The sequence below is a fragment of the Callospermophilus lateralis genome, chromosome 3 (assembly GCF_048772815.1).
Source record: "Callospermophilus lateralis isolate mCalLat2 chromosome 3, mCalLat2.hap1, whole genome shotgun sequence".
NCBI classification, from domain to species: Eukaryota; Metazoa; Chordata; class Mammalia; order Rodentia; family Sciuridae; genus Callospermophilus; species Callospermophilus lateralis.
Window position 1 is genome coordinate 152,321,346 of NC_135307.1, and position 55,197 is coordinate 152,376,542.

At 38.2% G+C, this 55,197-nt stretch overlaps 1 protein-coding gene and 1 pseudogene across 3 annotated transcripts; one reads left to right on the top strand and one right to left on the bottom strand.

The window, feature by feature from the left end:
- The first annotated feature begins 3,862 nt into the window (after positions 1 to 3,862).
- Napb (NSF attachment protein beta) lies at positions 3,863 to 53,005 on the top strand. 3 transcript variants are annotated; one of them, XM_076848901.2, is made up of 11 exons: positions 3,863 to 4,046; positions 29,219 to 29,298; positions 33,329 to 33,445; positions 35,311 to 35,357; positions 35,509 to 35,586; positions 41,834 to 41,889; positions 42,080 to 42,164; positions 49,508 to 49,612; positions 50,725 to 50,793; positions 51,179 to 51,229; positions 52,805 to 53,005. In XM_076848901.2, exons 1-11 carry the CDS (start codon positions 3,949 to 3,951, stop codon positions 52,913 to 52,915), a joined length of 897 nt encoding a protein of 298 aa, XP_076705016.1. In that variant the 5' UTR covers positions 3,863 to 3,948; the 3' UTR covers positions 52,916 to 53,005. The 3 variants fall into 3 exon arrangements, with proteins under 3 accessions (XP_076705016.1, XP_076705017.1, XP_076705018.1); XM_076848902.2 differs by lacking the exon at positions 35,311 to 35,357 and having other exon boundaries at positions 3,919 to 4,046; XM_076848903.2 differs by lacking the exons at positions 29,219 to 29,298; positions 35,311 to 35,357 and having other exon boundaries at positions 3,963 to 4,046.
- Positions 23,759 to 24,187, bottom strand: LOC143393508 (small ribosomal subunit protein uS8 pseudogene; annotated as a pseudogene).
- Positions 53,006 to 55,197: the final 2,192 nt, after the last annotated feature.

The following is a 55,197-nucleotide window of genomic DNA, read 5'->3' on the forward strand; positions in this document are numbered from 1 at the left end:
TGTGGGGGCTGGGGATGTGGCTCAAGCAGTGGCGCGCTCGCCTGGCATGCATGCGGCCCAGGTTCTATCCTCAGCACCACATACAAAGATGTTGTGTCCACCTAGAACTAAAAAATACATATTCTCTCTCTCTCTCTCTCTCTCTCTCTCTCTCTCTTCTTTAAAAATAAAAAAGAAAAATGTGGTATATATATATATATATACACAGTGGAAATTACTCACCCTTAAAGAATGAAATGATAACATTTGCTGGTAAGTGGGTGGAGCTGGGAATATCATGCTAAGCGAAATAAGCCAATTCCCCAAAACCAAAGGCTGAATGTTTCTGATATGCAAATGCTAATTCACAATAAGGGAGGGGGAGCTAGGGAAGAATAAAGTTACTTTGGATCAGGCAGAGGGGAGTGAAGGGAGGGGAAAGGGAATAAGGATAGGATAGCAGAATAAATCGGACATTAATACCCTATGTGCATATATGATGACATTAATGGTGTGATTCCATGTCATGTACAACCAGAAAAATGAGAAGTTATACTCCATTTATGTATGATGTGTCAAAGTGGATTCCATGGTCATTCATGTATAATAAAAAATATTTTTAAAAAGTTGCACAATCTTATTCACATTTATGGAAGACATTTATTTTCATTAATGTGTTGCTTAATGATTTTGAATGAATAACCTTTTGGAATGGACTCTATCCTTCCCTACTTTCTCAAGCATAGCACACTGCTTTAGAATGGTCAGGCACGGAGCCAGTCTTCCATTTGTAGACAAAACAAAGACTAAAATGTCATGAAAGGGGGCAGCTGAAGACTCTGGCAGTAGCCTCAGGAGAGCAAGACCACTGTGAGGAGGGCTGCTCCTCAGCCTTGGGGCTCCAGCTTTATAACTTGCTCAACATAACCAGAGTGGACAGAGTGAGGACTGACTTTCTCACCTACCAATGATTTTAATCAACTAATCTGTTGAAATTCCCTGGCCCTTATCCAGAGTTGGTGTTGATTTATCTCTGCTTGAATGTTTGTAAGCTTTATCAACTTGTTTCAGTGTAGAAAGTGATGCCCTAGAACTTTCAATATCATTAAAGGTATACCCATCTGTCAGGAGTGGTGATTTGAATCACAGTCTCTGTCCAGTGGCACGCCTGCACTGGAAACTTCTTGTGCAAAGATGCAAGTTAAGACTGCCCAGTTGCTATGGTGACATCGTGCTTAAAGGAAGTTCTGTGCAAGCCAAGGGACTATCACTCTTGACCCTGAGTTCAGACACCGGCTGCCAGGGGTAGAGAATTATGAGCACAAAAAGACAATTATAATAGAACTTCGTCCTTTAGACTGCTTGCTTTGAAGAAACTTTCTCACAGAAAACCCCCTTGATGTTAAAACCTATATAATAAATGTGCTGAGCTAGCTCTGGGTCATGCATCCCTCATCAGGGGATGAAGCACCACCCAGCCCCAGCTTTTTTATGTGTGTCTGTTTGTCGTTTCTCTATCCCCCACTGCTTTTTGCCAATTTCTAAATTAATGGCTTGCAGGTTGCAGCACCCATTTGCCAAAAACTCTCTTTCCCCTTCTAGAACACATGCAGATGGCCACACCTTTTACCCACACAGGCCATTTTCTGACCCTGCTTCTCTTAAGAGAGAGGTCTTCTTAGAGAGCTTCAGTGCAGCCTCTGTGGACAACCCCTTTGAATGGGTATGTGGACATTTCTTCTAATGTAGCCTCCTGTGTGCTGATTCAGACTGAGAGACTATGTGTCCACCCCAATCTGCTCCTGGGGAAAGGTAAGCAGGCTCAGTTTTGTTCTTCCTTGTCCAAGGTTAGTATTTTCCTGCTTGATGTCAGAAAATGACTGAAGCTTATTCCCCTCTTTTCTTAATAAATGTCCAGAGCTATAAGTCAAGATGCTATAGTTCTAATCATTATCCCCCAAAGGTCCATGTGTTCAACTCTTGGAACCTAGAGAGGTGTTTTGGGGAGGCATTGTGAACCTTTAAGATATATGTCTTAGCAGGATGTCCTTAGATCATTGGGGTCATTCCCTTAAAGGGGTTTGGGGGATCCATGGCCCTTCCTGACTTTATCTTGAATCATGATTATAAGTGATTTCCTCCAACATGTGCAGCTGCCATGATATTCCAGTAGGAAATAGTGCCCATAGACTTCCTGTAAGAAAGAAGAGAATGAGGTAAATAACCAGAAACAACCAAAAATGTTAAAATATATCCCTGTCACCTTTCATTGCAAATTTTAGGTTAGAGGAGATGATCCATTCTAGCTCCTTTTCTGATGACTACAGATTTAAGGGTCTAGAATTGTGATCTTCAGGATGGAGGTAGAGAGGGATGCAGCTTAGTGGTACAGCACTTGCCTTGTGTAAGGTCCTAGGTTCCATTTCCAGCACAGCGGGGAAAGGAGAAGTACTGTCTATATTAGGGGTGGAGAATTCTTTTTCAAATCTGCACTCCAACTCCAAAAGATACTGACATTAAAAGATAGTGGTCTAGGGATCAGTATATTCTGAATATCCTGCATAACTGTTTTGATCAACACAGTAATAACTTGGGAGTTTTGGAGTTGGTCCAACATGCTCATATACTGCTCTACTTTGCAGATGCCTCTGTCCACTTTTTGCAGCCTTTCCTCTCTTTGCTCATGAATTTACTGCCACCTCCAATTTCCCGCCTTTTCCCCTATTTTGCTCCAAAACACACAAATTCTGCTCCAAAACACAGAAAGCAGTTTTTCAAAGTCAGAATAATGTACATAGTAACTGCAAATAAGCTGTCCACAAAGAATTGAGATTTCCCTCTCTCTCTAGAATGTCCTGTGGTGTATGAACTTAGTGTCATGCTTTACTAACTTTTCCTACTAAGGTTTTGGCCCCTCTTGCTTTGCTTTGTAAAAACAGGCTTCATTTTCTTATGTAAATTTTGCTTACCAGAACCCACAGTGTATTTATTTAATAGCTTAAAATTGTCATAAATTCTCATTTCTGATATAAAAGTGATATAAAATTAAATATAAGTGATTCTTATGTTTGCTTTACCACCTCTGCTTTAGCATTACCAAACACAAATGGCCTAGAAATTATGTTAAGAAATAATTCCCTCTGGAACAATCATGGAAACCATTGGCACAGTATTGCTATCTATGGATACTTCTCTTAGGAGATTATAAGTCTTACCAGCAGATAGGGATTTTGTTCCAGGAGATCCTTTGTGGCAGGCATTATGTAAGGGATAAAAACACTCAAGGGCTCACATCCACTTAATATAATTCAGTCAATAAAAAGTAGACTGTACACATATGGCATATCTTCATTTCTAATGAAGGAGGAAAGGACCAACAAAAAGTTGCAGTTAGGAGAAAATCAGATACAACTTTGAATTTATATCAGGAAGATGAACATTCTTAGACGTCTTGTTCTGAGCGATAAAAATAACTTCGCCAGCTGTTACTCCTATTTTGGAGAGTTGTGGGGTGGGCATCACATGGTTGATGAAATTGCTCTCAGTGGCTTCATTAGACTTCGTTTTGCAGGAGGCCGAGAATTCCTTCGTCCATCTCAAGTTAAGCAGGGAATCCTGATGCTGTATGTTTTAAGTTGTCTTTACAGGAAGCCACAGGTCCTTTTCCAACTCTCCATTCTTAAAACATTCAAGTCCACCTTGGCTCCGGACACCTCCCTAGGGCCACGCCCCCAGCTCCAGAGTTGGGGAGTCAACGGTCTGAAAACCCGGCACCCGGCCTTGCCCAACGGCCTTCTGGGAACTGTAGTCGATCCTCTCGCGTCTCCGCAGCCAGGGCAGGGTCGCGGACTACAAATCCCGAAAGGCCTTGCGCTCCGCGCCTGCGTTCCCGCGGCCGTGAGAGAGGGCGAAGGCGCCACGGGCGCTCCTGAGCCGCCTGAGCAGGCTGAGTAGACTGCAGCGGCTGACATGGACAACGCCGGGAAGGAACGAGAGGCGGTGCAGCTGATGGCGGAGGCCGAGAAGCGAGTCAAAGCCTCCCACTCTTTTCTCCGAGGGCTGTTCGGGTGAGCAGCAGAGTGTGCGTGCCCTAAGGGATCTCCGTACCGGGCCCCCTCCCCAGCCGGCAGCCACCGCAGAGTCTCCCCCTCGCTCCCTGTGTCCCCCAGAACGTACCTGAAAGCCCTCAGCTCCCAAAGCCCTCTAGAGAACCCCCTCATATCCTCAGCGACCCCTTAAGTCCCCCAGAACGCCCCCGAGGTGCTAGGTGACCTCCGGCGAACCCCTTAGGGACCCCAGCATCCTTCTTGGGGCCCCCAGAACGTTCCCGGAACCTTTGGGCCCCACATGCCTTCCAAAGATCCCTCTTGGCCTCCAGTGCCACTTTATAGGCTCCTGGGGGCCCTATGCGCCCTCTAGATACTCTCCTCGAGCCCTCAGTGTCTCCCTGGGTCCTGGAGAGTGAACCCGGGGCCCTATATGACCTCCAGAGAACCCCCCTTGGATACGAAGAGCACTGGGGCATTCTGGAGGGCCAGGAAGACCCTGCTAGGACCCCCCAATGCCTCCCTCAGTCCTCCCAAACGCCCACCCCGACCCTTTGACCCCACGGTCCTTCTAGAGACCCCCCCCCTTCTTAGAACGTGCGTAGGGATCTTCAGTCTCCGCGCACACTTCAGAGCCTTCAACACGCCACGCTCTCGGAGTCCCCAGAACCTTTTAGGGGCCCTTAGTCCCCCACACGTCCGCAGAGAACCCCTGGGGTTCTCCAGGATTCCAAGCACTCCTGGAAACCCCCAAAGGTTCTCAGCCACCATCTGCCCTCCAGAGACCTCCGGGTATCCCCTCCCCATTCCCTTCGGCCCCGGAGGTGGCCGCGCGTTGGTGCGCAGGGACCCATACCTTCAGTGGCTAATGCTGGCAAAGGACCCCACTGGCGTGGCGGGTGGGATTTTGCTTTTGGCCGCCTTTAAGCCCACATTGGATAGTAGCGTCGGGGGAGGGGCAGTCAGGGGACTCATCCTGGCGCCTGCCCAAGAGTCTGGTGGCTGTCCGCTGGGGTGCAAGGGGTGGAGCCCCCATTCCAAGCGGTCGTGCAACCGCTGGCCTCTACCCAGGGGCCTTGTGCCCAATGGTCATCTAGTAGATACTCCTTGGATGAAGAAATGCATTTCCTCAGCATAGTATTTTTCCTTTGCCAAAGATTGATTCATAGCCAGGGCCTCCTGTTTGATTAAGGATAACGCAGCTCTTATTTTAAGTCAGGATCTTTTGGGAAATCCCATTAATTTCCTGTAATTTTTCCACGCTGTCCTTGGGAATGTTTTAAATTCGGACCTCTTGAAAAGCAGAGGTTGCACTGGCAGCTTGTTGAAGAAATGTGGGTTGTTGATTCTGTGAATGATTCAGCTGTTTAAGATGACAGTGGCAGAAATTTTGTGTGTGCATGCTTTCTTTTTTTCCTTTTGAAAATGAAAAATACTCTGCCATCACCGAGAGCAAATTTTTATTCTTGAGAAGGACCAGTGGTACATATTTAGCCATTGCATTATAGACACAATTTTATTTCTATACAAATTCAATTTGCACTCTTAGTTCAGAAAACACAGTCAATAGGTTTTGACTTCTTTTTGCCAGCCTGATTCTATACAGTGCCTGGTAGTGCAGCCTGTAAAGATTCATAAAGAAAAGGGGCCCTGTCCTCAAGGACACAGAGCTGGTTTCTAAATCTCTCATGTGATATGTGGATTGAAGATATGGCTATAAATTATATATTGTATTTCTCCTTTAAAGTTGTAAAGAGTATTGACTAGTATTTGGTGCTAATGCCAAATAATAACACTTTTTCAATTCACAAAACATTTAAAATTTATGCAGATAAAATTTAATGCCATAGCTTCTCACACTGGGAGGTGATCAGTGTATTAAATCAGGATATGCTTGCCTGCGAGAATCTGTACTTGGCAGAGGAAAAAGCATGACAGTGCTGAATGCTTGTCTCAAGACAAAAACTCCATTTGGCCAAAAGGTATTTTGTTATGTTGGAAAAGTAGGTCAAATCTTGAGCCAAAAATCCTAAAAAGTATTTTTAAGAACCTTTTTGTTTTTAAAGAAACTTCTCTTTGGCTGTTGTTACCCTGTCTTATTGTCAGGCCATATAGGAAAACTTCATCATTTATACTCAGTTGGCACAAAAGCTGTTGCATTCTGTGTCTGACACATAGGCACAGCTGGTCAATTTATTATCCTAGCTTTGAGAACTGGTTTGCTTTTCTGTGCCTCAGTCTCTGCTATAGATGGGGATATGACTAGTACATGTTCTAATTTGTGAGGATCATCGAGTTTATGTTTGTAAAACATTCAGACCGTGGACTTGGGAGATGATTAAGGGAATATTAATGTGCATATTTATCAAAACTTTAAAATATTGTCAACTTCATTACTTATCAAGGAAGCATAGGGCCAAATGGATTAAGTGACTTTCCCAAGATTTCAGAACCAAAGACTTGGTTATTGACCTTTTAGTGAAATAAACACCTGAAAATCCTAACCAGGTGAAGTACCATGCAAGTGTTATTTGTGTTCTGAAGACTGTATTATATCCAGTAATATTTGACTCCTGAAAAGTTCTGGGAAAGAATAGTACTTATTTCATGAGTTTTAATAATACTATATAATTACTTGAAGTAAAAAACTGGACTTAGTTTCACTATTTTAATAGAAAGACTAAGATGTAACTTACCACTAAACAGGGAAGAGAGGTGGGAGGGAATGGGAGGGAGAAGGGGAATTACACTGAAGATGGAAGGAGACCCTCATCGTTATACAAAATTCATATATGATGGTGTGAGGGAGAAGGAAAAAAAAGAGAGAGAGAAATATCTCACAGTAGATTGGGTAGAGAGAGGGGAGGGGATAGGGAGGGCAGCAGAATACAACAGACATTAATATTGCTGTATGTATGTACATGGCTGTATAACCAATGTGATCCTGCAATCTGTACACGTGGAAAAATGAGACTTCATACCCCATTTGAATCAAATGTATGATATGTCAAGATCATTGTAATGTTTTGAGCAACTAATAGAATAATAAATAAATAAATAAATAAATAAAAACCAAAAAAAGAAAGACTAAGATATATATCTTATTATATAGATATTATATCAATTTTAAATGTTTAGAGTCCTTTGTTACATGTGGCATCATATGTTCTTGTAAGCATCACCTTTCTGGACTGGAATATGTGTCACTCTACCCTGACTTCCTTCCCATTATCCTGTATTTAAAATATTATAGTCTGTCTCCCTGTCATACTCCTGAATTAACAACACAGAATTAATAACATACATATTGACCTGAGCACCATCAGAGCTCACATATTTAAGAACTGATTAGCTGGTGCTTTCAAGGGAACAGGTGTTACTTTGAAGAGGTGGCACTTATTAAAAGATACTTGGCATATTGCAGGTTTCTTCACATATCACAGATATTCTTAATATTCTAACTGCAGATTAAAGCCTTTCATTAGTTCACCTCCTCCTTTACTCAGTATTTACCCCCACCCACACTGCTTTTTATAGCATTATTGTATTCTCAGTGCTATTCCATAGCTCTTCCTTTTTTGTTGCTTTTAGTAAAATTAAATAAAAATATTCATCAATACAAGAAAACATCAAATAATTGTTCTGTGTGTAATACACAAATCCATTATTTGTCTGCTTGGTAGGCAAGGTGTCAGTGTTCTTTCCCAAAAGATTCCCCCCTCCCCACTACCTGCAGTCCCCCTATAAGGGATGCAAAATTGCAAGAAACCACTGTTAATTATGTGTTCTGTTTTTCTTTTTGACTGCAGGTTAGTTAAATAATAATGTTTTTGTAGCTATGGAATCAAACCTTACTTTTTCTGAAGGGCGTAGTATAATATAGTGAAACTGCTACCAAAAGAATTGTGTTGTCATTTAATTTGTTGCCAGAAATGAGCTATGGAATTTTGTAGTTAATTTCAAATTCTAATTTAGAATCTTAATGAATTACTAGTATGATCTTAAATTGGCCTGAGTCTGACAGTAATAGTTTTGAATTGGAAAGATCTCTTTACAAGCTTACCATCTTGTTGCTAGGAGACCATAGATTGAGGATTAGTAACCTTACCAATGCATATCAAGAAAGTGGTGCTTAAGAATGACAGTGGAGGGCTGGGGATGTGGCTCAAGCGGTAGCGTGCTCGTCTGGCATGCGTGCGGCCCAGGTTCGATCCTCAGCACCACATACAAAACAAAGATGTTGTGTCCGCCAAGAAAACTAAAAAATAAATATTAAAATTCTCTCTCTCTCTCTGCCTCTCTTCCTCTCTCTGCCTCTCTCCCTCTTTCTTTAAAAAAAAAAAAAAAAAAAAAAAAAAAAAGAATGACAGTGGAAAGATGTTCCTGATAATGCTATCTTCCCCCTTTTTTTTTCAGTGTTCTCAATCTCAGAGGTTATTTTTTTTTTTTTAAAAAAAAAAAGCTAAATATCTGGCAGTGTCATTGTAAATTTACTGAAGATCCTTACAATCTATAAGCTATTTGTAAAAATTGGGAATATTTCTTAGCATTGTAAGCTCTTATCAGTATTCTTCACTAGGCTTTTTCAATGAAGATTGTATATCTAAGTTTTTCCACAATCTAATGGACCATATGGTAGCCTTCATAAAACATTTAGGTCTTTCTCAAGTTGTGATTCATATTCAAATATAGATTGAATTTTTAAAAAATCATTAGTTTCAGATTTATTTATAGAGACAAGTGATAGTATAAGCCAATACATGTATATTTCTTATAATTTAAGAACTAGAATAATGTACATGCTAGATAATTATTATATATCATGTTTAAGAAATAGAATACAAATTATATGTGGGAAGACAATGCATGTTTTGGCTCTAATTTACTATTTTAGTGACCAAAGCCTAGTAAGTTAAACTTGGAGCTTCTGATTATTTTAGCTTTCAAATGGGCAGAGGGACAGTCATTGTTAAGAATGAATGAGGTGTGAGAATGCTTAGTCAGCTGCTCAGAGCTGTGTAACTGTTCATTATAGTCATTTAGTTTTCTGATTTTATGTCAAGTTACAATTTGTATATCAAATGATAAGTTGTCTGCAGTGGCTTTTTTCTGTTTGCAGCTTTGCATTGTTTGCTGTATCTTTCGTTTGGGAAGTCTGTTTAGAAGAGATATCGCACAGTGATGGTGTATGGCTCCTTGGGAGTCTATCCTCTTTGGTTGTTGTGTCCCAACTCTCACCTAGTTTGTGGCATGCACTAGGCACCTGGTCATTGTTGGTGGAGAGACTGAATATATTAATGTTAATCCTGTTTTTGTTTTTTCCTTTAAGAGCAAAGGGTATACCATAGTAGTTGCACATAGTAGAAAGGTACAAAGTAGTGTAAAGGGTTTCAGATGAACAATAAAATTCTTCCACAATCTTCCCTCTTCTTTTTTTTTTTCTTTTTTCCCTCTTCTGATGGTTACCATCATAATTCTAAAAAATTTCAGAACATTTCTACTTATAATTTCTTCATCAATATCGATACTGAAAATGTTACAGAATTTACATGATTTCCATTTCTTCTTTGGCCTTCTAGTTATTTCTCAATCTCCAGACATTCCCTTTAATATGTAAACAATATTTAAACCTGTAATTCTGGATCTGTGCTGATTAATGAGTGTCCAGGACACTGGATTACCCTAGTTATAGGAGACTTTACATGTTATTTTTAGACCTTTACATTGTGTTCATTTGATTAGATGATGAAGTCAGTAAAGCCTTTTGTACCTACAAGTAAATTTTAGGGACTAATACGGTTCACAGTAAAGAAACTTGGAAGTACAATTTCAGAATAACTATTTCAGTATTTAAATGCAGCTTAGTGTAAATAATAATAATTTAATTGAAATCTAATAAATCAATATTTTCTTAGCTTAAATTATTTTTTCATGGTAAGCAATTATCTGTTGATCCTGCTTTACTGCTTGTTTCCATTAGGCATTATTGTTGTATTTTGAAAGCCTTTTCAGTATCTGTAGAGGTAAACCTTTTGCTCCTTTAGAGTTACTGCTGTGGTCAATAGTGGGTAGCCTTATTTTTGAGCTATCCTTGCTTTCTTTCCTACAATAAGCCTTTATGGATTCTACTATATGGGCTCTGTTGGATCCTACTAATGGGCTCTGTTGGATTCTGATTTTACATACTTTATTTAGATTTGTTTTACTTAACAATTTTTTAGTGTATAGTCTTTATTAGGTTGAAATGTTGATGTTACAGGTACCTCATAAAAAAAATGGAGGAGCCAGGCATGGTGGTGCACACCTGTTATCCCAGCAGCTCAGGAGGCTGAAGCAGGAGGATTATGAGTTCAAAGCCAGCCTCAGCAACTTAGTAAGGCCCTAAGCAACTCAGTAAGACCTTGTCTGTAAATAAAAATAAAAAAAGGGCTGGACATGTGGCTCAGTGGTTGAGTGCCCCTCAGTTAAATTCCCAGTACCCCTCAGGGCCCCCCCAAAAACATGTAGGAGTAGAATCCACTTACTGTGAAACCATTGAGTGTTTTGGTGGTATTTCTTTGGTAACTTTCTGTTTATTTTTTTCTTTGGAATTTGGAGTGTTTAACTTTTCTATTTGTATTGAGGTTGTTTTGATAAAGTATTTTTCTAGGAAAATTTTTATGTAAGTTTTTAAAACTTTACTTGCAGAGTTCTACAACTGTTCTATTTCAGTAGTTCTTGTCACTCGTATTTTTGTATCTTGTCACTCTTTCCTCTCTTTTTCCTTGATTCTTTTGATCCTTTCTCTCCAATTAGTATTTTGATTTATTCCACTGGTTTCATGTCTTCTGCCTTATAAAATTCTGCTTTACCTTTATTACTTTATTTCAACTTTATTTTACTTTCTTTTGTTTTTCCTGCAGGCTGTTTTTGGGGAAAGAGATTTTAATTTGCTGTTTCCATGTTGTTAGTATGGATCCAAATATTTATGGTTTTATTTACAAACTGTAGATCTTTATGTATGATGTCTTCATTTTGGTTTGTTTTCCCTCTGATCCAAGAGTTATTTAGTTGTTCAGTTGTTTATTCCAGGCAGAAGAGCCTTTTTTTGTATACGAATTTCTGGTTTTACTTTATTATGATTAGACAACTTCTTGAGATTTTTTTTTTTTTTTGCCACCTAATAGGTGTTTGTGTTTCATGAATGACAGAGTGAGTATTCTCTTATCAGAGGTTGATAGAGATCTGTAAAATCGAATTACTGATTATATTGTCTGTGTCTTCTTTGTATTTATATTTCTATCTAATCTGCTTTGGAATAAAGGGGGTATATTAATGTCTCCTATAATTATTTTTTTTGATTCTTGCATCTTTTGTAGTTTCTGATTTATGAAAATAACTACTGTGCTCTGATACATACATATTCACAACTAATATGTATAATTTTGTTAATTTTATATTTAGTATTATGAAGTGAACTTTATCGCATTTAATGCTTTGGAGCTCAAATTCTGCTTTGTCTGATTTCAGGATAGTAATCTCTGTTTTCTTGTAGTTTGTATTTGTCTGCTTTAGGACTGCGTTATGTAAGAGGATCATAACTTGTCCAGTTGCCACATGCTCTGTGCTGGCCAGCTCCCTCTCCCCTTGGAGCCTGTGGAGGCCATGTGACTGATTTGAGGAGGTATCAGTGGAAGAGACAGGTGATCCTTCTGATCCAGAGAATAGGGACCACCAAGGCAGCTGCCATGGGTTTTCCTTCCCACCCCCGCTTCACAAGAAAATAAGTATATCCCAGATAGATGCTTTCCAGAATAAAGAATGGTGACACTTAGAGAAAGAACCAGTAGCCATAATCATCCTGCAGTAATCAGGAAAATGAGCAAGATACACCTTTGGGAGATGTTGGGGTTATTTGTTGTTGTGACAAGTCTAAAAAAGCCAATTGATATATTTGGTATACTTTTGGCTATTTTAAGCCTTACAGAATGGCTTTTAGTTGTGTTTCTTGTACTGTCTTTCTTTTCCCTTCATTTAATTTTCATTCACTTGGTTGTTTTCGTTTTTCTCCTCTATAACAGTAGAACCTATTCTTTTCTGAGATAAAACAAAGACTTCATTTCTGAGATGATTTTATCCTTTTCTGTCTTTCAAGAATTTATAACAAAACTTCATCTTATTTTTTGTACATTTCTGGTCTGAGTTTATATTTTTACTTTTATGATGTACTTATATCTGCAAGATTTTGTTAAATATTTAAATCATATGGGGTTGTTGTTTTCCTCTCCTTTGTGGTTGTTTTGGGAAGTACATTTTTGTCAGCTGCAGTTTTCCTTCTTACTTCATAGATGGTAGCTTTGTGTGAATACTGCTTCTCTTTTCTGTTAAATGTTGTCAAGTTTCCCAGGCCTACATTAGCACAGGTTTTTAAGATGGGAGATGAGGGAGTTGAGTGACTTCATAGGTTCTGAGTTTGCTCTTTTCTTTTTTTAAAATATTTACTCTTAAGTTTTAGGTGGACACAATATCTTTATTTTACATTTATGTGGCGCTGAGGATTGAACCCAGTGCCTCACACATGCTAGGCAAGCACTCTATCACTAAGCCACAATCCCAGCCCCGAGTTTGCTCTTTTCTGTTAGTACAATTAAATGCAATTTCTGGGCTGAATGGTGTTATATGGAGGGGTGGGTAGAGGCTTGGTGTTTTCCAGTTCTGATACGCCTTTCTTTTGGAAAGATTCTGAATGTATCTCCATTGTTTGCCTGCCTTCCTTTCACTGCAAGGCTTCATAGAGCAGCCTCCTCATTGTAAGTTGACCCCTCTGTGCCAGAAGCAGTGTCTTCTGGAGGCCCTTCTTCAGTTTCCAGCTGTAGTGCTCCAACCCTCCAGGTCTTACTCCTGGTCTTTCCTCACTGTGATGGGACTAACCCTCAGTAAGGAATACTATCACTGAACCTCCACTGCAAGGACTCTTCTGTACTCCCCTCTTTGGACCACAACTCCCTCCTGACTTTAGCAGGGGCTCTGTTGGATCTGCTGGTTTAGTATTTGTGTATTTAGTCAACATTATCCTTTAGAAATTGAAAAATCATCAATTATTTTTTAAAGATTGAAAATTTAGTTCAAAGATTTAATTTTTATAAACATTAAAATTTACTATTGGTAGGGTTGAGGTTGTAGCTCAGTGGTAAAGCATTTGTCTAGCATGTGTGAGGCACTGGGTTCAATTCTCAGCACCACATATAAATAAGTAAAATAAAGGTCCAACAACAACTAAATATATATATATATATTTTTTTTTTTTTTAATTTACTGTTGGCAAGTAAAGTTGTGTACAACAGCCATTTCTAAGTTTACCTGATAGTTGCTACTCTTAGCTTTCTTATGTATTTATCCTGATTTTATTTATTACTGGATCCAGTCTACACATATTTCCCTCCATAAAAAAAAATGACTGCTCTGCCTATCAAGCTGAAACATTGAACTGTTGCCAAAGTAAAGTCCAGCTAACTTTCTTTGACATACCTGTTCTCATCAACTATTTCAGGAAATTATGCCTTAACACAGGTACTTTTTGTCAAACAGTCCTTAAATGTCTCAGATTGTTTCCTGTGTCTGAGAATCTATAATTAGTTTTTTCTTACATAAACAAAGTGAAATGCTCACAGAATTGAATCCAAGAATCCAAGGCGTATCACTGAGAGCTGCTCACCTCACTGACACAGTGCTGGCTGCTGGCCAGGTAGTGTTTCTCTTCCTATCTTCATCCTGATTGCTTATGAGAACAAGCAGCTGATAAGAGACTATACATTTGAAGTGTCAGACTAAAGCTGGGGCCCTGGGCTTGCTAGTGTGCATTGAGCCTCTATATTATCAATTTAATGAAAAGACAAAGGAACTTTCAAAAGCGCCTCAGTCTTCTGGTAACAGTCTTTAAGAATTCATATTAGGGGGCTGGGGATGTGGCTCAAGCGGTAGCGTGCTCGCCTGACATACATGCGGCCCGGGTTCGATCCTCAGCACCACATACAAAGATGTTGTGCCCGCCGATAACTAAAAAATAAATATTAAAAAAAAATTTAAAAAAGAATTCATATTAGCATTCTGGAGAGTCTCCCTCCTGCCTACCTTTTTAAAATATATATTTTTTATTTTTAATTTGCACTCATACATATTTATGGAGTACAATGTGACACTGCAATACATGTAGACAATATAATGGATCAGATCAGGGTATTCTATATCTGTCACCTTAAAATTTTGTCCTTGTGTCAGAACATTCAAAATTCTCTCTACTAGCTTCTTTGAAATATTGAGTTAAATCCTACTTAGCTGTGGAATATTAGAAGTTATCCTATCCACCTGTACCCCATTAGCCATCCTCTCTATCCTCACCCTACCCAAGCTGCTGACTACTGGTCTACTCCGCACTCCTGTGAGGTCAACATTTTAGCTTCCACTTATAAATGAGAACATATATTATCAATTTTTCTGTGCCTGACTTATTTATCTTATTTATGGTAGAACAATATTCTGTTATATGTATCTACTACATTTTCTTTATCCATTCATCCACTGATGGACACCTGGGTTGATTTCCATATCTTGCCTTCTGCCGTTATTTACAGTGTTCCCCTGGAGCCATGATCTCCCTAGCTGCAAAAATCTCTACTTTTTCTATCTCATGAAAAAACTAGACTCTTTTGAAATATGTTAAACCCAGAAATAAAATAATCAAGTGTGATTTACAGAAATAAAGCATCAACTGAAAATAAATTGATTTTGGAGTTGATTCTATCATTGAGTAAGTACTTAAACAGATTTTTAATTTGTCTCTCTAGTTCTGAATACTTAACTATATTTCCTTATTGCTTTGAGGGACATATGGAAAACTTTTTAAAAACTGTAGTGTGGACAGGTTTTTCCACCCAGGTACTATTAAGCAGTCAGCATTGTCATGTGGCCTGGGCAGGCCCTATGCTGGTCCCCTAAACCCAGAGATTATCCTAGTGGCTAAGGAGACACTGCTGGTAAATAATTGCCGCAGTCTCTGGCTGGGCACAAATCACGAGTCTCCACACAGCTTGTAGATTCAAACAGCAATTCTTTATTCCCGAACTCACACCGGCCGTCTACAAACACGTTCTGGGGGAATCCACGTTCTCTGCCCAAATCCACTTCTCCCAAATCACTCTCTGCCAAAATCCATTCCGCATGGGCTTCTGTCTCTCAAAAAATACTGTCTGACCCTAAGCACTCAAGAGGAACTCAGCAGCAGGATACGCCCTATTCCAAAAGAGGAACACCCTAATCTCCTATTACTAAACCACCCTATTCTAAAGGGGAAACACCCTACTCTCCTATTATGCTAAATTGCCCTATTCTAAAGGGGGAACACCCTAAACACGGATCCTGCCCTGGTCCTTGAGCAAGGTCACCTTTCAGAAGTCCTTCCACTAGACAGCATGGGAGTAAGCTGGCAAGGAATTTGTCATACCTACTTGGCTGATGGCTCCCAGCATCTCCCCCCTTCTGATTAATTAAACAACAAGTAATGTGGCTTAAGGACCGTGCCTGGTAGGTTGTCCAGTTCAACATATGGCTCTTACCCGTCATTGGAAAACTGACCTTTAGGCGTCAGCCTCCTGTCTTAGGTTGATACCAATGCAACTGGATCATACCCGTCACTGACTACCGGTCCAGCATACAGCCATACTTGTGGATAGGTCTATGCACCAGTGGGGGGGTGAGGTTCTTTGCCTCACCTCTGTTGGCCCCCAAATTTGGCCTTGGTGCCAGTGGGGGAGTGAGGTTAATGTGGCTTAAGGACCGCGCCTGGTAGGTTGTCCAATTCAACATATGGTTCTTACCCGTCATGGGAAAACTGACCTTTAGGCAACTGACCTTTAGGCGTCAGCCTCCTGTCTTAGGTTGATACCATTGCAATTGGATCATACCCGTCACTGACTGCCGGTCCAGCATATAGCCATTGGCCCCCAAATTTAGACCATCACTAGCAGAAGGGAGGAGGATACAGAAATGCCACGACACCAAGCCAATTGACAGTTCCTTTGGAAAAATTGCATCATTGGTGACACCATCAGCAAAGATCACTGGTGACACCATCAGCAAAGATATGCCAGCATTACCACAATTTGCTGCACTAAACGTAGTTACATAGTCCAGGCAAGTTCTGTAAGCAGTTCAAAGGGGAGGAATCTATCAATCTGTCCGTCTCCTCCCAAAGTCCGTTTCCTCCCAAAGTAAGTTGACTCCTTGATTGAGCATACTTGTTGAGTATATTCATTGGGATGAAGATAGGAATTCTGGCAATGATGCTAAAAAGACATTAACCTGAAAAGAATTATTAAATATAATGAAAAGGAAAGGTGAAAGTAAACAAACAGATCTGTTAACCTCCTTAAAAAACAATCCTTAACAGCTGTTTACCTGATTTAAATTAGTAAACAAGCAGATATGTTAAGCACCTTTAAAAACAATCTTTAACAGCTGTTTACCTAATTTAAATTAAGCCATTTAAATCACGTGAATAAAAAAAAAAATTCGGATCCATTTTCTCATGAGCGCTCCTCATATATAAAATACGCACACACAGACATACAACACAAAACACAAATGTGCAAACAAACGTACAACACATAAGATAATAATAAAGGCCTTGTAGCTTTGCCTAGGTGAAATCTCCATTGCAATGTTTAAAAACTCTATAGTCAAAAAAAAATAAAACTGATCAGAAAAACATTAACCTAGGTTTGTATGAGCTCAAAAAATAAAAATAGAACCTTATGATGTGGGAAAAATGCAATAATAAAATAGATATTGAAAAAAGCATCCTTGTTAATCACTGTTGCAGATGTAAGAATGGCCAAGCTGGAGTTCTGGATATCAGCTGTTATGGATTTGAGTCAAATCATCTTCTTTTCGATTTGTAGAAATTGCTTTAGTTAGTCTTTCTGGAATCCAAATCGGCTGCTGTTCTCCCTGTGGAAACACACAAACAGAGCCCCGACTCCAGACAATCACTGGGTCTGGACCTTTCCATTGTCCTGTTAGAATATCTTTCCAAAGAACTTTAGGCTTATGCACATTTTTTGGATACATATGCCTTTCCGCAGCACTAAGTCCTGATGAATCCAAATTTAAAAAGTTTAGAGTAAAAAGCGTTATTTTAAGTTTATCTTTGGGGGATATATACCCCTTTCCAATTCCCTCTTTTTGTTTTAGTAAGTACGTTTTAATAGTTTGATGAGCTCTTTCAACTATGCCTTGTCCCTGTGGATTGTATGGAATTCCTGTTATATGAGTAATACCAAATGATGAGCAAAATTGTTTAAAAGAGGTAGAGGTATAGCCAGGACCGTTATCAGTTTTTAACTGCTTAGGAACGCCCACAGTGGCAAAATTTTGTAAGCAATGAGCTATAACATCTTTAGTTTTTTCTCCGGCATGAAGGGAGCCCATCAAAAATCCGGAAGAAGTATCAACTGTAACATGTAAATATTTTAATTTTCCAAATTCTGGCAAGTGTGTGACGTCCATCTGCCAAATATGGTTAGGTATCAGTCCTCTAGGATTGACTCCAAGATTAACTTGTGGTAAAAAGGTCACACAATTTTGACATTGTTTTATTATATGTCTGGCTTGTTCCTTAGTTATTTTAAAACGCTTTTGTAAAGTATTAGCATTAACATGGAATTTTTTATGAAAATTCATAGCTTCTTCTAGTGTAGAGAAAATATGTATGTCATGTGTAGTTTTATCTGCTAAATCGTTGCCCAAACTAAGGGCTCCAGGCAATCCTGTATGTGCTCTAATATGTCCTATAAAGAATGGATCTTTTCTGTCCCAGATTAGACTTTGTATAGTGGAAAACAAAGAGAAAACAGTAGAAGAAGGGGAAATCCTACCAGCATCTTCAAGAGATACTATAGCATTAACTACATACTGACTATCAGAAAATAAATTAAATACAGAATCTTTAAACATTAAAAAAGCTTGTAATACTGCATTAAGCTCTACCTTTTGAGCTGATTGTTTGGGTACTAAAAATGTAAAAGTTTGATCAGGGGTAACTACTGCTGCTGTACCATTATTTGACCCATCAGTGAATATTTTTGGAGCATTCATGATAGGGGTTTTTCTTGTCATTTTTGGAAAAACTACAGGATGCTTAGACCAAAAAGACAACAAAGGATTAGATGGTAAGTGATTATCAAATGAAACATTAGATTTACACATGATTATTGCCCAAGTATTTAACTCATTAGCTAACTCATCAATTTGATCCATAGTATATGGAGTAATAATTTTATTGGGAGAAATTCCAAACACTCCCTTCGCTGCTTTTATTCCTTTGAGTATTAATTGTCCTACAGCCTCAGGATACCTAGTAAGAATAGTGTTAGGAGAATAAGATAAATGTATCCACAATAATGGACCTTCTTGCCAAAATACTCCTGTAGGAATATTTTTTGTTGGTAGTACAATAAATAATAAAGGCAAACTTATATTAATTCTATCCAAATGTATATTTTCCATATATGTTTCAATAATTTTCAATGCCTTTCTTGCTTCAGGAGTTAACATGCGAGGTGAGTTTGGATCTGATGGACCTTTTAGAATATCAAATAAAGGTCCCAACTCTCCTGTTGGTATGCCTAGATAAGGCCTTATCCAATTTATGTCTCCCAATAACTTTTGAAAGTCGTTAAGTGACTTGAGTTGATCTACTCGTATTTGAATTTTTGGTGGACGGACCATGGTTGAGGATAATAGAACTCCTAAATAATTAATTGGAAAATTTAATTGTACTTTATCTATTGCTATCTCTAGATTATAATTTTTTAATAAGTTTGTAAGTGTGGCATAACATTCCAGCAATATGTTTTTATCTTTATGTGCCAATAATACATCATCCATATAGTGAAATATTTGTAGTTCAGGATTTTGATTTCTAAGTGGCTGGATTGCTTTATTAACATATATTTGACACATAGTTGGACTGTTAGCCATCCCTTGAGGGAGTACTTTCCATTCATATCTCTGATCAGGACCTTCATGATTTAATGCAGGGATAGTAAATGCAAAACGTGGACTATCCTCGGGATGAATTGGAATTGAAAAAAAACAATCTTTAATATCTATGGCTAAAACATGCCAGGTTTTTGGCAAAGCAGACAATTGAGGAATCCCTGATTGAGCAGGTCCCATAATAACCATCTCATTATTAATGGCTCTTAAATCTTGCAATAATCTCCATTTACCAGATTTCTTTTTAATGACAAAAATGGGAGTATTATGGGGAGATATGGAAGGTTGTATATGTCCTTCCGCTAATTGTTGTTTGACCAGATCATGGGCTACTTGTATCTTTTCTTTAGTCAGGGGCCACTGAGGAACCCACACTGGTCTTTCTGATTTCCAAGTAATTTTGATTGTCTCAGTGGCCCTTTCTGAAAATCCAACCCATGTCTGTCTGTTCCTTGATCTATTTGAATTGGTGCTGCTATACCTTGTCCTTGTTTTCCTAATCTTTTTTCTTTCCTAAAACCTTGTCTAGCCCTAGTAGTGGGCGCATTAGGATTGATGTTATTTGTTAATGTCAAACCTAATTGATCTAGGACATCTCGTCCCCATAAATTTATAGGAAGATGATCCAATACATAGGGCTGTATAGTTCCCTCACAACCTTCAGGATCCTTCCAATCTAATATCATTGCACTTCTATGGGGATTAGTAGCCACTCCTAGGCCTCGAAGCGTTTGAGTGGCTTGTTGTAATGGCCAATGTTTTGGCCATTCCTTACTAGATATGATGCTAAGGTCTGCACCTGTGTCCAGTAGCCCATTAAAGTCGTGTCCTTGAATATTTAGTTTTAACATTGGGCAAGAATCTAAATTTAAAGACAACATAGCCCAATCTACACCTGTGGAGCCTAATCCCCTGGAACCTCTTTTTACACTATGACTAGGAAATTTATTATGTAGGCTGGGTATTATTAACAACTGTGCTATTCTGTCTCCAGGTGAAATTACTGATATACCTCTTGGAGAACTAGCTATAATTTTTATTTCACCTACATAATCGGGATCAATTACCCCGGGACTTATCATAAGTCCTTTTAATGTAGATGAACTACGTCCCAATAATAAGCCTACTGTCCCTTGGGGAAGAGGTCCTTTTATTCCTGTGGGAATGATTTGAATTCCCATCTCTGGAGTTAGTACTGCTCTGGCAGAGGCGCAGATGTCCAACCCTGCGCTCCCTCGGGTTTGTCTGATGAGGGATTTAATGGACAATGTGTCCTGGGCACTACTCTGATGGTGTTGCTGGGTTCCTCCACTGCCCCGTATATTTGTGGTTGTGGGCCCCGGAGCATTGGGCCCGGCTGTCCGTTTTTTGGCAACGGAGCCTGATGCCTTTCTCCACGGTATCGTGGGTAAATACCTGGTCCTTTTCCGTTTTTTGGTAAGGGAGTACCCTCTATGGTAGTTTGAGAACGGCATTCATTAGCCCAATGTCTCCCTCTACGGCATCGTGGGCAAATACCCGGTATTCTATTTCTTTGATACCTAGTTTTGTTAAATCCTCCTCCTATGGGGCAACTCCTTTTAAAATGTCCTGTTTGTTCACAATCATAGCATGTTTTTGGCCTGGTATCTAAAGCCTGTTGTACTGCAGCTGCCAAGACTTGCCCTTGTTCATTAATATCTCTACATAATTTAATATATGTGTTTAAATCTTCATGTCTCCATGGTCTAATAACCTCTCTGCAGCAACGATTTGCTTGGTCATAAGCCAGTTGTTTTATTAATGGCATTGCTTGTTCCGTATCCCCAAAAATTTTGGCAGCCGTTTGAATTAGCCTATCTACAAAGTCAGCGTAAGGTTCATTAGCTCTCTGTATTACCTTAGATAGCTGACCTTGTAAATCTCCATGTCCTTGTAAAGTCTTCCATGCCCTAACTGCGTCTGCAGCAATTTGTGCATATATAGCAGGATCATATTCAATTTGTTGCCACTGACCCTCATAAGGTCCTTTTCCTAGCAACATTTCTAAATTTCTTTGAGGGTAACCGGCTGCTGCATTTCTCCTAGCTGTCTCTGCACAAAATTCCTCATTGGCAACCTTCCATAACAAATATTGTCCTCCATTTAGCACAGATTTACACATGCTAGCCCAATCTGCTGGCGTCATGTCCAAGTTAGTAATGGACTCGACCATGCTCACCGTGAAGGGAGCTTGGGGACCATAGGTTGTTACAGCCTCCTTTAACTGCTTCACTGTTTTAAAATCTAAAGCACGGTGAATTCGCTGCCCTCCTACCTGTTCAAGTACAGGGCATGCTAATCTTTGAGGTCCTGTCTCAGGATTCCATTTATCAACTACGGGGTTTGAGGGCCACTCAGCTGTCTCTATCGGTGGGGCTGTTGGTTGAATTAAACCCTCTTGTGATAAAACGGAGTTAGTAACAGCCTCCTGTTGTGGCCTTTTTCCTAACAACCCCTTTTCCTTTAAATTTTCTTCCTCTGTCTGACTAGCTGGAGAGACCTTCTCTTTTGCTTGATCTAAAATGTCTTTCACCATGTTCTGAACCTCTAACAATTTACTTAACATCTTTTCAGTTTGTTTTAATCTACTATAAAGATAACGCAACCCAATAAGATAACACAAAACAAAACCGAAACTGAATGAAGCAAAAACAGAATAAAAAATCGTTGTATCAATTTTCTCTTCCTCAGGGCCGACAAACTTCAAACCTTTAGTCAACCATTTTTTCCAGTTTGCCTGAGAAATTTCTAGGGATAGGCAGCTTGAAAGAAAAACAAAATAAATCAAAAGAAGAACACATTGTTTTCTGAAATGGTCACCCATTCTCTCGCCTTCCCTCAGGGGCGAGCAATTTCACTTACCTCCAAGTTTCAGACGTTCCGCGTACAGGCCACCAGATGCCGCAGTCTCTGGCTGGGCACAAATCACGAGTCTCCACACAGCTTGTAGATTCAAACAGCAATTCTTTATTCCCGAACTCACACCGGCCGTCTACAAACACGTTCTGGGGGAATCCACGTTCTCTGCCCAAATCCACTTCTCCCAAATCACTCTCTGCCAAAATCCATTCCGCATGGGCTTCTGTCTCTCAAAAAATACTGTCTGACCCTAAGCACTCAAGAGGAACTCAGCAGCAGGATACGCCCTATTCCAAAAGAGGAACACCCTAATCTCCTATTACTAAACCACCCTATTCTAAAGGGGAAACACCCTACTCTCCTATTATGCTAAATTGCCCTATTCTAAAGGGGGAACACCCTAAACACGGATCCTGCCCTGGTCCTTGAGCAAGGTCACCTTTCAGAAGTCCTTCCACTAGACAGCATGGGAGTAAGCTGGCAAGGAATTTGTCATACCTACTTGGCTGATGGCTCCCAGCAAATAATGAAGAGGAGAAACTATCTTGTGTGGTAGGGTACCCCACCTTGTGTATCCTACCTTATGTCCCACGTACTACTAACAGTGATTCCTGATTTTTAGTTCTTTGATATGGTTTGACATTCCTTCAGGGTACTCAATGATAGAGATGAATTTTTTCTCTGGTTCTACATGCATATCATCACAATGCTGTCATTGTACCCTTTGAGATATTTCTACTCTGATGTCTTGTGATTTTAGAGGCATCTTTATTTCTGCCTCTGCAGTTGTCACCTTTTTCTTACAGGTACATCTTCTTATGTGTGTGCCATTAATTCCCACCCATCTACTTTGATATCTTCCTCCTCCCACCCACAGTTTTAAAATTGTATGTACTATAGTTGCCAGTGGGATACAGTGCTCCAAAACAGTGATTACTCAGGATGGGGTAAAATCAAGACTTCAGAGTATTTGAGGATTAATTTGTTTTGATAGCTGTGTTTACTGGCCCCTTGGTGAAACATTAGAGGAATGTAGTGAGGTTGGATGTGTTCTCATAGACCACTTCTGTCCCTGAAGTTTGATGTGTTTTCTTTAGCAGTCTCTCTGTGGGCAAAGTATTTCTTTCCTGAGTCTTTTCTGGCAGGTGTTGATCTCAGTCAAGTGTTTGCTCAATAAGCGTGATCAAAAAGAGGGAGTCTGCCTTGCCCCTGAAATTGAGTGGGCTTTTCCACTACAGCTTCAGGGTAATGGTGGTTCAAGGTCAGAATTCCATAATACCAAAAACCACTTAATTTAGTTTGTCAATTTAGTGCCATGTGATTACATTATATTACCTTATAAGATAGGTTCTTTCACACAGTGTCATTTCTGTTTTCAAGATCTTCTACCCCTCTGTGGGGCTCTATAGATAGCAATCAATGGGATTAATTAAATTTGAATTCTGAATATTGTTCTTAATACTTAAAAAAACTAGCTTTCATATGTGTAAAGCAAAGCAATTGGAGTAATTTCAAAAATACATTTTTATTTTTAAGTTTTATAGCTATGTTCTGTTTAAAACAAGTAAATCTTCTTTGGTATTTTTAAAGTGAAACTACTTCTGTTTCAAGGGTCATTTAATATTTTTATAGCAATCACTAACTTTGAAGCCAAGAGAGTTAGCCTGTACTGCTATCCTAGGCTTTTAACCACTGTGGGCCATTGACCTCCAGATACCATTTTCTCTTCTTTAAAATGGAGATGGTGTCTTTTGTTGTTGTTGTTGTTTTTGTTTATTTGTTTTGGTTTTTTTAGAAAGAGAGTCCAGTGAGGCATTTTATTATATGAATGTTTTACATTCCTGGAAAAAGAATCCTAGGAATTTTCCTCCTGTGTGTTTTCTTGCTTCTTCGTGGTCCAAGATGCCAGCAGAGGTTGTCAATACAATGAAACCAAACTGACGGGATGGGAATAGATTATTCTGCCATTTTTCTAGGTCTTTAAGCTGCACATCAAATCTGGGGCTTATCACTCCACACTTGTTTAACCTGTCTGTGAGGTTGACAACAATTTTCCCAACTCTGTGATCATCAGTGATTTCAAATTCACCAACGTAACCGTGCTTCATCATCCCAGTTAGAAACCGGACAATGACTTTGGAGCACGGCCTAATAGGGACCTGGCGTTTGCCTCTCTTTTCGGCATTGTTGATGCTCTTGAGAACATCAGCCAGGACATTCAAGCGCACCATTATGGCGGCACAAAAGCTGTGGTTCTTGTAATAATGAAAATGACATAATGTGAAAATATCAGGTATAAAACCTAGCATAATGTATAAATTTTAATATTCTTAGCTCGTTCTGTCTCTGAAAATAATGTCACAGTGGTCCACTTATCCTTTTGAATATGTAGCCCTTGCTGCTCTGAGGCTTATTTTCAAAAGGACATATTTTTTTCCTCTATTCCCCCTCCCTGACAGGATTAGAGAGACAGTGTTATCTTTTTTCTTTCCCTAGTTAATTGTCCCTGAACACACCCACCACAGGAAGAAGATATATCTACCAAAGGATCTAAGAAGTGAATATCTAACATACCATTAGAGCACCCTGGGACCCCTTACCAGAGCACACCTGGAATGCAACCTTTGATGAGTTACTTTAAAATCCTTCTGTTCCTCCTGATGGCCAGAATCACAGCCTCTGGGACTGGACTCCCTTGTGTTTCTCCTTTGCTAGCAAAGCAATAAACCTTCTTTTTCCTTTTTCTCAAAACCATGTCCTTATTATTAAAATGTCATGAATTGGCATCTGGAGTAGGCCTGAGCTTTTGGTAACAATAATAGGATAATGTACATTTTAATTAAGCTAGTTTTAAGAATGATTGCACTGTAATTGCAGTTCAAGCTTCCTGGTACTCTTTAGGAAAAAAGACAGAAAGAAGCAAGAAGTTTGTCTTCCTTAGTTCTATCGAGCTATGGCTAAGATTGAGAAGACTCTCATATTAGGAACTTTCCATTTGGGAAACCTATTGGCTAATTGTTTTTTTAAATATGTAGACTTGAAATGGAGAAAAAGGGATCATTAAAGTGTGAGAGAAAGCTTTTCTTATTCTGATGCATCCTTTTTGGTGTGGCTTGTGGCCCCCCTGTCATTCCCGGTGTAACATAACCCCCAAATGTTTTTGAGGAGTGGGGGGAGCATATATTGAGATATAGTTCACATACCATATGATTTATCTATTTAAAGTGTATAGTCCAGGGATTTGTTTGTTTGTTTGTTTAGTATATCCAGAGCTCTGCAACCATCACAACAATTTCATCCCCAAAAGAAACAGTGTACCCTCTAGCTGTCATTCTTAAACACATACATTTTTTGAACACCACCAGCTCTGGTGTGTCAGTTTGTTTTGTGTTCCTGTAATCTTACCTGAGACTGGGTAATATTACAAAGAACAGAAATTTTTATTTCACAATTGTGGAGACTGGGAAGTGCAAGATCAAGGTACTACGTGTCTTAGTCTTTTTGCTATGTCCTTACATGGCAGAAAAGCGGAAGAGAACCCACTCACACAAGGCCTTTCTGTAGTGACTTAATCCATTGTATAGCAGCTTAGTTCATTCATCCTGAATTTACCAAAAGCTTGGTCCTTGTCCCCAATGCCAATCCAATAATGAGGACACGGTTTTGAGAAAAAGGAAAAAGAAGGTTTATTGCTTTGCTAGCAAAGGAGAAACACAGGGGACTTCAGTCCTAGAGGCTGTGATTCCACCCATCAGAGAAATCAGTGGGCTTATTTTAAAGAAGTTCTTCAAAGGCTGCATTCCAGGTATGCCCTCATAGGGGGTCCCAGGTGTACTTGTTGGTGTGTTGAAATTCATTTGTTAATTTAGGAGATAGTCACTTCCTAGGTCTTCTGGTGACATCTCCTTTCAGTAGAGCACAGATAACACCAGGTACATTTGTACCCTGCCCCCAGGGTTAGGGAGGGGGCGGGGCGAGAGAGAAAAATGTTCCTTTTAAAATAAGCAGCAAGGGCTATACTCAAAAGGTAAAGTGGAGCACTGTTAAAATGATCTAAACAATTTTCATTAGGCCTCATCTCTTATCTTAAATAAATTCAACATGAGTTTTAGAAGGGATAAAGACATTCAAACCATAGCACCACACAACCACTCTGTCTCTATAGATTTGCCAACTGTAGACATTTAATGCAAGTGGAATCACAATGTAACTGGCTTCTTTCATTTAGTATGTTTTTAAAGCTCAACTTGTAACATGTTTTGGAACTACATTCCTTTTCATTGCCAGGTGATATTCTAATTGTATGTGTATACCACATTTTATGTATCTATTCATCAGTTTGTTACAGGGCTGGGACCTTCCAGGAACCTGAGGCAGCTCAAAGGCCCCTCTTGAAACCCCAATACTTGGGATCAAGTCAGAAAGATTTCAGACAAGTTGCTGAGAGTAACAGGCATAAGTTTATTAGAAGGAATAGAGGGTTAGAGAGTGGGTCCTCAGAGAGGAGGGGGACAGCTTGCCTCCTGGTGTGTCAGTTTTATTGAGAGTCCGTTGAAGCCAGGGGACAAAAAGACAGTCAGTATAGATAATAAATAATTTGGTCTGATCAAGAAGGTGGAGGCTGGTTGGAAAGGAAAGGAAATCAAATGCTGACATCTCCATAGCCCTTTCCCCCTACTCCTCCAACCTGCCTCAGAGATTATTCTCCCTGCTGGGCATTGTAAGAGTTGTTAATTAATGCCTCCAGAGCTGCTACCTTCCTAGGTCACTCCACTATTTGGCCCAGGATTGGGAGAGGAAAAAAGAAAGATAAGGGGGGCAGGAAGTAGAGGGCAGGAGAGCAAAAAATATCTAAAATATATAAAGGGGGCAGCACATACCACTTATTTGTATATCATCTCTGGACCCTTTCTTCCTCCAGGAAGAAATGTTTGTATCCTTTAAATACAACTTAACTTTCTGTGTTGCCTGGGGTTCAGTCTTCACATCTGGGGAAATGGAACTCTTTGTCATGTCACCGTTATTCACCATGGAAGTTTCCAGAGAGTCATTTACATCCAGGTTCATCTCTTTACTTTTGACTGACAGCAGGATGACATCAGACTTTCAAGTCCCCATTGCCGTGACAACTCTAAGTCACTTTGGGCCCATGCTGACAAGTCCTAATTGGAACTTATTCTTACAGATTATGTGGTTAGGAGGAATTATCCTTATATTTCTGAATTCTGGATTCTAGTCTTGTGTATAGGTCATAAAAATCCTACTTTAGAGTAACTTGTGTTCTTCTCAGCATTTCAGGGCCTGCATTTCTCCTACAGATAGCAGGTAGGTTGCTGAGAAACATTACACATATCCTATCCACTTAAGCCATGCAAGGGCTGCAGGTGAAAGCCCGTGAGGGTCAGCACATGGGCCCATTTTACAGAATTACTTCCTAACCTCATGTTCCCACTGCTCCTGCCTATGTGTCCTCTATCAAGTTGATGGACATTTGGGTTGTTTCCATTTTATGACTATTATGATGCATGTGTTATTGTGAACATTTGTGTACAAGTTTTTGTGTGCATTTGTGTTTTTATTTCTCTTGGATGTGTGCATAGGGGTAGAATTACTGGGTCACATGGTAACTCAGTGTTTAACCTTATGAGTGACTACCAAACCATTTTCCAAAATGACTCCACCATTTTACATTGCTACCAGTATTACGTGAGAGTTCCTTTCCCCCCAATCTTCCCCCAATACTCATCTTATTTGAATCTAGCCATCCTCAAGGAAGCCAAGTGGTATTGCCCACGTGGTTTTTGTTTGCATTTCTCTGATGGCTAATGATACTGACTTATATGATGTTGTCCTTGGTAACCACTAGTATACACTTTGGAAAAAAGTCTAATCAGACTTTTGCTTGTTTTAAAATTGGGTGGTTTTTATTATTTAGTAAGGGTTCTTTATACATATATATTCCTTATGAGGTGAATGATGTACAAATATTCCCAAAGGTTTTTATACCCTCAATGCATGGATCTAGTTTATAATAACCACACTGATTAAGGACATGCTTTGGGTGAAACTCTGCAATGGCACCTATATGTGGATTATTTCTTTTGCTTCTCATAATAACCTCAGTTTTTATGTATAAAAACTGTGGCACAAAGAAGTTAAAGAATTAGTTATTGCTCAAGATCTGGTTAGTCACACCTGGTCCTCCCTGTGTATTCAGCCTTGACTCTGCAATAGGACACATACAGGCACAGGGCTGCATGCCCTCAGCTGGAGCTCAGAGCTTATTAAGATCCTGGCACACGTTTGCACTCATTCATTTTCATATTGTGTCGAGTCTTTAGGTCAGCCTTGACCTCTCCTATCTGAGTCCTTAATGTCTATACTTCACTCTGAGTTTCTCATTATGTGTACTGTACAGTTAGGGTCTACTGGGTCTTGATTTTCCTCTGGTTATTTTATATTTATATAATGTGGATAGACAAGATAGGTAACTGTCTTTTATAGAGTAACTTTAGCTTAGTAAAAGCAAAATTGAATTAGGAAACTAGGGGGAATTACAAAAGATTAATTTTGGTTTTATGTAAGAAGAAATTTCTGAGCAGCTAAAACTGTCCCTCAGTGGAATCAGCTACGTGGTGAATAATTTTCCAGAACTGTGCGTATTTAAGCAGCAATGGAGGACACTGTGGTCAGGATATTGCAAAATGCAATTCTGTATTGAGTAGGGGCTATGCTGAGGCCACTTCTACATTAGAGAAGGGCTTACCTCTGGCAGGTAATACAGCATGGCACTTAGGTAATATAGCATGGCACTTGTCATCTGGCTTCAGATTTTATTTTTATTTTTAAATCTGAACAAATATAGAGGTAAACTCTTGAATAATACGGTAAAAGTATCTTAATCCTTCAAAATTCAGTCTCCTTTGGGAAAAATACTTCTAATTACTCAGATTGATAGACAACTTGAATTTTTCTAAATGGAAAGGACTTTGGTTAAGGGTATAGACTCTGGATTCAGTCTGATCTGTATTTGAGACTCATTTTTGTGGTATGAGCTATGTGGGTTTGGGCAGTGCCTTTACCATTGTATGCCTCAGTTTTCTTACCAGAAATGGGCATAGTAAGAGTATCTCTTCTGAACAGCTATAAAGATCCTCTAATGTTTGTGTGATGCATACTAAGTGCTCATTAAATGCTTGTTTCTTGAGGGAGGGAGGGAGGATGAGGGATGTAGATGGTTGTTAGAATTAAATGTGACCTCATGTTTAAATTTCTCTTAGAGGAAACACAAGAATAGAAGAGGCTTGTGAAATGTATACCAGAGCTGCAAATATGTTCAAGATGGCTAAAAATTGGAGTGGTATGTACAAATGTTTTGTTTGCTTGCTTTTTAGACAAATACTTTAAAATCATTTTGTGGAGAAAGTGACTTTTTGTATTCCCTGAAAGAGTGAGACTTCATGCCACGGAGATCCATCTCAGTCCTGCAAGGACTGCCATCTAAGTGAGCCAAGCTTGAAACCTGGCTTGAAGTTGAAGCACAGGGACAGTATCTATCTTAGTTTCTATAAGCCACCTAATATAGTAGGCTTGTGGTAATAACTAGAAAGAATTAAAATTGCATGGAATTAGGAAGAGTAATCTTTGTTTTTTACTAATGTGCTCAAATACATACAGTGCCAAAAGGAATGAAAGTTGTAGTGAAACTCATTGAAAACAGGTGGGATAAATAGAATTGCCTGGTTTTCTTTATCTAAGCATTAGTTGGGAATTTTTAACCATTACCTACTCTGAGATAAGTGATTGTGAGCCCATCAAGAATTGTTATGGGAGGAGTTGGGGATCTTCTCATAACCCCCAAGGATTTTTTTTTTTTTTAAGTAGTTCCTTTTACTCAGTGAAATTACACATAACAGAATTAGCAGGATTTTTCTTTTCATTCCTGAGAGGAGATGGTCCTTTCTAACACTGGTTTGAGGGGAAAAAAAAAAAATCATTTCACTTCCCCTTGAAACAGAGACATTTCAAGGCCAAATAAGGTATTTCTGAGTGAAGATGGCGATAACCTTAGACCAGAGCAGGGAATGTGGGTTTCTAGCTGTGGCTCATAACTTTAGTGTGTGGGAAAGTGGTTCTCTTACCTTCTATAAGCAATTTGTTTTCCCATTTCCCTTAAAGGCATACAATTTTAAAATTATTTCAAAGGAGAAAATGCTTTTGAGTTAGATAAATCTGAAAGGTTTCTTCTGGCTCTGAAGTTCTTTTTTAGGTTTAGTTTTATAGGTAGACTTTAGGTAAAAGGTAAAAATGGAGAAGAAAAAAGTATTGTCCCAGCATCCCCTCTTTTTTTTCAAATCCTATAATATAGGTGGAAAGTGTTCTTAGCAAAGAAGACCAGTCATTTATTTTATCTTGTGAGCAGATAGTCTACTCTTTGAAAAACTCATCTCAGAAACTGAGTTATATAATTTATCATTTATATAACTATGGGGGCTTTTAGTGTAGCCCGTCCCCCAGCCAGTTGTCTGTGGTGATGCACCCTGTATAGTCCACCTGACATCTCCATGCATTTGCACTTTCCCAGTTTGTCTTAATGACTTGAGGTTCATCAGCTTATATTCCAAAGAAGAGATGACCTCCTTATCACAGCCTTCAAGTACTGTCTCCTTCACCTCTGACCTCATCCTGATTACTCCCCTTGTGCTTCCACCTTGAAGCTTTTACTTATTCTGTTCTGTCTGCACTTCTCTGCTAAATAGAATGTGACCAGTTCCCTGCTTCCCTCAGGTCCTTTTTCAAATGACATTTTAACCAGCATTTCTCTGGCCATGCCTTTTAAAAATAACAATCTCCTTATTCCTAGAAACTCCCTTTTTTCCTCCAGTGCCCTGTCACTGTCTAGCAAAAATACATAGATTATGTGGTGTTTTAATCATTCATATTTATGTGTTTTATTATGTGGTGGTCCTCATTATAATGTAAACCTTGGAAGGCAGAGTGTTTGTGTTTTTTTAATCTCTGCCATATCTCAGGGCCTGGATTTGTGTCTGCAACATAATGGGTTCTTGGTATGTTTGTGAAGTGAATTAGTAAGTATTAGGCTCTGAAGTTAAACCCGTGTGGCTGTGGTAGTAGTCATGACACCTCTTGCATCTCTTGTAATTTTAAAAGTTCTTTAAAAAAAGTTATTTTATAATGATTAAGCTAATGCTTTTGATATTCATCTTTTGAGAGATCTTACTGACAGGTATTAGACCAGTTTTGCAAATGAGGAAACTTAGCCTGAGAAATTGAATGACATCCTGGAAGCTGTCATGTTAATGTATGCTCTTTTAATGATACTTACAATTCTGGCAAGACTGAATTGCCGTTATTAGTATCAATTGAAATGAGTGCTCAGAATGAAAAAGTAAGCCAGCTGCTAGTTTGAGATGGTAGGAACATGAAAATATAAAATTAAAGCACTTACTATTATCTGGGGAAATCGAGTTGCTCAAGAAAGCCTTAATATTGTGGTATTACATTCAGCAAGAGAAAGATAGAACATGATTAATTCTGGACAGTAAACATAAATTATTGAAAATGAAATGCTGGCAGGAGGGGGAGAGCGAAGTTGTAAGAAACAATAACATTTAAACATGCCAAAGCAGTGATCTAAGGATAGATTTGCTATAATAATAGAAATGTCCAACACTGGCATAACCTGAGCCAGGCCCTTCTAAACACTGTACTTAGTTCTAATTATTTCTACATTCTTGAAGGTAGAGCTCTCAAAGCTACTATTCAACTGGCATATTCCTGAACTGCTAGTCAGTAATTGGCTGCTTTTCTAAGTACCCCAGGTACCTCCCACAATCCTGGCAATGGCCTTGGCCCTCATTGGGATCCCCTGAGGCCTCATAATTTGCCATTAGCCCAATAGGGGTGCTCCAGTTCCAGCTCCAACCCTGAGGTCAACATCCACTTTGATTATCTCCTTTATTCTATTCCTGCTCCTTAGACTGAGTAAGTCCAAGATCAAAATGCCAGCAAATTTAGTGTATGGTGAAGGCTTGCTCTCCTGTCTAAGATGGCACTTTTTTTTTTTTTTTTTTTTTTAATATTTATTTATTTATTTATTTTAGTTATCGGCAGGCACAACATCTTTGTATATGGTGCTGAGGATCGAACCCGGGCCGCACGCATGCCAGGCGAGCACGCTACCACTTGAGCCACATCCCCAGCCCAAGATGGCACTTTTTTGTTGCATCCTCACATGGCAGAAAGGAGCATGTCACATCCTTTCAGCATTTTGGGGAAGGCAGGGTACCAGGGATTGAGCCCAGGGGCACTTAACCACTGAGCCACATCCCTATCCCTTTTTATTGTTTTATTTAGCGACAAGGTCTCCCTGGGTTGCTTAGGGCTTCTCCAAGTTGGTGAGGCTGGCTTTGAACTTGTAATCCTCCTGCCTCAGCCTCTTGTCTCAGCTCCTGACAGCATCTTTTTTAAGGGCATTAATCCCAATCGTGAGGGTACAGCCCTTGTGACTGAATCACTTGTTTAAAAAAGCCTCTTAATCACTTATTTAAGAGCCCAAGTCTTAACAGTATCACATTGGGTATTATATTCCAATATTTGAATTTGGTGGGAGACTCCTTAACATTTAGACCATAACAATACCCATCCCATGTCTTTCTGGGTACTCTTTTTATTGGAAACAGAGACATAGAGCAAGATCTGAACGTGGGCAGGTTGGCTCCAGAGTTTGTATGCTTCTTTTCCCTAGGATGGAAGTTTAGAAACCCATCTGAGAATTATGTACTTACCTCTGAAGAGGGGATTGGAATGAGGGATGCAGCTGAAACTTTAGCAGAATTGGATATTTTTATCTTACAAAGAAATTTAAAACATGTTTAGCATTAGCAATGGATACTACTTATGACTAATATTCTTAATCATGCTTTCCCTAGTAGAGCAGATTCAACAATGATAACTAAATCTATTGAAACATGAGTAAATAATCTTTGTCTCAGTGTTTTCCTTTTTTTAATTGTTTATAACTGGAAGCCCCTTGTCCATATTTATTTTATGATTTTGTAATAGAAATGAATAGGCCAGGTCTTGGCTATTGTCATTGATTGGCAGGTCAGAGATTGGAGTCTTATTGTCCAGAGGCACTTGGCAAGCCTACTGAAACTGAGATGGAGAAATTCTCTCACTTTTTGACTTGTTTTTAATTTGTTTTTGTTTTGTTTTGTTGTTTTTTTAATAAATACTTGAAGTGCTTGACCATATTATGTGTGCCTCTAACTGGAATTCAGGAAAATGTACCTTCTCTGGGTCCTTATCTGGCAGTTCTGGGGGAGGTATTTTCTTCTGTGTTTTAACTATGGCATTTTCTTCTCTAGCCGCAGGAAATGCGTTTTGTCAGGCTGCTAAGCTCCATATGCAACTTCAGAGCAAACATGACTCTGCTACTAGCTTTGTGGACGCCGGGAATGCTTATAAGAAGGCAGACCCTCAAGGTGAGGCAGCCCATCTCCCTCTCTGCCTAACTAACTAGCCAATGTTGCCTTCGATATCAAAGTCAGTGTGTCCTTTTCATTCCTACTATAGGAAATTTTTGTATTTAGGAATAATACAGAAATTTTGACAATTAGAAATTTTTATTATTTAATCATATGGGGGCTTTTATGAAAAGAAAATATTTTAAATTTATCCTCGCTATTTAGTTATCAATACTGTTTTCTTAAGTTCTATTTACATATTTTGGAGAATTGTTTGGAAATTACCTTTAATTTTATCTAAGACTTCTATTGTCTTGATTTTACAAAATATGTTCTTTATCATGTAGGGAAATTCTAATGTTTCCTTTCTCCTAATATTTAGTGAGTTTTAAGATACAGTTTGAGGAGATTGGATAAAAACATCTCTTGATCACACAGCATTCATTTGTGGTGTGTGTGTTTTTTTTGTTTGTTTTTTAAAGTATTTATTTTGAGCAAAGAATGAAATTAGATAAAGTAGTAAATTTTTGTAAAGGTTGTATAGTTAGCAATTACAAGTATTCATGACTTAACTCCCACCCATGTGCATGGATAGCCTTGAACCTCCCTTTTTGCTTTCAGTAGTCCCATCTTATTTAACATACAAATTTCAACTTTTGTAAATATGTCATAAAGAAATAAGATAACATCAAGGGCTTTTGTGTAAAGATTAATCACAGTTTAGTTTTTTCCAAAAGTGAAAAGCTGGGCACAGCCCACATGAACAGTAGGGGTAGAGTGGTAGACTTACAGTGCATCAATATTTTAGAATATGATGCAGGCATTAAAATTCCTGAGTCAAAGAATCCTTGGTAAATGTTCACATGTTAATTAAAGAACCACATGGGTGGGGGGGAAGAACCACAATGAGACCAATCCAATATTGCATGACCTAGATATTTGAAAAACGTTCATGCACATAGAAATGGATCCAAGAACACTGGAAAGAAAAGTTCATCAAATACTGATACTTAGTTTGAGTGGGACTATAGACAAATGTCTTTCTCTATATTTTTAAAGATATAACAGTGAGTTCATATTTTTTACATAGCTTAAAGGAAATTAATTTTAACTTTTGTTGTTTACTTTTCTAATTCTTCGGTCAAACTTTTCCACATTGCTGCCTCTTTCAGATCAAATACAATAAATTTGAAAGTGCCAATCACATGCCAGCAGTATAAATACTGCCATTTTGTGAGAGGGAAAATTTTTTGGCTGTTTTAGAAAATATAATTTATTAGCATTACCATTTATTGGATTTTTTTATTCCTTTTCCAGATATGTTAGTATACCAAAATTTAACATCTTTATGCATTATACACAGTGTTTAACTTCACTTAAGAGTTGTCTGAATAGGCATTTCAAGATGCTTTTGATTTGGAGACCATGAAGAATAGAAACTATTGAAATGATCTTTCTTGTGAAGTGATACTGTCTTCCAAAATTATTATATATCCATACAATATTAATGAAGAATACATTTACACTTAGTTATTAGCAGATATAATTTGTCAGTTTGGTGACAATCCCTATGGTCTTATTTTCTTTGTAATAGAGTATGTCATCTGAATGGAGTCCTCACTTTAAGGTTGAGAGTAACTATGAGCCACTATTACTCCAGCCACACCTCCTTAAGTTATACTGTAGCTGCCAGGAACAAAGCCATGCTGGTGTATCTAGATTTGTGCATGATTAGTATTTACTTCTCACTAACTGACCTGCCCACCCTTCACCCCAAATTGTACCTCATTAACGTTCTAATAACAGCCAAGAAGACAGGCTCACCTGAACCCTCTTTGACTGAATGGATTTTTCATTGTTTTTCTTAAATGCCCACGCTTCAGAGGCTATCAACTGCTTAAATGCAGCCATCGACATTTACACAGACATGGTAAGACATTACATTGCTTGAGCGGCTGTGGGGTGGAGTCCTTGAGATGGCTTAGAGTTGTATCTTTTTATTTTATTTTTTTTCCTGTTCCCAAAATGATTGGCATTCAAATAGGTAAAATATGTGTGTGACACTGGTTTTTCCCCCCTAGGGAAGGTTTACAATTGCGGCCAAGCATCACATCACTATTGCTGAGATCTATGAGACTGAGCTTGTAGACATTGAGAAGGTAAGCACTGGTCATAACTCCTCATTAACTTGATGTGAAGCAAGTGGGGAGTTGGATGCCAGGAGCCCTCCTCTCCTAGCTGACTTCAGTTGTATACAGAGGGCTTCCTAGGTACTTCATGGGTGTGACTGCCTTCCTAGAGTGAGTGTGTAACACACAAGAGCTGGTTAGATTTATTGAACTACCCATTATTTGTACACTCGTACACTCACTCAGCATAGCTGCTTGAATATCATCTGTGTAGTCCAGACCTTGCTCCGAACTACAGATTCCTACCTGCACCTGCCTGCTGCTAGGTTTTCCACTTGGGTCCAGCAACATCTCAAAGCTAGCAGATCTGAAATTGGATTTTGATCTAAAGGGCTACTGCCCCCACCTTGCTTCCCTCTAAATGGAAGGCTTTCTTGTCCTGTCTCTTACTCTACATTCAACCTATGAGCCAGTTCTGTGGGCACTGTCCTTAGTGCTTTTGAGTCTCAGCACTTCTCACTGCATTATTGTTCCCCAGCTTGACTTGATCACTGCAGGAACCTTCTAACCAGTTTCCTGCTTCTACTTCCTCCTTCCCCTCATTTTTGAGCCCTCATGCAACAGAGTAACCAGAGTGATCTTTGTCAGTAGTATATCAGATTCTGTTTCTCTATGGCTACAATCTTTGGTTGGGTCTCTCTTCATTCAGGAACATCTGGAATCTTGCATATAGTCTTCATGGCCCTCCTGAATTACTCCTCCCACCCCACCTATGCTCCTCATGCCCTTCTGGAACCTCCTTTCTCTACTCTCCTCCCCTGCTCTGGCTGTAGGACCTTTGCAGTGATGATTCCTCTACCTGAACAACTCTCCCTTAGATGTCCTGATGGCTAACTTCTCATATCCTTCATGTCTACGTGGTTAACATCCCCCATGCCTTTCAATTTTTGTTAATTTATCACATTTTCTATGGGGATTATCATGACCACCTATTTGGAATTATAACTCCAGCCCATCAGGAATACTTAACCAGACTGCCCACATCTCTCTCAAGTTTTTCTCTTGTTTTGCAGCACTGGTGTGGCTTATATCATGCTCTACCATATGCTTGCTTATGCTTGCATCTTTCCCTTTACTAGACTAAGTGCCTGAATCAACAGAGAGTTTTGTCTCTGCTTTTCTATTAGGTCCAAAGGGCCCAGAACTCTGGACATAGTAGTCTCTAAATAAACATTTGTTAAATGAAAACCATGCCCCAGTGTCTGGCTTAGCAAACTGGGGAAGAGTCCTGGGGGCAGTATAGAAGTTGTACTCTCGTGGTTCACATTTGCCTTTCAGACTTCATGCTGACATCCACCTTTTGGTTATTGAGTTCAAAACTTGCTACATAATATTCTTTAGCCTCCCCTACCCTATAATTGCCATCTTACTTGAGAAATCACTCTGATCTTGACCACATCAGAGCTACCCTGTGCATTGGTGTGTGAACCTTCTTTGGAAAGTTATCTGCAAATCCTGGAGGAAGGTAATGGAGCCTGGACCCAAGCTCTTAGTTGTTCCCTGGTGTGGGATTAATGATGAGTCAGGAAAGAGACATGTCTGGTACGGCTAGGGTCTTTCTTTGGTCAGAGTCTGGGATGGGCATAGTATCTTTATTGAGGTTGAGTGAGTCTTCAGGCAATGTGCAGGGTATTTCCTGGTTTAAGTACTCTAGTAGACCAGGACATTGGCATTATGCCATTTTTGCCACCAGAGCATGATCTGACAGTAACTTCACTATATGGTCTCCATAAAATTAAGGGTGAATACATACTCTTTTCCTCTTTAAAAAATAAATTAAAAAATTAAAAACCTGAATAGTGCTGGCAGCTTCTGAAAACCTACACCAATTTATGTGTCCCTGCCACTCTGAGGATTGACCAGTAGGTGGCACCCTCTTTCACTGATATGTCCTGTCCTGTTAAAACCAATTACCCTAATGTAACTTATATGAAATTTTTACAAATGAATTTATTCTCTTTTAATTCTTTCCAGTGTCCGTCCACTGATTCATTCACAGTTTTAGCTATTGGAGAGTGAAGTTTGAAATTTCATAAACTCAGTTGTCTCAACTTGATAAAGTAAAATATTGAACCACATAATAAATAAGTCTTCCTTTAGGTGATCTCTTAAATGATCCAGAGGAACTATGACTCATTTCTGTTTTCAGCTTCTGAGCACACAGCAGGTTCATAGTAGGTTTTGTTTGACAGTATTTGTTCTGAAAGAATAGCTCCTTAAGGCTATTCACCCACACAGTGGACTCTTAAGCATGAAATTATCAGATACAACTGATTTCTAGTATTTAAGAATCTATTTGTGCCTGGTAAACTTTAATACATGTTAAAGTTCCACACTAAATGTAAATATCCAAAGATTATATTCAGTTACCTCTTTCAAACTTTTCTGTGGAAGCAGTGCATATGCATGTTTCCTTTCAAGTCTAATCTCTGTCAAAATTATGAATTTGATAATTAGTTTAATTAGCATTATTTTTAAAAAAAGTCTTCTTTTACTAATATATGTAGTTGTAGTTTACAGTGCTAACATTTTGCTATACCAGCCATTCTCATTACTTAATAATATTAAGTTAAACCAAATTCCCAGCATTTGTACATTTCCCCCTGGAACTGCCCCCATGCCACCACCACACCACGCAGCTGTTCCATATGGCTCAGCTCAATCCTTATCATTGATTTCTGATAAGAACTAGGAAGTCAAATAGCTCTCCTCTCTGTCCCAGGAAGAGTATTTCTTTGTAGAAAGACTTGGTTATGTTTTTCATGACTTATCAATTTATTACAATGGGAAATGATGCTAAATACTTCAGAGAATGAAGACAATTAAAAAGACTTTCTTGAGGGGTGGGGAAAGACTTTTGTGCATGCTAATTAAGCACACACTCTTACCATTGAGCTTCACTACCAGCCCAAGATGGTTTTTGTTTTACTAATCATATTTATTGAAAAACTTCTGGGCTGGGGATGTGGCTCAAGCGGTAGCGCGCTCGCCTGGCATGCGTGCGGCCGGGGTTTGATCCTCAGCACCACATGTTGTGTCCGCCAAATACTAAAAAATAAATATTAAAAAAAAATTTTCTCTCACTCTCTCTCTCTCTTTTTTTTTTTTAAAGAGAGAGGGAAAGAGAGAGAGAGAGAATTTTAATATTTATTTTTTAGTTATCGGCGGACACAACATCTTTGTTTTTCTTTGTATGTGGTGCTGAGGATCGAACCCGGGCCGCACACATGCCAGGCGAGCGCGCTACCGCTTGAGCCACATCCCCAGCCCTCTCACTCTCTCTTAACTTCTTCTGGTACTTCATATTAATCAAAATATTGGCAGTAGTTTAATAGGCACCTTTATTTGTAATGTCATTTGCATTTATTCCCTTACCATCTATTCATTGAGCACCTGTCATGTGCTAGGCATTATAATAGGCTCAGGGATATAATATTGAGCAATAGCCCCAGTACCTGTTCTCACTGAGCTTACATTGCAGTGGAAGAAGATGTATATTCAACCAGATAATCCCACTTGTGTGTACATGATAACTCTGAGAAGTGTTCTAAAGGAATATATTCTTCCAGACACTTCTGTATGAGTGTACACTTGCAAAAAGAAGATCACAGTGGGGCAGGGGATGTGGCTTAAGTGGTGGCATGCTCGCCTGGCATGCGTGTGGCCCAGGTTCGATCCTCAGCACCACATACAAACAAAGATGTGTCCGCCGAAAAAAACTAAAAAATAAATATTAAAAATTTTCTCTCTCTCAAAAAAAAAAGAAGAAGATCACAGTGTAACTGTTCTTTGATAACTGTAGGGTTTTTTCCCCCACATATTTTATTGGTGCATTGGTACATAATGATAGGATTTGTTATTACATATTCATACATGAACGCAATAAAACAATATAATTTGGACATTATCACTCCCCAGATAACTGTGACGGTTTTTTGTGGGGGAGGCTAGTTACCAGGAATTGAACTCAGGGGCACTCAGCCACAGAGCCACATCCCCAGCCCTGTTTTGCATTTTATTTAGAGACAGGGTCTCACTGAGCTGCTTAGTGCCTTGCCACTGTTGAGGCTGGCTTTGAACTTGAGATCTTCCTGTGTCAGCCTTCCAGTCACTGGAATTACAGGCATGCACCAACATGTCCAGCTTGATAACTGTTTTAAAACTTAGTATTTTATGAAGAACTTTCTATCTTAATACTTTCTCTCCTTACTTTCAATCATAGTCCAATAGCCCAGCATATCTAACCACTTACATTGTATCTAATTATTCTTATTATAAATTACACTGAGAAAATCTGTTCAGGAGCATATTAATTAGCATAGTTAATGACAGAAACAGTAGACTCAAACATAATTATTGAAAATTATTCAAGGTGAATGCTCCATAATACAGATACTAGGATAGTGCTGACCCTGCCGCATACCTCCCATGACTTCAGAGTTGCTCTGCTCATGGCCACTACCTCCTGCAGGAAGGCAGAGGCCTGTGGACTTTATGGGCCAGTTCTATTTGCTTCTTGTCAGCTCCCTATTCCAAAGTGGAATTCTAACATAATTCCCTAGCCTGTTGTTTTATTATTCCTATGCCTGTTTCTTAACCCATGAAGAGCTGCCTTGACGCCATCAAAATGATGAATACAATTTTGGAGAAGGCAACACCTTTAATCTGATTTTTGCATGCTGCTTGCTCCCTGTTTTAGGCTTAATGGGAAACCTTTGTCATTTAAGACAGGGATCTGCAAATGTACCACTTGTGTTCTATATGCCCACAGTTAAGAATGATTTTTATGTTTTTGAATCATTGGGAGAAAAGCATTTGTGACACATAAAAATAATGTGAATTAGAAATTTCATTGTCCATGAATAAAGATTCCTTAGAACACAGACACACATCTTATGTATATGTTGTTCCTGGTCATGCTGCCACAGGAGAGCTGAATCGTTGCAGCAGAGGTTGTTTGGTTCACAAACCCCAAGATATTTATTATCTGATCTATTACAGAAAAAGATTGCTTGGTTCCTGATTTAAAGCCTTGTACATACTTACCTCTTGCCATTTGAGATGTAGAAGTCATTGCTTTTTCTAGTCTTAGGAAATCCTTATCTCTGATGCCATTCGTAACTGCCTATCGACTGGCTAATTTTTTTCCAGGATTTATACATCTAAAACCTCCCTGAAAACAGCAACATACATCATAATGTATCTCTTTCCAGTGACTTTGCATAGTTTCAGGCTCTGATAGACACCTGTTTTACCTTCTGAACTGTCTTATTGCTTAATTTCACTTAATCTTCTGCCACAATATTATAAGAGCTTCTAGATTTCTGGCTTGGAATCTCTGTTTTCTTTCTACTTGATGGTTAATTGAGTGTCACATGTTTTAGATTGAAGGCACACTGTTGTTCAAGATGACTCTTGTGACTAAGGAGACTAAAATACAAGGACCACAGATTCTTTACAAGTTAACAAAACCTTATCTCAAAATTTAAAAGTAAATAAATAAAAAGGGCTGGAGATGTGGCTTAGTGGTAGAATACCCCTGGGTTCAATTCCCAGTACCCCTTCCCCCCCAAAAAAAAGACTTTTATGGTATTAGAGTAATCTGTGCTACAATAATATCTGTAGACTTAAAGTATAATGGAATTTCATATCTTTCCAAGATAGCAATCCGGTGTAGCTATTGTGGGTTTGGCAGTGATGGGCACATTAGGGATGGAATGTTTTCTGCCCTTTAAGAATATTTAGGAAGCAGAGTTCTGCCATCTTCAATATCACTCCAATATCAATATAGGAAGTCTGACTTTAGTATCATTCTGGACTTGGTGATTGCCATTCTAACTTATGGGAAGTGGAAAAGACCTGGAGAAGGATGCAGAAAAAGTAAGATATATGGCTTGAGCTTGAAAGTAGCCACAGCATGTCTGTTTCTATTTTATTGGAGAGAACTAGTCACATGGCCACCTCTGTCTGCAGTGGAGGCTAGAAAAGTTGGGTAGCTGGGCATTTGCTATGGCGGAAGGAAAGGTTTTGATGGATAGAAAGCATTCTTCTGCCAGGAGCCCTACAGAGGTGTGCAATCCCTAAATAAAGTTAGCTGAATTGTGAAAGGTTTACCACTGGAATAGATTGATTTATGGGGTGGGGGAGGCAAATATAGTTGTAAAATGCAACTCTTTGAGTTAATTTACAAATGTGAGTAAAATATATGTATTTTCAGGCTATTGCACATTATGAACAATCTGCAGATTATTACAAGGGAGAAGAATCTAACAGGCAAGTGTTTTTAATGTTATATGGGTTTTATTATGTGTGAAAAAAGATAAATCGTCATTAGTGTTAGTTAGTATTAGTGTCTTTGTACCAGATGCAAGTATACCAGGGTTGAAACATACACATCTTTTATTTTTCCTTTGGACTGTTATTTTCCTTTTGACTGTTATAAATCAACTGTTGTTGATTTCAGCTCAGCTAACAAGTGTCTGCTGAAGGTGGCAGCATATGCTGCACAACTTGAACAGTACCAGAAAGCCATCGAGATCTATGAGCAGGTGAGAATACTCATGTCTCCTCAGTATAAGCCATTCATGATCATTTTTTTAATTAAACTTTATATTTCATTTTTCTTTTTTACTTAGATCATTCACATATATAAATAAGTAAAATTCATTCATTTTTAGTATATTCCCAAGTTTTATCACCATTACAACTGTTTAAATTCTAGAATCCCAAAAATCAGCCCAGTACCTTATTCCAGTCTCTTCCCAGTCCCAGGAAAATGTGATCTACTTTCTGTCTCTATGGATTTGCCCTTTAATACACATGGAATTCACAACATGTGTTCTTTTGTGACTGATTCCTTGCATATTGTTTTCAAGATTCATCCATGTTGTAACCTGTCAATACTTCATCATTATCACAGAAAGTGATACTCTATAGTTTGTTTACTCATCAGTTGATGAACATTTGGAATATGTCCATGTTTCCACTTTGGGGCTGTTAAAAAAAAATGCCGCCATGGGGCTAGGAATGTGACTCAATGGTAGAACACTTGCCTGGCATGGACTAGGCTCTGGATTCAGTCCTTAGTACCACAAAAAAAGAAAAAAGAAGAAGAATATTACTATGAACATTTGTAGTTAAGTTTTTCTGGGGTATGTTTTTAGTTCTCTTGGTTATATACCTAGGGATGGAATTACAATTGCTGGGCTATATGGTAAGCCTTTAGGGAAACTCAAACAGTGGCTGCACCATTTTACATTACCACCAGTCTTAACAAGGATTCCAGTTTCGTTGTACCATCACCAATGCTTGTTTTTTTCAATAGCTCTCCTAATGAGTGTGTCTCCTTATGGTTTTGTTTTGCATTTCCCTAATGATTAGTGATGTTGAACACCTTTTTTGCATGCTTATTGAACATTGTTATATTTGTAGAAATATCTAGCTAAGTCCTTTACCCACTTTTTCATTGGGTTGTCTTTTTTTGAGCTCTGTATATTCTGGGTATTGACTCCTATTAGATAATATAATTCACAAATATTTTCTCTCATTGAGTAGGTTGATTTTCACTCTTTGGATAAGTCCTTTTTCAGTTTCTGATTGGATTGATATGGTAATGAGTTTTAGGAGTTCTTTATGTATTCTGGATATTAATGCCTTATCAGATATGTTATTTGCAAATGTTTTCTCCCATTCTGTGGGTTTCATTTTTACTCAATAGTCATCTTTTGATGCACAAACATTTTTAGTATTCATAAAGTCTAATATGTCTGCTTTTTTTCCTTTGTTGTCTGTGATTTTGGTGTCAGATTATTATTGCCAGATTAAGTGGTATGAAGTTTTGCCCTTTGATTTGTTGTAAAAGTTTTATAGTTTCAGCACTTAGGTTTAAGTTTTTGATCCATTCTTAGTTAATTTATTTATATGTATATTAGGTAAGCATCCCACTTCATTCCTTTGCATGTGGAATTCCAGCTCACCAGCACCATTTGTTGAATAGACTTTGCTATTGAATGGTCCTACAACTCTCATCTTTATTATTTCAGCAGTCTATGAGTTTATTTCTGGGATCTGTATACCATTATACCAGTATCACCTCGTTTTGATTACTGTATCTTTACAGGAAGTTTTGAAATCAGAAACTGTCAGTCCTATAATTTTGTTGTTCTTTCTCAAGATTGTTATGCTATTGTACACATACATATACATGGAGGAAAAAGAAGGGAGAGAGAGATGATTTTTTTTAATATTTGTAGTTACAGATGAACACAATACCTCTATATAATTTATTTTTTAATGTGGTGCTGAGAATCAAGCCCAGTGCCTCACACATGCTAGACAAGCACTCTGAGCCACAACCCCAGCCCGAGAAGAGAAAATTTGAAGGAATTGATTCACATGATGATGGAAGCTAAAAATTCTAAGATGTAATCAGGAGGCTGAAGACACAGGAAAGCAGATAGTAGAAGTTCCAGTCCAAATCTGAGTCCAAATGCATAATACTAATGTCTCTGCTCTCAGGCAGTCAGGCATTGAAAATGAATTATCCTTTACTCATTAGCTTTTATTCTATTCAGGCCTTCAATAGGTAAATCTCTCTTACTCATTGTACTGATTCAAATGTTAATTCTATCTAAACACCTTCACTGATATATTAGAATAAAGTTTAACCAATATCTGGGTGCCTGGTAGTGTACTCAAGTTAACAAAAAATTAACCCTCACGGTGTATTGTCATTTTGACTATTAAGTCTTAAGAATCTGCCCATACAGAACATCTTTCCATTTAATTAGATCCTTAATTTTGTTCAAAAATGTTTTATAGTTTTCAGTGTATAAGTTTTGCACTTCCTTAGTTAAATATATTCATAAGTATATTTTGATGCTATTGCAAAGGAATGGCATCCTTAATTTCCTTTGTAGAACATATAGAAATATAATTGATTTTTGAATATCATTCTTGGATCCTGCAGCCTTGCTGGACTTGTCAGCACCAATAGATGTTTCTATGGATCTATTAGTATTTTCTATGTATAAGACCATTTCATCTGCAGATGTTTTACTTTTTCTCCCTAATCTGAAAGCCTTTTATTTCATTTTCTTGTCAACTGCCTTGGTTGTAATCTCCAATGCAATATTTAATAGAAATGACTAGGGCAGTCATTCTTGTCTTATTCCTTATCTTAGAGGAAAAGTTTTCAGTTTTTCAGCATTAGGTATGATGTTAGATGTGGGTTTTTAAAAATTGCTGTGTATCATTTTGAGGAAGATCTCTTCTATTCCTAGTTTGTTCAGCTTTCTTTTTTTTCTCATTAGAGGATGTTATATTTTTTAAATGCTTTTATGCATTTATTGAGACAAGCAACAGCTTTTGTCCTTCATTTCATTAATAAGGCATATGACAGTAATTTTCATGTGTTGACCCAAACTCACATTCCTTGGACAAATCCTCCTTAGCAAAGTTTTTCAGTGTGTCCCCAAGAATACCCTCAAATTCAGTAATTTGCTAAAGGGCCTCAGAAATCACTGAAAGCGGGGCTGGGGTTGTGGCTCAGTGGTAAAGTGCTTGCCTAGCACATATGAGACATTGTGTTCATCTACAACTTAAAAATTTAAAAAAAATAAATCACTGAAAGCTATTATAATCACAGTTATGGTTTATCACAGCAGAATGATACAGGTTAAAATCTGCTAAAGGTAAAGGTAACTTAAGTGACTAGTCTACACATACATTTGCCCCTTATTACTTGGGAAAGTACTCAGTATTATTTGTAGAACAGAGCAGGCTGTTTTTCTTTCTCCCTGGGTTTGATGTTAATGACTTTGTCTGATTCTGACCCTTTTTAAAGTATTTCTGATGACTATATAAGTCTAAATAGCTGAGGTGACTTTTTAGCTTCCAGTCTCCAGGCAAATTATCTTAATTCATAGCCTTGGAGATTATTGTTTTTTTCTTTTTTTAGTATTAGAGATTGAACTCAAGGCCACTCAATCACTGAGCCACATCCCCAGCCCCTATTTTGTTTTTTATTTAGACACAGGGTCTCACTATGTTGCTAAGCTCCTCCCTGTTGCTGAGGCTGGCTTTGAACTCACAGTCCTCCTGAGTTAGCCTCCCAAGCCGCTAGGATTACAGGCTTGTGCCACTGCACCCAGCTCACTTTATTTAATTTCTAAGTTACTACTGTGTTTGTTAACCATATAAGGCTGAGAGCTAGTTTGATTCTCTCATTTCCCCTGAGAGGTTTTAACCACTTAATCCTATGAAATTCTGTTTTTCGGGGGGGGGGGGGGGGGGGGGGTCGGGGGGGGGTCCCCTCCCTTCCTCCCTCCCTCCCTCACTGTATCAGTTCTACCCATTATTGAGAATTGGGGGTTGAAGTCTCCAGCTATCATTGTGAATTTATTTGGTGGACACAACATCTTTGTTTGTATGTGGTGCTGAGGATCGAACCCGGCCCCACGCATGCCATGCGAGCGCGCTACCTACCGCTTGAGCCACATCCCCAGCCCCAGTGAATTTATCTTTTGTTCTGTAGTCTTTGTGTTGCATATTTTGTTCTTTGAAAATTGACCCTTTTATTGTTATATGATTTTATTCTGTCTGGTAATTTTCTTTGTTGTAAAATGTACTTTATCTAACTTCTGTCCTCTTTTTTCTCTAATCAATGTTTACATAACTTTTTCTACCCTTTTTTCAACCTATGTCATTATAAACAATGTAAATTTTTTGAGTTCCTTATAGTTGGGTCACATTTTTAAATCTTCTCTGCTAATTTCTCTCTTTTAAGTTTGTGTATTTGGATTATACCCATTTAATGTAATCGTTGTTATATCAGGTCTTAATTCTTCCATTTTATGTTTTCCTTTTTATTTGTCCTAGGGGATTTTGGTTTGGGTTTTTTTTTCCCCCCCTAGGGGATTTTGTTTGTTCCTTTTGTTTCTGTTCTCTTTTTCCTGCCTTCTTATGGATTAGAGTGGAGTTGTTGGGTTTTTTTTTGTTTTGTTTTGTTTTGTTTTTTCTATAGTGTTTTTGAATATATTTCTTGGAAAAGCCTTTTTAGTGGTTGCTGTTTTACATTATATTTACATAAATTGTCACAGTCTTATCAGTTTCAGTGAAATACAGAAATCTTATCTCCTTTTATGTTCTTTTGCTCTCCCCCTTCAATATATATGGCTTACGAATTTTCTGTGAATATATTTAGAACCACATCTTTCAGTAAGAGAATTGTTGCTTCAACTATAAAACATAATTTAGAAAACTCAAGAAGGAAAGCTATTATATTTACTTACATTTTTGTTTCCTGTGTTTTTCTTCCTTCCCTTTGTTCTAAGATTCCTTCTTTCATTGCTTCCTTTCTATTGAGAAAATAAGCCTTTGCCATTGTTTTAAGGTACATCAGCTGGCAACAAATTATCTTAATTTTTCTTCTGAGATTATCTTGATTTTTCCCTTCAATCTTGAAATATATTTTCTCTGAGTATATAATTCTGGGTTGATAGTTCTTCTCTTTGAGTTTGGAAAATATGCAATTTGTAGCCTCCTTAGTTTCTGACAAAAAAAAAACCTGCTGTCAAATGCCTTTTTTTCTATTTTAGGTAGATGTTTTTCTCAGGCTGTTTTCAGATTTTTTCTTTTGTCTTGAGGTTTTAGACATTAATTATTATGTGATGTGGGAAGGATCTCTTTGGTTTTATCCTGTTTGGGTTTCACTAAACCTGAATATGTAGATATACATTTCTTGCCACGTTTGAGAAGTTTTCAGTGATTATTTCTTAAGATACTTTTTAGCCCTTTTATCTTTCTCCTCCCCTTCCAAGGCTCAGGTAACGCAAATGTTAGACCCTGTTTTAGTCCCATAGGGCCATGATACTCTGCTTTTTTTTTTTCCCCCATTCTGTCTTATGTCTGTTGTTTGGTCTCTGTTGTTGAGTAATTTCTATTCTGTCTTCCCTTTTACTAATTCTTTTCCTTTGTTCATTCAACCTGCTGTTGAACCCACACAGTTTTTATGTGAGTTTATCAGTTCTAAAATTCCCATGCTTTTTTTAATATTATCTTTTTTTTCTTGTGACTTGACTTTGTCTTGTCATTGCTTTTTAAATTTTCACCAGTTTTTGTAATTGGTTATTGAAGTATTTTTGTGAGGGCTTCTTTAAAACTTTTGTTAGATAATTCTTTTTTTTTAATCTTTATTTTATTTATTTATTTCTTAAAATATTTATTTATTTATTTATTTATTTTAACATTATTTATTTATTTTTAGGTGTAGATGGACACAACACAATGCCTTTATTTTTATGTGGTGCTGAGGATCAGACCCAGTTCCCACCCATACTAGGCAAGCACTCTACCGCTGAACCACAATCCCAGCCCAAAACTTTTGTTAGATAATTCTAATATTTTTTCTTTTTTTTTTTCTTAATATTTTTTAGTCATAGATGGACATGGCTTTAATTATTTATTTATTTTTATGTGGTGCTGAGGATTGAACCCAGTGCTTCACAGACGTGCTAGACCATCGCTGTACCACTGAGCCCCAGCCCCAGCTCAGCAATTTTCATATTATGTCAGGACACTCAATCTTATTTAAACTTTCTCTTTAAGCTTGCCTTCAGGCTAGGGATGTGGCTCAAGCGGTAGTGCACTCACCTGGCATGCGTGCAACCCGGTTGGATCCTCAGCACCAAATACAAACAAAGATGTTGTGTCCACTGAGAACTAAAAAATAAAAAATAAATAAATATTAAAAAAATTCTCTCTCTCTCTCTCTCTCTCTCTCTCTCTCTCTCTCACTTTCTCACTCTCTCACTCTCTCTTTAAAAAAAGAAAAAAGAAAAGCTTGCCTTCATTGACACTCCTCTGCCTGAAGAAGGTTGGGGTAATGTTGGTGGAGGTAAAAGTTTAGGCCCCCCCAGGAGACCTCCATTAATATATGAATGGAGACCCTCATTCCTCCTGGGCAGAGGTTGTTAGCATTCCTCATTTAATGCTTGGTCTCCAATAGCACCATACTGAGGTTGTGCCTTTTTGATGATAGTGGGAGTCTTTTCTCTCCACTAAACCTCTTCTGACCCCTCTTCACCAGTGGGCAGTTGGAGGGCACCCTGATCCTTCAGGGTGCAGGTGGACTCCAGTCTCCCCATGTGGTTTTCTTGGCTTCTGTCGGGGGTGGAAGGTGGGAATAAAATCTCTATTCTCTGTTTGGCCTCACAAACCACCCTGGCAGGGTTAGGGGCTATTCCATACAGTCTTACAGGAATGGACATTTACGCTCCTTCTTCAACCTTTGGTGATATAAGTAGGGATGGGGCCATAACATTTCTGTGGTGTGTGGCTGTAAGAGAGTGTTTATTGTCTAAATATTGTCTTTTGAACCTTTCCTAGTCCTTTGTCTAGAGGGAGCAGGCTTTTGTCTGTCCTTTTTTTTTTTTTTTTTTTTTTTTGGTCTGCACCTATAGGCATTTCTGGATTACTGGTTCTCAATTCCATATTTGAAATAACAGGAAATAAAAAACCCAGAAGACCCATTGCTGTGTTTCCCTTTAATCTCAAGGGTCCTAGCTGATGTGCTGTCTTCTGTTTACCTTTCAGAGATATTTGTTTTATATAAAATGACCATTGCTTTTAGTTGTGCTTAGTGGGAAGAATAAGAGAAAATATATCTTCATCTTCCTGGAGGCAGAAGTCTTCTGAGTCTTTTTTTTACAGGATGGCACTTGTCTAATAAAATTTTTTATTGTTTGACATTGGGTTAAAATAATGTATTCCATGGCTAAACTAACATAAATGCACAAATATTTTCTAAAAAGGGATAGATGGATGAACAGAATTATTTTGTTGAGTATAAGAAGGTAAAACTTTTAAATCTAACCTTATTTTCTGTGCCTAGGTTGGGGCAAATACTATGGATAATCCTCTGTTGAAGTACAGTGCAAAAGATTACTTCTTTAAAGCAGCTCTCTGTCACTTTATTGTAGATGAGTTGAATGCCAAGGTAAGGAGTCTTTTTCTGATATGGTTTATCCTTGAGAACAGATACTCTGTTGTTATTGATGTCATTTCATGTGGGTATTAGTAGTAGCAAGATTAAACTAGGCAAATTAAAAATAATAATTTTGGGCTAGGTGCAGTAGCACCTACCTGTAATTCCAACAGCTCAGGAGGCTGAGGCAGGAAAATTAAAAGTTCAAAGCCAGCCAGCCTCTCAGCAACTTAGGCTCTAAGCAACTCAGTGAGACCTTGTCTTTAAATAAAATATTTAAAAAGGGCTGGGGATGTGGCTCAGTGGTTAAGCATCCCTGGGTTGAATCCCCTGTACCAAAAAATAATAATAAAAATTTTATGGTTAACAGCTATCAAAACAGTACTGAAAGTTTTCCTTAAGTAATTTTGCTTTTAAAAAGAATTAGGGAACTAAGAGGGAGACAATTAAAGCAGAATAATGTTCTTTTAAGAAAAAAAAAACACTTAGAAATGGAGTTGGAATGCAAATTGGAAAAAGTAGAAATGCAAAGTGAAGACAAAGGCAAGGACCCAGGCAGCCTTGGTGTTTCACTGAAGAGCAGAATTAAAGCCACTGAGAGAAAAATATTCTAGAGTCCTTCAACCCCAAGCAGTAATCTAAATGTGGTTTATTTGGTGTTTATACAGTGTTCTCCCATGAATGGATGAACACACACTTGGTGGTGACCTTTTTTTTTTCTTTTTTTTTAATATTTATTTTTTAGTTTTTGGCAGACACAACATCTTTGTTTGTATGTGGTGCTGAGGATCGAACCCGGGCCACATGCATGCCAGGCGTGCGAGCTACTGCTTGAGCCACATCCCCAGCCCCTGGCTGTGACCTTTTGAGAATTATATTTTGACCATAATGTCTTCACAGCAGCCTAATTAAAAAAAAAAAAAAAAAAAAGTTTAGAAATTTATTTTCAATTAAAATTGAAAATTCAAAAATAAATAGGTTTCTGTGTTGATTCTGATGTTGGGTCTAACTTATTAAACATTTAAATGGGATTGTAGATAAATCTTATTGAAGTACATAGAAAATTGAAATCTTGTTTCCTAGTTTAGCAAGGCTGACACTGATGAGTGGTTTTTCCCCCTCAGCTTGCCCTTGAGAAATATGAGGAAATGTTTCCAGCATTTACTGATTCAAGAGAATGTAAATTACTGAAAGTAAGTAATAACAGAACTTTAAAGGAAAAAAAAAACAACAACAACAATTTTGCAACACTGTAAGTGGGACTGGCTTTAAAATGAAATTTTAGTTAATAAATCTGCTAAGGGGGCCTGGTATTGTCCTGCTTTTTCATAATAGGTATTCAGAATTCATGAGGTTCAACCATGTGAGTGCTGTGTTCTGAAACAAGCGATGTGAAAATTTTAATAAAAGCTAGACCCCTAATTTGAATAATTCTTATACTTAAATTTCTTCAACTTTTTAAGATGCTTGGCAACATCAGTATGATACACGGCTATTTCTGGGTTGAAGTATCCATTTACAAATGGGACATTTTTGGCCTTAGACAACCTAATTTCTTCATTTTTTTTATGTCTCCAGAAACTTCTAGAAGCTCATGAAGAACAGAATAGTGAAGCTTACACTGAAGCAGTAAGTTCTACCTTTGGAATATGGTATATTTTTTGAAGGTTTATGTTACAGAAACTTTTTCATTGTGTGAGTTCTAGACTTTTATTTAAATGTGATTTTAGTTCCATACCTCAAGTCAGACAGCCTACAGTCTTTTAACCAAGCACCATGCTGAAATTCCAATAGTATTTAGTCCTGTTTGACTTATGCTCATAACTAATATAGCTCTGAGGCTACTTCAGGGGCAAATGTCCCATACTGTTATATGGCTATTTTACTGTTTATTTTTGAAAATGATCTCATCTATAAGTAAGTATAAAGTAAATTTAGTTAAAGTACAGTTGAAAATATAAAAACCAAATACTGGGTTTTCTATATTTGTGGTATAAAATACCACAAATATAGTTTTTTGTTTTGTTTTGTTTTAGTACTGGAGATTGAACCCAAGAGTGATTTACCATTGAGCCACATCCCTAGCCTTTATTTTTTATTTTATTTTATCTTTTATTTTTTGAGACAGGGTCCCATGAAGTTGTTTTGAGCCTTCAAAGTTTCTGAGGCTGGCTTTGAACTTGTGATCCTCTTGTTTCAGTTTGCTGAGTCACTGGGATTACAGTCATGTGCCACTGTGCCTGGCATGTTTTGGTTTTTATGATTGTCTTCTTCCTGTTCTCCCATCTTTTGCTGTCTTATGTTTAGAATCAAGTGCATTTCTTAAAATCCTCTGTTTATATGTTCATCATATCCCTGAAGTTATAGGGAAAAGGAATATTTTCCTGTTTAAATTTTCCTCCCAAACTAATCTCATTATTTTATTCTTTGGTAATGCATTGAAATGCATTAAAGGAATTCTGCTTCCGCACCTCCTATCTCTGCAGTTATATTATTCTATGAACATTAAACTTTTCCATGTTTTTTCTAATTGTTATGCTACATACAGTTTCTTCCATCATGTTGAGTGTACTCCTCCAGTTATAATTTTTTCCGTGTGTGTTTGCATACAGAGCAATATAAAAGCACAGGAACTTGTCACTAGTACCATCAAAATAATCTCAGGGTGGGACTGGGGCTTTGGCTTAGTGATAGAGTACTTGCCTAATACACATGAGGCACTGGGTTCGATCCTCGGCACCACATAAAAATGAAATAAAGATAGTGTGTCCACCTACAACTAAAAAATAAATATTTTATTTATTATTTTTTAAATACTTTTTTAGTTCTAGATGGACACAATACCTTTATTTTATTTATTTATTTTTATTTGGTACTGAGGATCAAACCCACTGCTTCACAAGTGCTAGGCAAGCACTTTACCACTGAGTCACAACCCCAGTCCTAAAAAATAAATATTTTTTTAAAAAATAGTCTCAGGATAATGAAAAAATAATAATTTTTAATGAAGAAAGTTATAAACTAGAATGAATAATTTCTAATGAAGAATATTGGTGGTGGTTATAAAATATTTGAACAGTGCTTTGTTCAAAACATTGTTTTTTTAAAGAATTGTATACTACATCCAGGTGGGATTTATTTCATTGTTTTGCACTTTGAATGTATTTCCATGGAATAATCTCTGTTCCTCTTTCCTTAAAATAGGTGAAGGAGTTTGACTCAATATCACGCCTGGATCAGTGGCTGACCACCATGTTACTTCGTATCAAAAAGTCCATCCAAGGGGACGGGGAAGGAGATGGAGACCTAAAATGAAATGTTTATGTCTTTGTGGCATGCAGCTAACTCCTTTAGTTTTGTCTTAGGGCCAAGTGATCTTTATGGGATGCCCATTTAATGGCTTCATTTTGTTGCATATGAGCCAGTCTGTGTGTATTGTTCAAGCTCACCACTTCTGTGTTACTGTGAAATGGTCAAATTGGAGGCTCCTCGTGTTCATGTGGTTATGACAACCAAAGTATATTTCATGCTTGTCAGTATCCCCAGAGTTTTCTTTAAGAAGAACTTCAGAATCTTACCCCTGTTCTTTTGATATTTACAGATCCCATGTTTGATGTTGCCACATGTTTTTATGTCTTTTTTCTTGGACTGTAGTCCTCTATCCAGTTGTTCTAAGAGATGCTTTGCAAATACTCTGTATATTGGGCATCTAGATGTATTTAAATGTGTGTGTTTAGTTCAGGTAGTTATTAGGAATGCGTTTTTAATTTCATTAGAAATTGTTTATTTCTGTTCTGTGATTATTTTGATGGTGCTAGTGACAAGTTTCTTTGCTTTTTGTATTGTTCTGTATGCTCACATATGCATGGCATAAATTTTAGAGCAGCTGGGATCTTGTTGGCATCACTTGCATTGTGAGGAAAAGAAGTCTCTGGTAAGTACTTTTTTGTATATGGATAAATGTCCAGGTGAACTTGATAATTTGGCCTGAACACACACACTCAAATATGTAAGATCTATGAAAGAGAGAATTTTTCTTTACCCACCTTTAGTTGGGGTGGAAATCCCTTTCTTTACCTTTGCATAAAAGTGTTTTAAATCGTCACATCCTTTTCTTCATTTTCATATGTATATACTTACCCACATTGAGCCTTTGAGCTTCCCTTGAGCTGCCCTATTTACCATGATTGTGTGAATCTTGATCAGGGCTGAATGGGTGATCCCAGTTGGAGCTTGAGAATATTTGTGATTCGCCTGTTCAACATGTAGATTAGGTGGGGTCAACATGGCACAGAAGTTCATGTCTGGTTGGGCAAGAACCCTGTGTCTGAGGAAACTTGGTTTGTCATTGATGGATCTCTGTCCTACTTGCTTGGCTTACATAACATATATATGTTCTCTTGATTTGAGAACTTGATCCCTAGTTACTTTATATGCAGATAATGTACTATAGAAATGGTCTTGTTTTCTGAATTTTCTTTGTATATTTTATGCTGAAATGATTTGTTTGAGGTGCATATTTTGCCAGACATAACTCACAGTCCTTTCTAAATTGTGCTGCTGCCATGAGTGACAGTTATATGAAACTTCCTATGTTTTGTCAAAATAGAAGGTTGTATCGCAATGGTGTTCTTATTTTTGGATGGCCCCTTCACTTTGACTGCTGAAATGTGATTGAGTAAAAGTGAATGGATATTACCAGGTCAGGGGCTGAGTGAGGAGAGTTTGAGGATAGGTGAGTAGCTTGTGTCAGTCTAGGTTAAAAGAGGAAGTGCGGGAGATCAAGTTGGAAAGGGCCCATCAAAAGGGAGCTGCAAAGACTTTGTGACCCAACATGGTGGTTATATGCATGAGGTGTCCTGGGAGAGCAGAAAGCTCAGTGATGTCAGTGGAGGAAATGGGCTCCAGACACCAATGCAGATTCCCTCTTTCTTTAAAATATCTGGGGTTCTTAAGTAAAAACTAGTTATCTCTGAAAACTAAATTTGGAGTGAGCCTGTTGGTGCTTCTTGACTCCATGTTAGAATTGGTTCTTGTTGTTGTACCTAATGTGTTCTTCAGCCCACCACATGATGTTTGTGAAAACAAGGTGTTGGGAGTTCTGTAGCTCAAGTCTTCTGGGTCTGAGTCAATTCTAGGAGGAAGGCATTTGAATACCAGCCAGTGTGTTGTGTCAGCACTGTTCAAGAAGTGTGTGTCCACTTGTTAAAAAGAGAACTGGTCTGATCATTTAAAGTAAAAACCAAGTGATGCCTTTCAGGGCAACCATTTAACTTTCAGCATGGTCCCCTAACTGACTCCTGTCTGAAGAAGAGGCATTTTTTTAAAAAAATAGTGTTTGTACCATTTTGCTATGCTGATCAGAGAGTCTCTTGTTTGTATTAAAACAAATTCTGGGATCAGTGTCTGGGTTAAGAAACAATTTTTGTTTTTAATATTTCACATTAAACAAACAAAAGTAATTATAATGTTAATAACAAACCTGCTAGAAGACAAAAGGAAAATCAAAAGAGCCCAGACAATAGTGTGCAAACTCACTTTCTTCAAATGTCCCATGAGTACAGTGGCATGTCTCAAGATGCCTAGAAGTTAGGCTT

Excerpts from the sequence above, each read along its gene's own strand:
- Napb (XM_076848901.2), top strand. The coding sequence starts at position 3,949 with ATGGACAACGCCGGGAAGGAACGAGAGGCGGTGCAGCTGATGGCGGAG. Across the intron at positions 41,890-42,079 it reads AAGGGAGAAGAATCTAACAG|CTCAGCTAACAAGTGTCTGC; the intron begins GCAAGTGTTTTT and ends TGTTGATTTCAG. Across the intron at positions 50,794-51,178 it reads GAGAATGTAAATTACTGAAA|AAACTTCTAGAAGCTCATGA; the intron begins GTAAGTAATAAC and ends TTATGTCTCCAG.